The sequence below is a fragment of the Populus alba genome, chromosome 4 (assembly GCF_005239225.2).
Source record: "Populus alba chromosome 4, ASM523922v2, whole genome shotgun sequence".
Taxonomy (NCBI): Eukaryota; Viridiplantae; Streptophyta; class Magnoliopsida; order Malpighiales; family Salicaceae; genus Populus; species Populus alba.
The window spans coordinates 4,044,345-4,116,433 of NC_133287.1; the positions used below are offsets into that span (position 1 = coordinate 4,044,345).

At 32.1% G+C, this 72,089-nt stretch overlaps 5 protein-coding genes and 1 long non-coding RNA gene across 10 annotated transcripts; 1 reads left to right on the forward strand and 5 right to left on the reverse strand.

The window, feature by feature from the left end:
- Positions 1–10,507: 10,507 nt before the first annotated feature.
- Positions 10,508–11,692, reverse strand: LOC118047272 (ethylene-responsive transcription factor 11-like). Its single transcript, XM_035056514.2, has one exon. The coding sequence runs from the start codon at positions 11,483–11,485 to the stop codon at positions 10,769–10,771; it is 717 nt and encodes a 238-aa protein (XP_034912405.1). The 5' UTR covers positions 11,486–11,692; the 3' UTR covers positions 10,508–10,768.
- A 23,978-nt stretch (positions 11,693–35,670) lies between these two features.
- LOC118047252 (MACPF domain-containing protein NSL1) lies at positions 35,671–39,726 on the forward strand. Of its 2 annotated transcripts, none has more exons than XM_035056495.2 (7): positions 35,671–36,106; positions 36,416–36,654; positions 37,162–37,348; positions 37,573–37,656; positions 37,750–37,933; positions 38,468–38,634; positions 38,922–39,726. In XM_035056495.2, the coding sequence occupies exons 1-7, from the start codon at positions 35,843–35,845 to the stop codon at positions 39,612–39,614; spliced, it is 1,818 nt and encodes a 605-aa protein (XP_034912386.1). In that variant the 5' UTR covers positions 35,671–35,842; the 3' UTR covers positions 39,615–39,726. The 2 variants fall into 2 exon arrangements, with proteins under 2 accessions (XP_034912386.1, XP_034912387.1); XM_035056496.2 differs by having other exon boundaries at positions 37,753–37,933.
- A 543-nt stretch (positions 39,727–40,269) lies between these two features.
- On the reverse strand, positions 40,270–44,062 carry LOC118047269 (pentatricopeptide repeat-containing protein At2g03880, mitochondrial). Its single transcript, XM_035056512.2, has one exon. The coding sequence runs from the start codon at positions 43,316–43,318 to the stop codon at positions 40,463–40,465; it is 2,856 nt and encodes a 951-aa protein (XP_034912403.1). The 5' UTR covers positions 43,319–44,062; the 3' UTR covers positions 40,270–40,462.
- Positions 44,063–45,088: 1,026 nt separating this feature from the next.
- On the reverse strand, positions 45,089–52,115 carry LOC118047267 (protein DETOXIFICATION 42-like). Of its 4 annotated transcripts, XR_012169675.1 has the most exons (9): positions 50,219–50,811; positions 49,693–49,843; positions 49,404–49,525; positions 48,683–48,730; positions 48,256–48,449; positions 47,685–48,167; positions 47,258–47,344; positions 45,647–47,158; positions 45,089–45,387 (listed from the first exon to the last, which is right to left on the reverse strand). XR_012169675.1 is itself a non-coding variant. In XM_073408629.1 (8 exons), exons 2-4 carry the CDS (start codon positions 49,722–49,724, stop codon positions 49,125–49,127), a joined length of 243 nt encoding a protein of 80 aa, XP_073264730.1. In that variant the 5' UTR covers positions 49,725–49,843; positions 50,219–52,115; the 3' UTR covers positions 45,089–45,387; positions 45,647–47,158; positions 47,258–47,344; positions 47,685–48,167; positions 48,256–49,124. The 4 variants fall into 4 exon arrangements, 1 of the variants encoding a protein (XP_073264730.1); XR_012169674.1 differs by having other exon boundaries at positions 48,256–48,730; positions 50,219–50,815; XM_073408629.1 differs by having other exon boundaries at positions 48,256–49,213; positions 50,219–52,115.
- A 10,968-nt stretch (positions 52,116–63,083) lies between these two features.
- On the reverse strand, positions 63,084–64,324 carry LOC118047268 (uncharacterized). The gene is made up of 3 exons (XR_004687297.2): positions 63,959–64,324; positions 63,739–63,860; positions 63,084–63,241 (listed from the first exon to the last, which is right to left on the reverse strand). It is a non-coding gene; the product is annotated as an uncharacterized lncRNA (long non-coding RNA).
- A 474-nt stretch (positions 64,325–64,798) lies between these two features.
- Positions 64,799–67,965, reverse strand: LOC118047275 (uncharacterized). Its single transcript, XM_035056519.2, has 3 exons — positions 67,591–67,965; positions 65,715–65,867; positions 64,799–65,251 (listed from the first exon to the last, which is right to left on the reverse strand). The coding sequence occupies exons 1-3, from the start codon at positions 67,600–67,602 to the stop codon at positions 64,994–64,996; spliced, it is 423 nt and encodes a 140-aa protein (XP_034912410.1). The 5' UTR covers positions 67,603–67,965; the 3' UTR covers positions 64,799–64,993.
- Positions 67,966–72,089: the final 4,124 nt, after the last annotated feature.

Here is a 72,089-nt window from a genome sequence, read left to right on the forward strand (position 1 = left end):
TTACATCATCTACAATTTCTCCGTCGCAGAAGCACCAGCCATTTATAAAAGTAAAAGGGGGCTTCAAATATATCTGATGGAAACTTTTTATAATCTTGAACGAGCACTCCTTTTCTCTTCATCTAATGGGAATTAAATAAACATAAAATATTTTGTCACTGTCTTCTTTTCTTTTTTTCACTTGTGTGACCGGCGATGGTGTCCTGAACAAGTCCCCATGCTGGTTTCGAGAGATAAGCCACAAGAAAACCCAAATCTGCTTTCTTGTTTGTATTAATAAAAAAGTATAGTTTGGTGTGATAAACGAGCACCCAACAGAAGCATATCTAAAGATAAAAGCAGCAAAGACACCGGGAATCCAGCATGCGTTGTTTGTTTGTCTCTCCAAATAATTTCTTGTATAAAGATATGGGAAGCGTAGAGGCTATGCCCTAGATTCAAATCCTTTCATGGGGCAGCACTTCAAATAAACCTGCTTTTTATAGAAGAGCTCCATGCCTGAAGCATTTCCGCAATGTTGAAGTCCTTCAGCCCCGTAAATTTTAGTTTATACACTATAAACAGCCAAATACGAGGTTTTCAGTTCATAGCTCCTAAAGCTGTATATACGAACTAAACCTAGTATATGGTTCTGATTATCATAACTCATTTCACAAGTATACATCAAATTCCCTAGGATTAAATAACATGAAAGAAAGAAAACGAAACTTTCAGATATGCACATTACATATCGTGCACAAAAGATTCATATAGCTTCGTTTTCAAGTTACCAAGCTGCAGCTGCAGCAGCAGCAGCGGATTAGACAGCTAATCTGAGCATGATGGGTGGAATTAATTTAAATAAAAACATTCTCCCTGGGGATGGATGCACCTCGAATGAAATCAATTATTACAACCTGCTCGATAGAGATCTAAAATGTTTGTGTTTCCATTGAAAAATATACTCTCGACAACAACATATTCCTAATTCCGACTACACTTCTCTCTGTGAAACAAAAGGTCCATAGAGCTGTTGAGTCCTTTTGGGCTTTAGGAGCAAAAAAATATTGCATGCTGCAACAATTTTTCTGATCGTGGGAAAATTCTTCTGTCGCCATTTATTATTCAACTTTATTAAATCCAACATCTCTCTAGACACAGCCACACACACACATGCATAGTATATGTGTATCTGCAATTTTTATTTTCAGGGGAAAGCATGTGGTAAATCTGATTGCATAATCATCTTGGTAATATATTTCCTTTTTTTCCTCAGGTGGCCCAACTGATATATTGACCCTGGAGGAAGGGAAAATGTTAATTTCTGACATAGAGCATGCACTCAGATTTTTTCATGCTTAATGAATTAATTTTTTTTTTAATTTTATTACTTATTTCACTTATCAATTCTAATAAATCATGGTTGTTATACTCGGTCTGGACCAGGCTTTACAATAAATAAAGAGTTGACTTGATGTAATTTGATAAAAATACAATTTACTTAAAACTTGTTGACTTTTTATAAAAAAAATATTGTTTTAATTTTTAAAAAATAAATCAACTCAGATTAACTCAACCAACTCGTATCTTATCTCAAGTTGATCCTCGAGTCTGGTTTAATAATTATGCATGAAAGAACTTCAAAACAAGCAGCATTATTGATTGTCTCTCCATCTAGGCAGTAGATGGCTAGATCTCATTTACAGGAAACAACAAAATGGTCATTAAAACACCACACCAAATGTGCATTTCATCAAAGGCCAGCTAGGAATTGGTCATTAGAAACAACCTGCTCCCACCCTCCCCCACCGCAAAACATAACATTCACCCAGTTCTCTACCACTGAATGCCAAAAAACGAAATCAAACTCCGAAAAATATTTGCAAACTAAAGCAAGAGATTATAAGAACTTACGCATTACAAAATGCAGCCAGTCAGATCATATTACCACTGGCAACTTACCCTAGAAAACCATTCCTCTTCTCTTCAAAATGATCAGTTCAATCAATCTTTCAATCGTCGCAAAAAAATTCAATTTTTTAACTAATTATTATCAAAACTAAAAAAAGAAAGGACAGAAAGAAAGAAAGAAACGGAGAGAGTAACCCCGGAGAGGAGATGATCACCGAGAGCAAGAGGGGTGTCGCAGAACCTGCACCTGTAAGAACCATCACCTTCTGCATCTAATCCTACTGCAAATACCCTCCCCATTACAACCACCTTTACCTGTCTCTCTTCCTCGCCTCGCTCTCTCTCTCTCCTTGCTACCAAAATTAAACAGACCTCCTCCTCCTCCTCCTTGAAGGTAGTACTGTTTGCATTTACGACAATTACGAAACGGACAGTAATTATTCTCTGGTTTATGTTTATTTATATTTATATTTATAATAAATAAATCGCATTTGCTTAGAAAAAATCTACCTGTTTCTATATTTTTAGTAATTGATAGTAGTGCAACTTATTTATTACAAATTACTATTTAAACTATGATTTTAAAAAGAAAACATGTATGACTCCTGATGATTTTGAATTTTACATTAAAGTATTACAATGAATTACATGATTTTCTTTATTTTTTATATAAAGTTGACACTGAATATTATATTTTATTAATGATCAGCGAATCCTAAAAATTGTTGTTTTTTAATGCTTTTATAAAGTTTTCAATTATGATCCACTTAAACAAAAAAAAAAACATATCTCGTAACCATCAAGCAACTATCTCAAGGTTATCTGTTCAATATGCCATCGTTTGAAAATTATCTCTCTTTACATTCAAAAAATATTTTTAATTTTTTTAATTTAAAATAAAAAATATATTAATATATTTTTAAATATAAAAAACACTTAAAAAAAATATATCTTAAAGACTGCCCGACGAACATGGAGATAGATGGATTGATTCACTTTCTTTTTTTTATCTCTCAATTATTTCCCTACCTGCCAAGTCAAGTGATCGGCGACGGAGACAGATAAGGGATATGGTCTACTGTACATGGGCTTTAGCGATATGGTTCCAGAAAAGCTTGAACCTTTGACCACCAGCTTAGGTCTGCATAGAGAGAGTATTGGTGTTAGCGGCATTATATCATATAACATATATAATATATAATATGTTGTTTGAAAATATATTTTATATTGTTAATATTATCAATATGAACACACACACACACAGAGAAGAGTTTAGTGATAAAATTATAAGAAAATTTGTGTATGCAATTAATTCCTTTCATTCTTTATTCTTGTTTTTTTTTCTGTGTCTCTCTTGATTAATCTTCCTTTCCGCCATAAGAGATTCAAATCAGAAACCCTGCTTTATAATGATTACACACACCTCCCATTAAACTAACAAATAACAATAACGTAAGCACAAATTTTAAGCACCCAAATAAAAATTGTTAACAAATCAACTCCAAACAATTAGGTCAATTATGGGTGGCACCCACATCTGCCCTTGGTGCTCAAGGAGCAAAGTCTTGCTTGATCGTGGAAGTAAATGCAATTGCTTTTTCTTTTTTTTTACTAATAAGCTGCTGTAATTCAATCCAGCTACTTTCTACGTTGGTTTGCGTATTTTCTCGCCCAAGAAAGCGATCTAGATCTTCACTTCAGCCCTCCACACTCCACGTATTGTTTAATGCTTCTTTTCGCCACTAACCGGAGAAAGAAATCGTCTCGGATGCCTCATTCAACGAGCCTCGTCGTTTATTTTGCCTTGCAGGTTGTGTGCTGGGGTTTTCTACAACGACTCAAACGACAAGTCAATAAATGGGTCAAGATATTGAAAGAAAATAATAATGGCTTGCCAACTCCAAGATATGAAAGAAAATAATGAGGGTATGGGAAGAAGGGCTGGCATCGCTTAACAAAGCACAAGTCAAGTCAAGTGATAGACGAGTTTCAATTTCATTTTATATTTTTTAGTTTGATAAAATACGTGTATACATTTCAGGCTTAAAGACAGATAATTAATGTGAGGTTAGTAGTGTAAGCATACTTATAAAACTCAATTTGAGGTTTATTCAATTAAAGGATAATATTTTAAGATATTATAATATTTTTTAAGTTAAAATATTTAAATTAAAATTTTTTTTTAATTTTATATTAAAAAAGCTTAACTTTTTTTTAAGAACATAAAATATATATATATATAAAAAGGTTTTAAATCTCACATTTAAAAAAATAAAATATTTTTTTAGTATTTATATAGTGAACTTTAAAAAGTGTTAATAACCAACTAAAACAATATGAAAAAAAAAAGTATAAGAAAAAAACACCGAGTCTCATTCAGATTTACCCGGGTCATGGGTCGATCGGGTTTTGCCAGGTTGTTACACTGATCAGTCTTTTATTTTACTCGAATCGATCCAGCCACAGAATTGACCAAATTCCAGATCATCTTTGTCTTGTTAGAAAAATTATATAAAATGATATAATGGATAATTAGATATTTTTAAAAGATAATTGTTGCATCAATATATTTGTAATGTAATCTAACCAAGATACTTGATTGATCAAATTTTATAAATACAAGTTCTTAAATAAGAAAATAAATAAGTATAGCGAGCAGTAGTATGTTTGATTTTTTTCATTTTAGTTACATGGTGAAATGACTACGATGCTTGTCTTAATTTGAAAAAGTTGATCGCATGTGGGTGCTTTTGCGCTCTTCTGATGATGCGTCTAACATAATTCGGTGGCCAAATCCTGACTTTTACTATAAGGTTTGTGCTGGTGGTCATTTATTTTTTTTATTTTTTTTTTACAATTGATTTTTACCTATTCTGTTTTTCTATGGGGTTAGCACATTGCGTGTTAACTTTTCTTTGTGGGGGCCAATATTTTTTTGAAAAAAATTGTTATTTCTTAACTTAATTCTAATTTTTTTTTGAGAAAAACACAACTATCTCTTAAATTATATTTTTTTTTCAAAAAAAGAAAAAAAATCAGCCCACAGCATCAACGGGTCACCAATGTGGCATACTCTATTCATAGAAAAGGTTAAGAAAATAAAGAAACTTCTTAGATAGCGTTTGAGAACGCGGTTGAAACCGCGTTCCCAAAATATTTAAAATTTTTTTTTTTATTAAAATTTAATATGATTTATACTTTTTGAATCGTTTTGATATGTTGTTATTAAAAATAATTTTTAAAAAATAAAAAACATTATTAATATATATTTTAAAATAAAAAATTATTAAAAAAACAATCACTACCACACTACTAAAAACACGCAATACCAAAAATGAACCGCTCCAAAAAAATCACAAGGGCGGCCGCGGAAACTGTCTGGAACCCATATAGGGAGGTGAATTATGTCTTGAAAGAAAAAACAAGAGGAGATAGAGAGGGAAGAGGAGGTGTCACCTCATCAGGCAACAAAAAGTCCACTTAAAAAGGCCGCAACCCAGCAGCCGCCCCACCCCGAATCCTTTTTTTATTTAATTATTATATAGTAACAGTAATAACTAGTTAAGTTCTGCTTTTTTATATCTATATTTTTAAGCTATTTATTTGTTATTTTGGCGGTTGCTTGCTTTGCTTTGCTTTTTATTTATTTATTATATATCAATATCTTTTTTATTTGCGTGAAAAGTGGCGAATCACCAGGCAATCTGCCGCCTCTGATAGTAGTAGTGGGGAATGGGACCCAGAATTTAGAGCTAACACGCCGACCTGCCTGCGCTCAACTGTCTGTCCTTATCGGACTCGTCGCCTGGCCTACGCGCCGTACTTCCATTAAATAAACTATTTACAAGGTTGCTTTATGCTTGTTATGGTACATGCATGCATGCATGCCCTTACTCCCCCACTTGTATATATGTCCATCCTCATCCATGCCATACTCGTCATAGCTGACCCATCTTTTTCACAGGTTGACAGGTCAAGCTATTTCAATACTACTTTTTATATATATATATATAAAACTCCATTTTATTTAGTCTTAATTCCTGTAGAGCTACATAGGCGTAGACCAGAAACTTTTACCTGTCTATGAAACTATGAATAAATATTATGTTGGTTTGGGAAAACGTTGATGTGGGAGTTTTTTGAATTTTTTTCTTTCTTTTCTTTCTAGTTTTTCTAATTAAAGAGAATAGTTTTCTTATTTTTATTTTTTTCTCTATATATATATATATATATATTTGTCTGTCAATGTTTGGCAGACTCATCTTGTTTTCTCGGCTTTAAATTGTCCTTGATTTGAAAATCTAATACTGCCCTAGTTCCGTGTTTACCCTTTTCCTTTTCTACGTTTACGGCCGGTTTGCTGTTATTTAATTATTAATTTCCTTTCACCTGGTTTTGAAGGTCATTTGTCTGTGAACTTGTGTTTATGGCCGGTTTATCGTTTTGAAAGACCTTTTCTGAACAAGGTAGATTAAGGTACATTAATTTTATTTTACTGATTTTAGTTTTTTTGAGTAGTGTGTTTTGAGGTTGAGAATGAATTTATTAAGATTTTTAGGATGTTTTGAGGTATTTTCAAGTGAAATGAGTAGATAAATGGGTTTTTATATTAAAAAAAAAAAACTTGAATTCCAATTTTCTTATCTCTAGAGGTAACCGAAAACTAGCTCAAGTGATACTCTGCTACAACAAACGACATATCACCTATTAAAAAAAATTAAAACAAACAAAGCATCATCTATTATTCTAAAAAAAAATCAAGAAGTGGAGGCCTAAGGGCCTAGGCTCGGACGCCTGGCTTGTTATGGGGCTTTTTTTATGTTTGTTTTTCTTTTGAATTTCAATCCAATTTCTTTAAAATTAATTTGTTTAAAATATATTATATGTATTATTTTATTAAAACTTTAAATTAGTTAAGGATATGTTTTAGATGTTTTTCTATTAAATACCATTAAATTTTTACTTTTTTCTTAATTAAGATCATAGAAATTCATTGATTTGTTTAAAATATATTATATTTATTATTTTATTAAAACTTTAAATTATATGTTTTAGATATTTTTTATTAAATACCATTACATTTTTATTTTTTTTAATAAGATGATAGAAACTCATCGAAGCCTTTTAAAAACTTTAGCAAGTGATCTTTTTGTGCAACCAACCATAATTGTGTTTTATTTTATTTTATTTAGTTTCTTTGCTAGGAGTGTATATTTTTGTTGTCTTGTAATTAAATAAAAAATAATTTTTATAGGATGAATCCGGGATCTTTCCAAATTCAAACAATACACAAATAGCTGGATAGTATAAATTCCCACGCCATTTTCGTGTAAAATATGAATAAAAAAGAAACAGTACACGTTTGCCCGGCTCCTGACACCATCCATGTGAAGTGAAATAACTTTCTCACTTGACTAAGTATCAATCAAACGACAAACATGTTCATGTAATGTTTGATTACAATAATGGCATTGTCTCTCAAGTCAATTTAGAAATACAGGTCAAAATCCTAGACAGCTTTGCAATGCTCCCGAAAAATGTTTTATAAAGATACGTCTTCCATTGCGTATAGCAACGGATTATCTTATAAATCTAATTTAGTAAGCGCGATGTGTTTACAGAATAGTATATTTAAAATTCTCTAAATTAAATTAAATTTATAATTTTAATAAATCACGAGTACAGTTTCTCAATCGGAACATCTCCGGCAAGATAACTCCCCCACCCACGGCAACATTATTATCATTAAAGAGCAGAAAATAAAAGGATTATGTTAAACAAAAGATATTTTCACGTGTTGCTAGTTAATGATTTAATCGTGTCAAACTTCATGATTACATTTGACAAATGATCATTCATGCACACAAAGCCTCCACCACCAATACTTTATTACAACTAAACGCAAAATCTGGTGGAGTTCAGCCGTGAGGATAAAGTTTCAGTGACGTGATTAACAAATTAAAATAAGATATGGTATATAGTCCAATACAGACAAGGTGATGGAAGAATAATAAGTTGTTAATTAATAAATTAAAAGAAATGGGAAAGCGAAATCTTATGCATAGATATCGACGACTATTAAGACTAGGACCCACCTAAAGCGGCAGCCGCGCATCCCCACTTCCACTTCGCTCGCTGGCGTCCACGTGGGACCCATGTCTTGTCTCCTTACCTTACCTTTTCGCGTAGGGAAAAAATGATTAAAAATGTTTTCACACACCATACGCTCGCGGGATCGGACGGCACTGCAACACGTGCAATTCCTGACACCAATCTCGAGATGTTTGTATGTGCCCAGTCAACATGGAATTACCTTTCGGTCTCCTCCTTCGCAGCTCGCTAGTTCCACGCGCTTTTGTTTTTTCTAGATTCTTCTTCCACTCGCGATTGGCTAAAGTACCATCAACATTTTCTACTGGAATTACAATTTCTTTCTTTTTATTTTTAACCGAACACCGCAAAAGAAAAAGAAAAAACAAACAAAGAGGAGGTGCTTTTTTAACAAGTAGAAAATCGTGCTTTTATTAAATTATATATAAAAAAATAACTTCGTTTTGGACATGAAATTAAAAGCCCATCCGTCTGAATGTAAGTTTTGTTTATAGTTGCAATAGTCAGTTTTGTGTGTTTAGTAACACAGTGTAAAGTGTTTTTTTTAATTAATATTATCTTAAAATATATTTTTTTTTTTTTTAAATATCAGTATATATGTTATAACCATAAGAAAATAAATATAAAAATAGTAATTTACTATCTTTCCTAAATAAAAAACAATTTAGAAAACATAGATTTCGTAAACTTGTCTTGAAAGATTTTACAAGTACAGGAGGATTTGGGAAACTTTTCAAAGTTTACGAGGCAGGACACACTTGATCACGGGCGAACACTATTAGGGTAATAAGTTCTTTAAGATTTTTGAAAAACGGGCTGTTCGGGGAATTATCTTGGATTTATTTCTAGTAATTCAGGTAAAACAAAAAGGATTTCGAGCTACCCGATTAATTTACCCGAATTGCAAATATATTTTTATTTATATACTTATTTATAAAATCTTAAAGTTAACGGGCTTGTAATTTTTACAGGTCTACTTTTGCTCAGACAAGACTTCGAAAACTTGTATCATGCCTAATTTTTTCTAGTTAATTGAAAATTTTGAAGTAAAGTTGGGAATTTGTTTTTGAATAATTTAAGAGATTCTTTGAAACGGCAATATTTTATTCGAATTTATCGAAAGCCTACCTTCTCTTGACCGCCTCCTAAATTCTTCCATGGTCATGACGGGCAAAGAGAGTATTTCTTGATCACAAGCTAACCCGCTCGAGTTACAAAGAGGGATTTACACATACAATAACGTTTGTCTATAGCATTTTTCCAATAGCCGAGTCAATTCTATTTTTTCTTCTTTTTTTTTTTCTTCAATTTTGCTGGTTCAAGGAACTTGCTTTCTCAAGCAAGTCCATATTTTTCCTTGTGTGATTATGGTGCGTGTATGATAGATTTCCACGAGAAGCAAAGGCAACTCCAATCTATCGTCAACTTACCCTTCCGGTGAAGAATCATCGAGATTAGGGCAGCATGATAAGTCGAATAAAAGGAACCCAAAAGGGGAATGACTCGAACATCCGGTATAATTGTTTCCCTTCCAAAGTTTTTCTTTTTACATTTTGGTCAAAAAAGCTGTGCTCTCTATTCGACTACACCTCCGTACCTTAATTGAAGAGAATATCTTTTTTATTGTTGAAAAAAAAAAAGAGGGTCTAAATCATTTGCCAAACACTACCAAACCCTAGCTAGCAGCTACCAAATCGTTTTTATCCTCTTATTAGTCAAGAACGGTAATCATGGATTGAAATCGAAGTCCAAACCTATCTCACTGTACAAGCTAAAGCTGCTGGTTTCCACAGAAGCTTCAAACTTTTCATTACTTGTTGTAGTAACAGTTGCAGCCCCAATAAAACCATTAAATATGACGACAAAAGGTGCCCTCGAGTGAAAGAAATTGAGAGACTTGAAATATGTTGGGAAAATAAAATAAAATAAAAATACAAGAAGAACATTTAAATTAAAGGAAGTGGCACACAGCATTGCATGGGTTGCTTGGCAAGTAAAATTGTAAATCAATTGCTTTCATTACCTGCAGAAGGCAAAAGCAACCAGACATGTAAACAACATCACACTGTTTTCAAATAGTTGTTTTCTTGCATAATTGGACAGGAGGTATTCCATCAATTCACTCCATTTTTTTCTAACAAAATAAATAAATATATATATATATACATAAAATAAAAATTGAACCTACAAAAACAAAATTAAAGACACCAAACCCTATTTCCCAACAGGGAATAAAGGTGACGCCAAAAACAAACAGCAGTATCACTGCAATCCAGTAGCTATGATGATGACATCTGTCCCAATTATCGCTCACAAAGAAGACAAAACCACTTGGGTAAAAGAGCATTCCTACTAATATCACTATCAACTTACACGCTTTCTCCAAAAAACAATCACGATCTTAACAACAGAAACCGATACTCGTGCTGTCCGTACGGACACATTCACGGCCGACGGTTCCTTGTTCTTACAAACTCCGGCGACCAGAAAATAAATTAGCAGAAAATTGGGAGAAATTAAGGTTATAATCTATTGATTAAAAAGTTCAATAAAAAGAGTGATACAGTGTTTTTCAACAAACAACAGCAAAGAAACAGAGTTTCCCTCACTGTTGCTAAAAAAGAGATCTGCCAATACGTATTCACATACGTGAAAAAGAAAAAGAAAAAACTAACAGATCACATAATTAACCTCTCTTTTTTTGCGGGTCTTTTTCTAATCTTTTCTAATATAAAAATAAAAAAAGGCCAAAATTTTTTCTAAAAAATCATGCAATCTCCGGTGGGGGAGGAAGGTTAAGATCAAGATCAACAGATCTTCTCGGAGTCTTGACATCTTGATGATTCAAATCAACGACAGAGGATGAATCAGAATCACTCAAGACCCCACCGCAAGAAAAAACCACCGGCTGGTTAGGATGATGATGATACCCATGATCGAAAATCATCCTTCCGTACTGACTCTTCATCAATGCATCAAAATAAACCACCTGTTGATGATTCATCGCCATCGGCTGAAACGGCAATCTAACGGTGGATACAACGGGACTAAGATTAAGATCCAACGGCGCATCACTGCTACAAAACTCCACGGTACTACTTTGACTGGGACTCTGATTATTATTACCACCACCAACACCACCACCACTGTTATTCTTGCTGGCAGCTTTCTTGTTGTTGTCGATAGAGAGAACGTTTTTCTTAACGTTCTCGCATGATGGATATGGAAAGTTAGTCTTTGCCTTAGAACCACGGAACTCACGTGCGGCAGTATCGTACGCACGTGCGGCTTCCTCCGCCGTGTCGAAAGTGCCAAGCCAAACCCGGCTCTTCTTACTCGGGTCTCTTATCTCGGCAGCGTACCTTCCCCACGGCCTCTTTCTCACTCCTCTAAAATGCACTTCCTTGCCTCCTCCTCCACCACCACCACCGCCAACTCCGCCTCCGCTAGCTTTAACGGCGGCAATCTTCTCTCTAGGCGCCATAATTAAAGAAAAAAACTTCTTGTAGCTTTTACTTTTTGAAAAAGGAAGCGAGCATGAAAAAGAGAGAGGAGGGGGGGTGGTTTTATACAGAGAAGGAGACGGGGGAGTAAATGGGAAGGAAGGGGGCGTGGGCAGTCAACGATGGATTTGACTGTGAGAGCTGGGGCGGCTATAGATTAGCTAGAAGAGTGTGGGTAAAGAAGAATAATAAAGTGGTGTCCGAATTATATGGCATGTGGGATGACTAGAGAGCAAGACCGTGAAGAGAGAGAAGAGAGAGGGTATTTATGGTATATTATATTATTATACGGTACTATGTGGTATCATTCTTATCAGCATCTAACGGCTGTAACTTCACTGTAGATTGCGTGCGGTGGATTCATACCATTCCCAAATTGCTCCACTGGCGCGTGCACTCATGATTTTTGCAAGGGGCGCCCCCACAAAAAAAAATGAAAGAGAAAGCCTTCCCTATTTGGATTGCTCATTGAGATAAAAAAGTCTCTTTCCTTTTATTGTTCTCATAACAGTTTTTTTTAAAAAAATATTTTTATTTAAAAATATATTGAAATTATATATATTTTTTTTTTTTAAAATTTATTTTTAATATCAATCCATTAAAATAATTTAAAAATAAAAACGCTCCTAAATATATGTTTGAAATTGTGGTAATTTTTATTTTTTAAATTTTTTTTCATTCAAAAAAATATTAAAATAATATATATTTTTGTAAAAAATTATAAAAAAATTATTTAAATATATTTTCAATTAAAAAATACTATCCTCACGTTAACAAACATACACCAAACAGTTAAGCCATGCTCTTTTGTTTCATAAGTAAAGCATTTGTTTAGGCTAGTCACAAGAGAATCATAGAAAATATGTTTCATTTATAATTAAATTTTTATATGATGTGCCCATCATTTAAGAAAAAAAATAAAATTCCATGCTAAATATCTTTATTTTTTAAAAGTTGGTTGAAAGTTATTCGAGAAAAGAAATAGGAGTGCAGACAAAACCAACAGAGTTTAGGTAATTTTTATGATTAAATTAGAATGCTAAGAACTTCATTAAGATTTGTGTTAAAGACAATATTTACAACTAAAAGAGATAACTGAAGCACTTGTTATTGTTTATAGGTAAGAGAAATATTGATAATTAATTTTCATTTTCATCATGTCTGTGATATCAACAACTATTTAGATTAATTATGTAGTAGGATCTAATAGTAAAAATTTAGGATTAAAAGATTTATTTTTTTATAGTTTTAGATTTGAATCATGAAGTTGCTAATATAATAGTCACTGAGGCTTATATAGTTATTAATTTTAGAACTCATAAAATTAGTTGAGGTTTACACTCATATTAAAAAAAAAAAAAAACTGTAAAAGCCACCCTCCTGCTCTCTCTCTTTTTCATGCTAACTGATCTGTTATCTTGAGAAAGGAGGCTTTGATTTAAGCGGCCACGCAAACAAAGCTACCTTATCTGTTGTCTTGAGAAATTAACCTGGGCAATTTGCATGTCTTAATTTTATACATTAATTTCGATGGTCAAAGCATCCTCCCGCTTATCATTGAAAAGAAAAAAATAATAATGATGTCCTCTAATCTTGTTTGCCGCGTCCTTCCGCTATGAACATGGTCATAAATCATAACCTGAGAGCGTGAGGTTGGGATCACCCAGGGAGCGAAGCTGGTGGTGAAACTTGGTTGATGGAGCTGTGTGGCTTGCGTGGCCAGCTAAATCGCGGCTTATCTGGGATTTTCTTACTTTAAAAAAAAAAAAAAAAAAAAAAACAGTCCAAAACCATATATAAATTATAATTGGTCATTTACACGTGCGATGTCGCAAGTATAACATAAACAGAATAAAAAGTTGATGATACATAATAAAATGAAATGCAAAAACATTGAAAATATTGATATCTAAGGGGTAGCCATAGGCAAGTTGATTGATAAAACTTGGAAAAAACGAAAGAAATAAAGAAAATAAATCCAAAATCTAAAGTGAAAAAACATTGATTATTTTCTTTTGCTTTTGCATCAACGCATGTAAATCATGGCGAGTTGTTTAAACTAACAATCAAAAACTAAACAATCATTTAGTCGATGTACTTCCATTACATCCTCATGTTGTTTTGTCATTGCAACATTCAATAATCAATAGTTACCGTAATGGATATCTTTGAGTCATGATGTTCTCTAATTTGATCATGCTTTGAATCCTTGTTGTCTATAATGACTTTATAATTATTTGTTTTTGAAAGTTGGGTACACCACCCGATAAGAAGGAATATGTCTATACAAACTTTGGCCACAAGTGAAGCATTTTCAATCAGAAAGCTTGAAATCGCTCATGTTTATGAAAGCACATGGTCTTGTTTCATTGTAGAATTACTTGTCCAATAGATTGTTCCAATCTGACACAATACCTATTCCCAAAAACACCTTGGTTATTATTTTTTGCTGAATATAAAATATGGGAGTTAAAGTTTAGTTTTACACACATGCATTTGCTCACCTGTTGACAAAATTAGGATTATAATATGACTATAATTAAGACTACATTTGAAGAACACAAACACATGCATTATACATTCAATACCAAATATTATATCGATTCACATGTTAGAATATCTTCATCTAGAAACTCACTCTGCTTAGTGTTTTTAAATTAGATATAACAACTTTCCTCTAGTGAACATTCATTTTCATTTAATTTCACATGTTTAACGAATTTCCACCCCTCTTAATTTGCTGAAAAAACATTTGGCTAATGTTGTATAAATGACATGAAAAATACAACAAAAATATTTATTCATAAAGATATCTTCCCTGAAACTCGTAGTGCATGAATTAATGCATAAATCTCTTTATAAGCTCAATGAACAACAAAAATTTGTGAAGCCATCTCCTTTCTCAAATAAGTTCAATGGAAGAAAAGGACCATTGACATAGCTTTGCAAGCTTACAAAAGGGTTGAAGGCAAGGAAAACATAACTATAAATGTTAGCTAACTTAACCACTAAAGAGCTAAAGGATGCAATGCATGTGAAAGAAATAATGCACTTGTTTATTTAGAAGTTTTGCACATAAAAAAGATAGAAACGTAAGCAAAAATCTTATAAAAATAGGACTCAAAGTGTTGTGGTGATGAAAAAAAGTGTAGTTAATAAAAAAACAAACAATAACCAGTTTCAAAAACGAAGAAATGCAATCTCACCAAATTGTTGAAGGCTGAAGAGATGAAAAAGAAGACAACAATGCCAAATTAAGCACACAATAGTAGTAGAAAAATGATATGCAGTGGATTTAAAAACTTTTTTAGGTTTTTTAATAATAATAATAATAATAATGATAATGCATGAGTATGCCATAAAACAACAAAGATATACCATGTAAGAAATACCATGAAACTAATTATTATTATAAAAACACCAAATTGAATTTTATTATATATAACCGTATCTTCACTAAATATAGTTATCAGTGATTACCATTATAATCCTATCATTAACTTGTCCATGTCAGTAGCTCAATGCACTTAGCAATAACTAAACAGTTAGAATTAAGTTGTCCGCCTGATAATTAGCAAGGGGCAAGTAAATTATTATCTTATCATCATTTAGTATTTAAAATAGATAGATTTAACTTTAGCAAAGTAGCTTATCAATTATACTTCTTCGTACTAGCTAGTAGAATTATATATTTGGCTTCTAGAACAATCATGGTAAGTTTATTTTTCGTATGGTTTTTTTCAATGCCCTATATTGCCTTTAAGCCAAAGCTTCTTTTTACAAAGAAACTAGGATATTTAGTTTGAGGCAACACAGTCATATGCCAACATAAAAACTATAGATGACATTACATTGTTGGCCTATCTTTAGAAAGAGTTCGGACACACAATAATCCCACATGAATACACCTCGATGCTTGACATTCATCATAATAATCTCCCAAACATGTATCGATTAACTCCGAGGCCTTACCTTTATTCCGTGTCACCTATGCCCAAAACATCGTGGTAAATTTCAAGTTACTGAAAAAGTATTTAGAAGAGTTATTATATAATTATTGTTTCTACTTTCTACTTGCATGTCTTAAGAGATTATAGTGATAATCTGTATGAGTATACCATCGATTCCTTTCTCCAGTAACTCTCTCTAATGGAACCACACCTAAAGTATTAAAAATATGATTCACCAAAAAATTCCCACCGATAACATATTTGAGTGACACATATCCATTGCATGAAATAAAACTAAATATAAGTTCTTTCAATTCACAAAACAAAATGATTTAGAGTGATAATGACCACTATGTTCTAATGACTCTCTTTGTTTTTTGCTTCTCTTTCATCATCACCAGAAATTCTTGCCAACCCAAAATCTAATATATTAGGATTCAAATTATTGTCTAGTGAAATATTATTAGGATTCAGATCCTTGTGCACAATTGAAATTTTAAAATCTTAGTGGATGTTGAGCAATCCTTTTGTAATATCCAAAACAATGTTAAGACATTCTTTTCATCTAGTAATGCACTTGTTTTGTGATTTGTACATCTTTACCCTTTGTAAGTCATATAATTAGATATGGATTAATAACCTTAAGATCAAACAAAGAGATTTAGTTTAGACCAACAAAACTAACCTCCTGGTAAAACCTAGGTTGATGACTATATTAATTCCAACGCAAATATGCAAAACCAATATAGGACATAAACAAACTTGCAAGTCATGGACAAACATAATCAAGACAAAATTTAATCAACAGAGGCCTAAAAAACTTGGCAACCACCCATAAAACTATGTAAAATCAACAAAAATATAAAAAAAGAGAGAAAAAAAAGTCCAAAGCCTACTATATAATCAATGTAACAAAAATACAAAACTAAAATATTTTAAAATTAAATAACCCCAAAACCTAAGAGCTGAGTGAAAGATAAGACTGACTGATAGAGAGAACAAGCCTTGAAATGCGACCAAAAAGGAGAAAATGTTTTTAAAAAAGTCCCATTGAAAGTCTTTTATAACACTAGTAAACCTAACCCTTTAAAATAAGAAGGGTATAATAGAAACCAATTTCATCTCAAACTAAACAAACAAAAACAAATAAAAAATTGTCCAAGTGATTTGAAGGGTTAAACACAATCATAACAGTTAAAAGGACAACATAAAATCAAAAGAAAATAAACCAAATTAGTTGTTGCAAGTGATCTTAGTGAAAATGGGTCTAAAAGTGGAAAATAAGCTAAAGATCTTGGAGATATAGTAATTTGTTACCCTTGGCTTATTATTGAAACTTGAGAAAATAAATCAAATGTAGAGACAAAGCAATAATAATTGATGGCAAAAAACCAAAACTCAGAAACAAAACATGGACTAAAAAATCAAACGACTCTCGTGTGCAAAACTTACCCCTTCATCCAACCTCAATCCTTTGAAAACAAGTTAAAGAGCTTAGAATTGTAGACTTGTAAGCAGCCTAGGAGGCTAATAAACCATAAAAACCAACCATTTTACAATGGCTTGCACAGTAAAAAATGAACAATAAAAAACAAAAAAAGCTATGAGAAAAAACATGCAAGCCAAATCTTTGGTAACATGAATCATCTAAAAAAAAAAGGTTGTATGCCCTTTTAGAAACCCAAGATAACCCAATTCCAATAGAAAGGTTAAAAAATAAACAATAATAAATAAAACCCCCTCACCACAAACATCCAAATCAAAATTAGAAAAGATTGGCATAAATAGGTTGGAAATGACATACAAAAAGAGAAATTTACAAGCTAACAAAACAAGAAAAGGAACAATAATGTATCTAACAATAACTCAACCAAATCAAAAGAGGAAGAAGATTGATGAGGTAGTAGCCAACCTAATCAACTAGTAAGGAACCAACCGCATACCCAAATCCTTTAAAAAAGCTCCCACTCTCTTAATCAACTGAGCGAAGTAAATGTTATGGCAAGTGGTTTGTGTATTTAATGGATAATTATGGCACGCACACTCACCAATCAAGAAATAGGCTTATCAAATTATAGAACATTTAAGATTAATGCCAGAACCCAACCACAAACCATCACCTATGCCCTACAACTTTGTAGACGCTCTTTATTCAACAACATGTCACCAATACCCAACCACGACCACCCAAGCTGCCAAAGCCAAGACGCAACACCATAAATCAATCAAAATATAAAGAGAACCACAAACACCGCAAATAAAGTAGATATGGTTATGAGAAGGCATGAAAAGAACGGTAAGAACTTGAAATAAATTGCTAGAGTTACTGCTTGAATCCATAGTAGGACGCCTCACATGCCACTTGAATTTCTTGATCTCTTTTAGTTTTATATATATATATATTTATATATATATATATATATATATATAATTTAGATCATGATCTAGCTACATTACAAAGAATTATATTTTTTTAAATATAAATAAAAATATTTAGGATTTCATAATGAGTTTTTTTTTTTTAAAATTAAATAATGCTTGGTTGATTTGATATATCCTATTCAAATTGACAAGTTAACAAGAAGACATGTAAAGACATTGTTTGATTTAAAATATTTTTCAAAACATCTTTTTTTTTTTAAAATAAACTAAGATGACAAAAAAATTAATCAACCTGAGACAACCAAAGTTAACTCGTCAAATCCATGTCCTTCATTATAAGACCATGATAATTTTATAGAAAGCAAATTAAAATAAATTATGAAGTCTAGATCACAATCAACTAAATCTTGAAGGAAAAATTGAAAAATTCAATACAAAATAAATACAAAAAAAATATTTGAGTGAACTCGAGTTAACCTGCCAAACTCATATTCGGGTTATAAAATTGAGATAACCTCATAAAAAACAAACCAAAACAAATTATAAAACTTAATTTTTAATTAACCATTGTTAAAAGATGAATTTAAAAAAACAAATTTAATTAGAAAAAAAGGTACTAAAAATACTTGAGCTAACCCATTAAATTCGTGACTTGGATTATGAGATTGATATAATTTTATAAAAACAAAATAAATTAAATTATGAAATTTAATTACTGTAAATTTAATATTAAAAAAAATCACTTTAATAAACAATGCTTTATGAGAAGGCAAACAATGAATTCATTTTATATATATATATATATATATATATATATATATATATATTTGGAATTTAATTGATAAAAGTCATATATCTGATATGTAATTGAGAATTGAGTAAATAAATCTAGGGTGAAATTGAGATTTTCCTTTTTTTTTTTTTTTTTGAAGGAGAGAATAAACATCGTTGCTAGCCTCCTATAAGCCCTGTAAAACGCGGTCTCTCTCTCTCTCCCTCCCCCTCCCCCTCCTATTTTCAATATCCACGTGACATTAGTTTCTGATACCCCAATATTAATATAATCGGACAACCTTTTTCCATCACTCTCTTTTCATTGTTGTATCACACGCTCTATGATTTCACTGACCATCACCATTAGCATATCTTAATTACATCCGCGCCAGCATAAGGCTGCTATTGTTTTTAACTTGCAGTGGAACAAATAGAGGAAGGTGTTTGGTAATAAATTAAATAATGTTTTGTATTATCAGGTTTATTAAATAATTAATTTTGAAATATAGTTTTTATATATTTTTTAATTGAGTTTTGTAAAATATTGTTTATTTTTGTATTTTAAAAACTCTTGTAAAAAATTTAATTTTTTTTATTTTTTTTAAATTGATATATTTTTAGTGTTTTAAGATCATTTTGACGAGTTGATATCAAAAATAATTTTTTAAAAATAAAAAATATTATTTTAATGAAGTAAAATACACTTTAAAAAACAACCACAAACATATTTCTACCAAATATTTTATATATATTTTTTGTTATACATAAAATTTAATCATAATTTTTATCAAATATATATATATATATTTTTAAAATCTATTTTTTTAAACAACAATCACAAAAGTTATCTAAAAAAAACTTAGAAACTATAACATCAATATACAATATTTTCTATTGTACGGCGCTGTTGGATAACGCGGTCTGTATTAGAATGGTGCGGTCGTTAACGCGGTGTCATAATCTTCGGGGGTGGTGGTTGTTAAAGCAGCGACCTATCAACCTCGGATCAGGGCTATGGCTTCCCAATTATTTGATACTCCCGAGCGAGATCCGTAATCAATTAGTAGGTTCCATCTGTTGAATCTGAAAGCAATGGCGCCTTAACTGCCACCGCATCACTGGGCCCTCGCCGGAGGCAGGTGTGTGTGTCATAGAATGATGCAGCAGTAAATAGACTGCAGTTTTCGCAGCGGACAGGTGCGTTTAGATATCAGCATGCCCCGATTAATTGCTTTTCGATACGAGTAAAATGCTTGAAAAGGGCCTTAACTCTAATCTTCTTCAAGCCTGGTAAGATTTAGGGTTTCCATGCGGTCATCATCTGCATTGTAATTGATATTCATCTCCAGAAACTAGCGTATAGGGTGCGTATGATCAGCTCCTCCGAATGCACGTACGCCTGCTATACTTTAAATCCAATCAACGTCGAACGGAGATGGGTCCTCAAGCTAGCAGTTTTGTGGGAAACCTCGAATACGACATTACATGATTTATTTGGACATTACCTCTACCTGCTGATACAATGGAGCCCAAATGTTCACACCAGCGCACTGCACGTTAAATCTTTCACGTCGTCATTAATGTTGTTAAAAGCTACACGAGCACTCAATTGATTGACTTGGTTTCAATATATTTTTAATTATTTATTATTTATTTATTTATATATATATGTGAAGGGCATGGTAAGTCAATAGCATTATTATTAATGTAAATGTTTGGCTAGTTTATATATATTTTTTACTAATTTTATGAGTTTTGAAGTTAATGATTATATAAGCTTTTAATGATTTTAAAGTTTATTGAACTCAAACTTATAATTTTTAAAAAATAAATTTAGAATCTAATTATTTAAATTATATATTTCAGAAAAACCCTTTTATTTTATACAAAAATATGAACATGTACACAGACTCCAAATTGACAATATAAAAAAAATGTCTTTTATGTTTTGTAGAGCAACGACGGTAGAGGCACTAGTCGTATGGCTGCCCACAATTTCCAAATTTCACAGTGCAGAATCAGTAAGATCCACATTTCCCAATAATTCTCCTGCCAGAGATTTCACTAAAAACCAAGACCCCACCGCAAGGTATCCACGCGTCCAAATTGACTTCATATTTCATGTACAAACCTAAGAACAAGGAAAACTTTCGTTGGTGTTTTTTCTTTCTCATCAAGCAGCTGTTTATTTTTTTATGATTTAAAAGTATTTTTGAAAAAAATTAAAATTTTTTATTTATTTTAAATTAATATTTTTAAATCATTTTATATGATAATATTAAAAATATTTTTAAAAAAATAAAAAATATTATTTTAATAAATTTCCAATCATAAAACATACTAAAAAACAAATCCTATTACATTCCTAAAAACCCAGAAATATTACAGAATCTCGTGGTCGTTGTTGCATGATTTAAACTAATTTGGGCGGCTAGGAATGGAGGAAGCATCAGGCATTGATGTAGATAATGTGAAAGATTTGACAACATAACATTATTATTAATTTTTTTTAATGTCGTTTGATGACTCCCCAGACATGAAAAACATTGACTAGTCAAGCAGGCACCTTCCCTCCCGCCTCCCTCTAGCGTGTTGACAGGCAAAGCCTACATGAAACACATTGACCTGCAGGGGTCCCCTTGCGTTTTGACAAGCAAGTACAAGCACCCATTTTTGTGGCTGCATTTGAATGTCAGAAATTGCTGCCCGATCAGATAATTCGGCTCTTTAATAGTCGACTCGTTTTTATTTTTTATTTTTTTTTTGGTTTTAATAGCCAACGGTATTGGAATACCAGTTTGTGCATAGCATGCTTGGAATCCTTGTAATAATTGAGTCATAACCATGCCAATTGCCATCCACACATTGATTATCTATTTTTATTTATTTTTAGATTAATTCTCTTAATGTTTTCAGATTGATTTTATATGTTGACATGAAAACAAAAAAAATATTATTTCGATTCATTTCCATTTAAAAAACACTTTGAAAAGTAACTAATACCAAAATACTAAACAAACTCTTAAAAAAAAATCCAATTTCCATGAAAATAATTAATTAATACATTTAAAAATAAAAAATACAGCACTTCTATGTTATTTCATAAAATTATAAAAATATTAAAAACTATCATATTTAACTTTTCATACAAGGAGCTTTTATTTTTCAATATGTTGAAATAGAGTTACATAATATTTATTTATAGTAAACACTAAACTACCTAAGAAAACCTTGTAGCCCAAAAAATCCTAACCATTTAATGATTATTAATAATTTTCCTATAAGCCATAAACTACAACAATCTCCACATTGTCGGATATCCACCCTGTACGAGAAAAGTAAGGAAAACTCCACCCGAGATAATAGGTTGAGACGTCTCTCATTTAGTATTTGAAGACATTAATTAAGTGTAAGCAATATTAGTGGTAACAAGCTTTGTTAACATGTCTGAATTCTTAGAAGTGTGAACTTTTTCAAGCAACAATTCACTGGAAGAAACCAATTCCTTGATCTTATGAAACCTCACATCTATGTGCTTAGTTTTTGTATGATACATTTGGTTCTTTGCCAAGTAAATAGCACGCTGGCTATCATAATGCAACTGAACTATACTTTATGGAATACCCAGCTCCTTGACCAAACCTGTAAGCCACAAGACTTCCTTGCCAGCCTCAACCACTGCTATATATTCTAATTCAGTGGTAGATAGTGCAACCAGAGATTGAACTATATAATTCCAACAAATAAGCCCCCTACCAGAGTAAATACATAACTAGTGGTAGACCTCCTAACATTCAAATCCCTTGTATAGTCCACACATATATATACAACATATGAAGGACCATCATGTTGTTTGCTAAACATGATAACATAGTCTATAATACCTTCCAAGTATATGAAGATCCACTTAACTGCTTCCTAATGCTATCATCTCGGATTTGATAGAAACTTGCTCATTGCATTGACTGTGTGTGTAAAATCTAGTCTTATACAAACCATAACATACATTAAACACCTCATTGTACTAGCATAAAGAATCCTTTGAATCTTAGACAAATCTAGTCTTAAAATGATTTGCTAAAGGTATACTTAATGGTTTTGCATTGTCCATGATGAACATTTCCAACACTTTTTCAATATAGCTATATTGAGATAACCATAATCTCCACCATAATCTCCTAGTAGTTCTATCTCTATTAATCTTCATCACAAGAATCTTCTTAGCTGTACCCAAATCCTTTATACCAAGTTCTCTACTCAACAAAGTCTTCAACTTGTTGACATCTCTTATACTCTTTGCAACAATCAAAATAGCATCCATATATATATATATATGTGTGTGTGTGTGTGTGTGTGTGTGAAAGAATCATCATCAAGGCTCTTTACGTAAAAACAACAGTTATGCTCATTTTTTTTGTAGCTAATCCTGATCATGTAGGAGTTAAATTACTTGTATCATTGTCTTTGAGACTATTTGAGTCCATAAAGTGATTTCCTTAATTTATAGAATAAGTGTTCCTATCCAGGTTGACTAAAACCTTATAGCTGTACCGTGTAAATTTACTCCTCCAAATCATCATGAAGAAAAGTTGTCTTGACATCCATATGCTCTAACTGTATATAAAAATGAGACACCAAACTTAACATTACCCTAATAAAAGTATGTTTGATTACAGAGAAAAATATCTCATCATAATTAACCTTTTTATTTTATAAGTAACCCTTTACTACTAGATGAGCCTTGAAATTCTTACTTTTTTTTTTCTTTTTGATATTGCTTTTTTCTTTTTATACACCTATTCACATCTTATCTCCCTCTTCCTCTTTGAAAGTTCAACCAACTCTTATGCGTGGTTCTTATATAGAGACTTCATTTTTTTATTCCATAACACCTACCAATTTATATTTATCTTGACTGTGTAATGCCTCCTAAAAAGTAGTAGAATTCCTACTACTAGTAATACATGTATAAAAGATCAAATCTTTAAAACCATACCTGATGGGTGGTGACTTGATGGTGCATTTGGGCTTTCCTAAAGCTATATTATCATGTTGATCTTCTGAACTAGAACTCCTTGAATTCTCAAAGGTTTATTCCTTAATATGAGTATCTAGATCCACCCCTACCTCATTATCATTATTGCTATAATTTTTTAGCACTTGTTTCTTTTCTTCTTGAGTACACTGTAACATGATTTTTTCATTAAAAACAATATCTCTACTGATCACCACCTTGTTTGCCTTTAGATTTTAAAGCTTGAAACCTTTAACCCCTTTCTAATACCCCCTAGAAAGATACACTATTTAGACTTCACATTAAGCTTTAACCCCTTATCATTAAAAACTTGCACATAGGTTGGACATCCAAGCACTCTCAAACCATAGTAGTTTATTAGACTCCTTGTCTATATCTCTTATGCTACTTTCCCATGTAATGTTACCCTATGTGATTTTTTAATAAAGAAACATGCTATAATTTATTGCTTCTGCATAAGAGTTCTTAGCAAGCCTTGTATTCTGTATTCAGTATGAGACACCTTGTTTTTTTTAAATTGTGGTGTCTTGCGTACTGTGAAGTGTATCTTAATCACATGTTGCTCCCACAACTCCATGAATTTTAAATTTATGTACTCAATATTATTATCTGACCTATGGCATTTGATCTTCCTTCCTGTCTGATTTTCTATTTATGTTTTTCATACCTTGAACTTGGCAAATGTTTTTGACTTATATTGTATAAAGTACACCTAAACCTTTCGTGAATATTCATAAATGAAAATCACAAAATATATTTATCCTCAACATGATACTAGCCTTATCGAACCCCAAACATTTGTATGAACATAGTCAAGAATTTTCTTTGTCTTGTGTGTGGCTGTCTTGGACTGCATCTTATTATATTTTCCAAGAACTCAATACTTGCAAAAATTAAGTTTGCATGTTTTGACACCCTTCAATAAATTCTTCTTATGAATCTCCATTATCTTACGCTCATCCATATGGCCTACTTGTTTGTGCCACAAGACTATGCTATCTGTCTCAAATTCTATGACTATAGCTCCACCTATAAATGTGGTACCTAACAGTTTATAAATATTTCTCTGCAATCTTTGTCCCTTTATGATTGTCATAGCACATTTACTCACTTTTAGACTTGAAGCTAAACCCATCACAGTCTAAAATGCCTAATGAAATCAGATTCTTTCTCAAATCTAGTATACGCCTAATATCACACAAAGTTATAACAACACCATTAAACATTTTAATTTTGATATTTCCTATTCCAATATCTTTGGATGGATGATCTAATCCCTTAGAATAGAACTAGAATTAACTAACCTGTAGTTGTTTAACCAATATTTATTGGGAGTCATATGATAAGTAAATGTCGAATCCAATATCCAAGAATTTGTAGGATGATCCGAACTAGATGAAATAAAAAGCATGTCTTCATCACCACTCTCTAAATCTTCTTCCACTACATTCACAGACTTTGATGAACCCTCTTTGTACTCTGCACCTCCCTTATTTTTCTTTGGACATTCTTATTTTATGTGCCCTGTTTTTCCACAATTATAACACCATATATCTTTCCTCTTCCTGGATTTGGACCGAGCTTTGTTGTTCCTCGATTAGTTCTAGGACTTGTTCTTCCATGCTCTTGATTACTCCTCTCCATTAGCCCTTTGTCTTGTGAATTTTCATTGCCAACTTTCTTCTTCATATTAAAGGTTAATAAGGCACTTGTGATTGTTTCAATATGAAAGTTTATTTCCTCTATTTCAGAATTGTAACCAAATTTTCATACATAGGATAAGTAGGTTGAGAATTTAGTAACATCAACACCTTATCTTCGTGGTTGAACTTCATATCAATTCGTTTTAAATTGCTAACAATCTAATTGAACATATTGATATGCTAATTCAAATTTGTACCCTCTAGCATCTTAAGACCAAACAATTTATGTTTAAGATAAAGTTTGTTCAACAATGACCTAGACATATATTGACTTTCCAATTTTGTTTAAACTACCACCGATGATTCCTCATCCATGACATGATACATCATGTTATTATCTAGAAAAAGCTTATTAGTTGCCACAAGCCTCGCTTTAAGTTCCTGTCAATCTATATCATTCATGCCTTTTGGTTGTTGTCTATATAACACTTTTACCATACCCACTGCATCAACAAATCCTTCACCCTCATTTGCTAATCCAAAATTGCATGATCCATCAAACTTGATCATGTTAAATTTTTACAAAAGAAATCCCTGACATCATAAACAAGTTCTAATACTAATTGTTGTGGAAAAACTTGTAGAATTATTGATGAATATTGTAATAGAAGAGAAATCAGAAAGAACACAAGATTTAATGTGGTTCGACAATATGCTTACATCCACATGAGTGATGAGCTTTTATTTTTTATTATATCGGAATAGGGTTACATAATATGTATTTATTGTAAACCTTAAACTGCACAAGAAAACCTAGCCGTTTAAGGAATCTTGACCATCCAAGAAGTATTAATAATTTTTTTTAATATCCCTTTACCGTACTATATAAACATTTCTCATGCACCCTTAATCTATCAATCATCTCTAGTAACAAAACAAGAAATAAATCCCAACCCCCTAATCTAGTTGCACTCCCTAACTCATTAATCATTTCACTTTGCTCCACTCTATCATTTGACTAGGAGCCACAAACTACAATGTTATTGATACGCCATTTTACAATTTTTTTACATATACTCTCTTTTTTATATTATAAATCATTTATCTAATGAGTTTTAATTAAAATTATTGTAGAAAAACCCATAACTATATATAAATACCCGAACTTTATGAAACAATTTAATTAATCATAATATATTTAAATATTAAAAAAGAATATAACAATATTAAATTATCTAAATGTAAATTATACATCTATTTAATATACGTATATTTTCTATACGATTTTTTTAAATGACCATTATATATTTATTTAATACAATTATGCTTCTTTTATATTTTCTATATAACTTTTTGAATAGTTTTTTTTCCTCTTTTCCTAATATGTGTCTTATGTAACTCTTTTTTTTTTTCTCTATGTTTCTTATATTTCTTTTCTTTTTTGATTCAATAACCAGTCTTGTGATTTTCATATAACATATTTTAAACATATTTTCTATGCAACTTCCTTTTTCACATACAAAAAAACATTTTTTTTTAACACCATGTATTTTTTTCAAAAACCATCATAGAAAAACATTTGATTTTAAGCATATGTCTCAAGACCATAGAATTTTGTTTTTCTCAATCCATCATGGAAAAACGTCATTTTACTTTATTTAATAAAAAAAGACTACATTGCTAGTCAATCCCTCTATAATTTTAAGCCATGGATATTGTATTTGTTAATATCTGATCTTGAATATAATTTATGAATATAAAATTATAATATAAAAATGTTTAGTAAAACTTGAATAATTCATATACAACGCACATGTTTAAAAATAAATCTTTGACCAAACAATAATTTTGCAATAAATACAAGATGTGGTAAGTGGGATTTGAACTATTAATCTCGTGAATAAGCATTTTATGAGAAACTCACGTACTATTATACCAACCCGTTATTCACGTTGAACATAGAGATTAGTGTGAATGTGAACCCTAATGTATGTTAATTCTGTATTTACAATAATTATAAAAGTTACAGATAATTATTAATCTCGAGGGGCAATTAACCAATAGATGTCAAAGGGAAAGCAAGGCTGCTATGGTAGCCTTGCCCCCTCGAGTCAACAAAAGCATTTTGCTTGCAGAACATCCATGGAAGAAGCGGAAGTGGAAAAACTTTACTCAACGTGCTAACTTATGAACTTGAACACGAAAACTTGAAAAAGTTAGGACAAGATTCTTTTTTTAAAGTCTAACCACCACGTTTTTTTTCTTCCCAATTTCCCGTAATTAAGAAATTCTACTAGATAGAATGATATCCATGTATTTTAATGTTTGAGAGTGTGATAGTTTTTAATTTTAAGAGTATATTTTACTTGAAAAAACATTAAATTATGTTTTTTTATATAATTTTAACATGTCAATATCAAAAATAATTTTTTTTTAAAGAATCATATATATATATATATATATATATATATATATTCAAGAAAAAACACTTACAAACATAAGACACGAACACAATGTATGGAAGGGGGAGTTTTATTTAATGTTCGGTCCTAATTGAAGAAAATATATTTTGTTAAAAAGGGGAAAACTCTTTTATATTCGGGGCAAAATGAAGCCACCTGTAATTTTAGACAACAAGTAATGATGAGAATTAAAAAGGTTTATTGATGTTTATGATTCAAGAATTTATGAAGCTATCTATATATTATTTAAGCTTGTTGCCCACAAAATCTAGAATGCTTTATTAACAACTTTCTACTATAGAAATTATGAATTCTAAGTTTTCATCCTAAACCAAAAGACCTCCGTTGCCACACGACATGGAAAGTCCCTATCTAAATATTACATAGAGCTAAGGTTTTTTCAAAGTTAGACCACGATGACAGAATTGTCTTGAAAGATACTAATGACGTTGAAACGTAATAGAATTCCATCGAATGGGTAAGGATACATGTATTTCTTGCTGGATACTGTATAATGACTTTGAACAAGTTCGTGGAGAGATTTTACATAAAGAACTTTGAAGGATTTCCGTTTTGGTCTGATGATAGGTATGAGAGTGTTTCAAAATGTGTTCGTAGTTATTTTTTAAAATATTTTTCATTCATAAAAATATATCAACAATATTTTTTTAATTTTTTAAAATTATTTTTGAAATCAGCACATTAAAATTATTTAAAACAAAAAATATTTTAATTTTTTTTTAAAAAAATTATTTTACCAAACGACCTCGTACCGCATAATATAACTTTGAAGGGGCTTTGAAAACTCTGATGCTTTTGCTTTCACGGCTTAATGAAGAACATCAGGACAAGATTAGGCCACACCAGCCTAAAAACAAGAATGGTTACAAATGCACTCAATGCAATCGATCAGACTAATGAAACCAAAAGTCAGTGTTATGAACTTTTGAGATATCTAGAATGACGGGATCATACTCGTGATTCATGAAAGAAGAATTTCAGGAAGACCTCCACTGCAACAACTATTCAGATAAAAACAGAAAATGATGTTATTGAAAAAACCCTAGCATTGGTGTAGTTGTAGATAATAATAGTGGGGTTTTATTTATTTCTACATTTATTTGTAATAGTTTATGAATAATTGATTCTTGTGTTACATATCACAATGACATTTGATTCTAGACATATCTCATCTCTAAATTTATCCTTTTAATAAATTTGTTTCTACAACCACTTATACTTCATTTTTAGTTACCAAGGGATGATCTTTGACCCTTATTGACATTTTAAATTTAGATTTCATTCTAGTTGTTTCGTCATTATATTATAATTTATTGTTAATTTTTTAAATAACCTAAGCTTTATATGATAATTTTCTAGCTTGATTTTTGTGTGTTTAAGGACATCCAAACCAAACAGACAATTAATTATGATATAAAGCGAGTAAAATTGTATTACTTCAACTTAGTATCAATATGACAATTTATGGATTACTCTAAGAAGAAGAGGAAGACAGCTGAAACCTGGTTATGACATCAAGGTCCAGGACATGCTTCCTTTGATTATCTAAAATATTAATTTTAAATTTATTTTTTAAAAAATGATGTTTCTAGTTTTCAATTTGATGTTTATGAATAATCAAATAACCATCATGCTTTATATTAATTAAGTTTGAATAAAAACCCACATATATTTTATGACAATACATTTTGATGTATTGCGTCTATTTAAACTTTCTAAGCGGATTATATTGATTTGTTATTTTTATTGATGACTTCACTAGGATAATTTAGGTGTGCTTGATGAAATTTAAAGTTAATTTTTTTTTTAATTTTACGTGTAATCCTAGAAGAAAACACATTATTTTCACCACTCAAGTTTCATTCCGTTAATTTTTTCAGAAGGAATGTGTGTGTGTGTATATATATTTATATTCAAATCCAACATCTTACTTTAAATCTTTCTTATCCCAAATTAGTCCAAAAAAATTTCATTAGTATTGTTTCCTTTTCAATTAATTTATGACAAAAAATTTATTACTTAAAAAATAACTAGTTGTATTCTATTAGTTATTTTCTGAAACTCACTTTGAAAAAAAAATATAGATACAAAAAAAATATGTAAAATTCATAACCTACCAAAAATAAAAGAATATCTCCACCTAGAATTCTTCTCTTCTACTTATATCTTTTTATTTTTTTTAAAAAAATTCCATATAATAACTAATAAAATATTAACTAATTACTCTTGACACCGTGAAATTACTTATTTTATGACATGGTTTTCCTGAAGGTTGGAAACTTAATTTTCTCTTTTTCAGTCAAACATCACAGCAGCCATTCTCATTTTTCGAGAAGTAAGAAATTGTAAAAAGTTGAATTCTTTTCGTTAGTTGAATTGGTATAAGTAATTTTTATTTATGTTGGGTCAATTCTCGCTCAAATTTATGGTATAGACTTTAATAATTAGTGACTTAAGCCGTGTTGTTTTGGAATAAATTATATCATCTAATGCTTGTAATTCTTTCTAAGAAATTGCCAAGTCTGACATTTTGATCTCGTTTTCCTTCATACAGAAGTGAAGTTGAAATCATAAGGTTGCCTCTAATTATTTTATGCCCTGCATGGTTTTGCTTTGCTTCTTCAGTTTCATCAAGTTCCGGCTGCCATTGACAGGAAAGCGAGTTATGGATTAGCCATTTTAGGGCCAGCTCGATCGGGCCATTGAAACCCTAAGTTCCATTTAAATGGGCCGACCTTCACCCCAAATCCTTTTGTAGCTAATATCATGAATATATCAACCCATACAAGTCCATTAACCAAGTTTTTATTTGATAATTGTCTCTTTTTTTAATTTCATCTTGCTTCATTTTTTTTTTAATATTTGATCTCATTGTTTAGAAAATAACAAGTGAATTATTCATGCATTGCATTGTAGTCAAGATCCAAACCATTAGACAATATTAAGCAAATTAACATTTTAGGCGCGAAAACTTGATTTGGATCAATTTTATAATTTATATTAGTTTTTTTTAACTTACCTTAAAAATGGTTGAATATCTGAAGGAAAAGGCTAATTATAAGACATGTTGGTTGGTGCTGACATTTTAATTCAAGCATGTATATAGAATGGATGGATTTGGCTGCCACAGTAAAATTAAATTTTTACCCGAGATGGTGGATTTCTGCCCTTTGATTCTCTCATCTCTTCATTAATTGAAGGTTCCTAAAATAGATCATACAAACAAAAACAAAAAAATTGCTCAAACAAAATATCTCAAAGAGAGACTAAACTATCTATGTAAGAGTCACTCATCAAATACAACTGCATGTAGCAAATCTCAATGTAGGAGAGTCCAAATGTTAGCTTACCACTTAAACATCCTAGCTATTGCCACCAATAAAAAAAAGTCAGGCATGAGGAAATCTTATTTCTAGTTTTTTTTTTTTCTTAAAAAAAGAGGAAAATTATGCAAAATAGGCAAACATGAGTGTGGTAATAGAATAAAAGAGATTGATGCATGGCAATGAGATATTAGGTGGTGATACATAAATCATATTGCTGAGATTAAAAAAAAAAAGATAGTAGGAAGTATATAATGAGAGAGAGAGAGAGAGAGAGTTGTTGAAGAGAAATTAAGAGTTTAACTACCTCGAGAAAGATAAATCAGGTGATTAAGAAGAAAATTGAGTTGATAAATATGATAAGCATTAATTAAATCCTACAATTAAATATCACTTAATTGGAGTGCCAGGAAGAATAAAACCCCACCCTTCTTTAGAGAAAAAAAAAAGGGATAATTACACGTAGCATTCTTAGTATATATGTTTTCACTTTGCTTTTTTTTTTTTTTTTTCTAGAAATTATACTATTAATAATTTCAGAAGAAATGATAATCAATATTTTGAAAATAGCTTCAATACCATTTACATGCATGAAATGTTACTATTTATAGATTGATTTGTTAAATCTATAATCTATGGTATACATTTTGAAATTTAAAAATACAATAACATTGCATGGAATACAGCTGTGGATATTATCTTAAGCTTTGATTATTATCTTCTAGAGATTTGATAGAGTTTTCATTTACATGATTCTTGGTTGGTTTGAATATTGATTGAGTGGATTGTTCTTGCTAGATTTGTGCTTGATCCTCGGCTGTGTTTTATGCATATTTGATTCTTGACTTACTGTATTATTGCAGCTCAATGGATGGTGTCTTAATAGCCACCTGCAATCTTAACAAGAATTCATGAACGTTGAGTGTGGTTAGAAGAAGGTTAAATCTGGGATTAGGAAGAGGTTTATTGAATTTATCAGCTTAGTTCATCTCGTGAAGAAATAAATTTAACATGGAGAGCATTAAAGTCAACTAGATCATGAACAAAATAAAAATCAATTTCAATGTGTTTTGTATGTGCATGAAATACTGGATTAGTAGGTTGTGCCAATGTTATCACACCAAAAAATAGGTGATGAGGAGAGAGGAAAACCAATTTCACGTAGAAGATATTGAAGCCATATAATTTCAGTAATTTTGTTTACAATAATACGATACTCAATTTAAATGCTATTATAAGAGACTATCGACTATTTATGAGAGTTTTAAGAAAAAAAATTGGACCCAAGAAAGATAAAATAACCACTGGTAGATCATTTATCATTAGTAGAACCACCTAGTCAGTATAAAAAAGGCATGAAGCTGGGTGTTGTTGTAGCGAGTAAAAAGAATACTATAATGTCTAGTGTTCTTAAGATAACATAGGATTCATTTAACAACACTTAAATGATTAATTGTTGTAGAATACATGAACTGATAGACCTTGCCTGCAACATAAGATATATTTGGGTATATGAAGAAGAGGTATTGAGAGATCCAATTGTGATATGATAAGATGTAGGATTTAAAAGTGAAACATCATTGAATTATGATAATTTTATGAAAGAGGCTATAAAATGAGACCAATTTGGCATCATTCATATTAGTTTTATAAAGAAGGTCAGTAATGTAGTGGCATTGATTTAGAATGATAATATGGAAAGTGTATTAGACTCAATGCCTACCAAAAAACTTAATCGATCAAGATATTTTAGGGTATTTTTTTAAGTGAAGTTGGGTGATGAGAATTTGAACATAAAAAATATTTAGACCAGTAACGAGAATGCCATCCATATAAATTAAGACAAAGCGCTTGATGTAAGTAGATTTGATAATAAAAAGAGACAAGTCATTCATTGAGCCAACAAGTCCAAAGGAGAGAAGCTTGAAGCTAAGCCTAGAAAAACATGAATGTTGTGCTTGTTTGAGGTTGTATAGTACTTTACATAAAACGAAAAATATGATCAGGGAGTTGAGGATAAGAGATGTGTAAACCCTCGGATAAAATAATCTCATCTTGATTTAGTGAAGTAAAATAAAATATAAAGGATGAGAAAAAATTATTAAATTGAACAATTTAATTGGATTAAAAGAGAAGTGATTTAATGAGAGGGGTGAAATTGAAAACAATAATAAAGTAGTAAGGAGTTAGTAAAGAGAAAGAAAAATAATGGGGTAAATGGATTAATATAAGGAATGGTGGGGTCAATGTTAAAATAAAAGTAAATATGATGGGGCAAGATGCAAATAAGAAAAGAACATAATTATAAATAACAAGAAATCTCTAAAAATTCCTAAAGTAATGGTAGGCCAAGGAGAGGAGGAAAGTAAAAAAAAAAAATTGAGCGGAAACCTTGTAGATTAATCCTTTGAATCCAAAGAAAAGTGAGAGTAAGTGAAGTAAGAGTGTTTCAAGTAAGATTTAGGAAGAAAACTTTGAGAAAACCTAGAGGATTTACTATTGGGAAGGAAAGGGTTAGAAAGAAGGAAAGGGAAAAAGAAAAGGGGTTGTTTTTAATCTCTCGACTCATTTTTTTTTTCTTGTAATAGAAGGTGAGATTCTGGAAAATAGACAAAAGCAGGAGACAACTAACAGAGCATAGATTTCAGGTAGGTGTCTAACATTTAGATTTCTAATTTAAAGTCTTGTTTAATTCTTTAGCTTAGTCCTTAATAAGATGTAATTCAAATTTTTGTATTTAAATGATGGTTTAACCAGTTCCTGGTTTGGGACTGGCACCTGGTGAATGAGTTGATGGTTGGATCAATGTTTTGGTTTAGAACTGGTGCTCTGTGAATGGACTGATGGTTGAACTAGTGTCCTAGTTTGGAACTGGTGCTCTGTGAATGAGTTATTAGTTGAAATGGAACTAATGCTCTGGGAATGAGCGATTAATAGAATTAATTATTATTGGACAAAATTGATGTGCTAATAGTTGAAAAATTATAGAAATTGATGATAAATAAATTAAAAAGCAAATTGTTAGTGTAATGAAAAATATACTAGATCATCTTAATTAATTTAATTATATTTATGCAAATTACTATACAGGTTCATCTCAGCAGTGTAACCTTAGTTGATGCATGAGTGTTCCTTCTGTATAGTCACTTAAGTTAATAGGAAAATGAAAGAATTTCTTTCGAGTTGTATATAACAATACTTCTAATTTGTATGTATAAAGTTATATAATACTATTTTGTTAAAACTTTAAGTAGTGATTTGAAATTTAAAATCTCATTATGCTAATGTATAAATGCATTTACGATGATCAATTAAAGGTTCTCTCAAATTTTTTTTTTTAAAATAGAGAAATATCATGTGATTCTTCTCATTTTTATAACTTGATAATTGTGTAAATTTTTATTTTAAAAGTTTGGGGTGTTACAGTTTGAGACTTGGAATGATTGGAATGTGTATGAACAATAAATACAGGATGTGTACAAATAATTTGTTGATAACTTGAGACTTTCGAGAAGACCCTGTTGAAATTTCGATAGAAATTTCAATAAACTTTATATGAGTTCAACAAGAAAATAAAATAACAATTTTTTTTTTACCATATTTCATTAATTTTTATGATTGATGTGTTGATTTTGTAAATGAAGATGTTACAAAATGTCAGGTGGTAAAGTCTTATAAATACCCTGAGAATATCATGTAGAAATGCATTTTTAATGTTGAGTTGATGTCTAGGGTATTAAGTTTATAGAGCATTTACAACGTTGATTATTGCTCTTCTAATAAAAACAATTATAAAGCATAATTTAATATTAAAAAATAAAATAAAATAAGGTGTATGCATAATGAAATTAAGAAAAAACATAAAATATTATTATAATAAATAGTAATATGATGTGGCTACGCTTTTGCATACAGACACCCAATAAGTATACAGACACACAATTATCGTTAGAAGTAAATATATTTTGGAGAGTCCACGTAAGAAGACGTCGTTCCACGTTAAAATCAACCGGCAGTCTCATTGGTCCCAGTCTTTGGCGCCATAAGGAAGAAAAGAGCTTCAATAAAATCACGCCACGTGTCAATAAAGGCATAGCCGCCCTTTTGCCGCGTGTTCCCATTAGGAAAAGTCAAAAACCAAAGGGTAAGCTACAGTCTTGCCCTGAATATTCATCAAGGTTCCACTTCAACCTCATAGTTTAAAATTTTCCTTTATTACCCTATATCTGATGTATATTTCAATATATTTTAATTTTTAATTTTTCCTTCTCTACCAAATACTACCTTTTCAAATTTTTTTTTTAATTTTTATCTCATATATATTGCAGTATCCGACTAAAACACTTAAGAATCTGAAAAAAAAACGTAAAAGAAAACAAGTTTAAAGGTAGATTATTTAATGGTTAAGACCAACTTTGGAACCTCTTGGAAACTAGAAGGATGAAATTGAAGGCTATTAAATATAGGAGTAGAAATAGAATACTTATGAATCTATAAGGACTAAAATGTAATTTACCCGTCAAATTTTCAAAATCAACTGCCTTGAACCCTCACTTAACCTCTAGTCTCTCTCCAAGAAGAGTGACGTTTTTAAATGCTTCCTAGGAGAGAAAGAAAAGCAAATCAAAGACCAATTCAATGATCGGTATTCAACTCCAAAAACCCTCTCCAACTACTCCAATACCACGTCCTAAAACCCCACAAGTTAGTTTTTTCACTCGACAAAGCTATCTAATTGGACTATTTTGATGGAAAATTATCGGCTTGATGCTCAATCAGCAGCGGAGAAGGCGGTGTCTGTGATTGGATTTGGATATGATTTGACTAAAGATATTCGATTATCATCTTGCAAGCCAGGTCCTTTTGGGTCGAGATTGATCGAGCTAGACCTGACTCGAAACCAAGAGCTTTTTGTTCCTGGTGGGGTTATTGTTCAAAACGTGCCTAATGGTATCAAGTGTGATAAAGGGGAGCGGACTAGGTTTCTCTCTGATGTTCTCTCTTTCAATCAGGTATGCCATTAATTCGGATATTAAAGATTTTGTGTGATTTGGGAACATATATTTAGATGAAATTGGAAACATATATATGGCAATTGTTTTTTCAAGAATGAAACGGTTGCTTTTTTCTTGTTCTTTTTCTAGTATTTGGTGTGTGCTGAGTGCTGACCATTAGATCAATGGTGCTAAATTAGGACAGTGACTGAATTTGGATTAATAAGAGACTACCCATTATTCCAAATTTTACGAGTTTGATCAAAACAATGTCTGGAGTAATCTTTAGAGTGATTCTAATTTTGTGTATTGTTAATTTCATTGTAGATGTCAGAGAAATTCAATCAGGAAATGTGTTTATCAGGTAAAATTCCCTCGGGACTGTTCAATGCCATGTTTGACTTGAGGGGTTGTTGGCAGAAGGATGCGGCTTCTGCAAAAAATCTTGCCTTTGATGGTTGGTTCATAACACTATATAATGTTGAGTTGGAAAGGTCCCATATAACGTTGTCTGAAGAGGTGAAGCATGAAGTGCCTGCAACATGGGATCCTGTTGCCCTGGCTGAGTATGTTCTTTTAAACTCAAAGCTGATCAACTTGTTTTATACTGCTCTACTTGATTAATTGGAATAACCTGCAGAAAAATGATTTTGACTCGATGTTTTTCTTGTTATGAATAAACCAAGGATTCCAGGGAAGTAGATGGTTCATATTAAAATACAACTTAAAGAGTACTAGATTTCAATTTAATCCGCAGGTCCAACATGTCAATTTTTTCTCCTTCTGTAGAATCTATTTTAGCTCCCAAAAATAGCTCATTTTGATGTTTAAAATTAGATGATGGTTTTAGAAGACTCAAACATTAGATACATGAAGATATTCAAGTAGAAGAGATTATTGAATAGGAAACTTTTTATGATAGAGGCATATCCTCAGGAGGAAGCAATTTGCTTCAATTTGCCATGTTTGATTTCAATAATACACAAATAAAACCTTTGATTATGATGAAATGAAACCTCAATCAACTTATTGAGATTGAATTAATGTTGATCTTGAATAAAATGATTTTCCAGGTTCATTGATAAATATGGCACTCATGTTGTTGTTGGGGTAAAGATGGGAGGTAAAGATGTGATACACATAAAGCAGCTACAAAATTCAAATCTTGAGCCCCCTGAAGTGCAGAAATTGTTAAAGGAATATGCTGATAAGAGGTTTTCAGGAGATGTAAATCCTGCTGAATTATCAGGAAAACCAAAGGTACATTAAATCTCACAAATAAGATACCCGTCAATGTCATGGTCTCTCTCTAAAAACTTATTAGACGATATACAATGCGTGGTGCATCACAATTCCAAGGGTGAGAAATGACTGAATGATTTTTTCTTTCGAATTGCCAGCAATTATCATGGGGCTTGTAATATATAGGAAGACATGATGGTGATTAACTTTTTTCATTAAGGCATTCATGTTTACTGTTTCAGGATGAACACATTATGCCTTGGGATTTCCATGGAGTATTTGCCCATTCGAGTAGGCCACCTGTCATTACTTCCATGAAGAATGGGGTGAGCTTCTTGGTATATACAATAACAAATGTTTGAGGCAACCTGCCCCAAACAGGTCAAGATTTTTATTTGATGAATTTAATTCCTATGCAGCAGATAACGAGCATTTGTATCCGAAGGGGAGGTGTGGATGTTGGTGAAAGCCATAACCAATGGCTTTCAACTATATCACAGTCGCCAAATGTTATTTCAATGTCCTTTGTGCCTATAACTTCTCTTTTGAGTGGTATTCGAGGCAACGGATTTTTAAGCCATGCGGTGAATCTCTACCTTCGATGTGTGTGCCTACCTCTCTTCTATATTTTGGTCTCTCCATGGCATTAGTGTTTCGAGCATGCTGCAACCCTTCATTCAATGAATATGTAGGAGTTTACAAAACAAATGAACTGCATTCCATGACATAATGCCTTTGACACAAACCTTTGCATGTTTTCTAGCCACACTTTTGAGTTTGAATCTGATTGGCACATTTAGCCTAATTGCAGTTTTGTGCTTGGTTGACATTTTGTTTGTGTGGTAACCATTTCCTGATCACTCCTTGCGTGAATTCAACTGGATGTCAGAGGATATGCAATTGGTTTGTGAACTATTGCAGATGTCGTGGAGGTTAATGCATGCATACATTTAGTAGATTTGATGCTCAGTGATTCTCATCGTTTGGATGCATCCTGTTCATTTATATTTGATAAATGATCACACTTGAATTTCCTTCATTTATGCTTGAGAAATTATTTCCCCTGAATTTCATCATATCCTTCGTGTCTCCATTAGTTTTGGCACCTGTGCTCATGTTCCATCATCATTCATGCAGACAAACCTCCAATAGAGGAACTTCACCAATTTTTAGAATTTCAGTTGCCTCGGCAATGGGCTCCCATATATGGTGATCTGCCTCTTACTCTCAAGCGCAAAAAACAAGCAACTCCATCGCTTAGGTTCACCATCATGGGCCCTAAGCTTTATGTCAATACCACACAGGTGATTTCTTGAACTGCAGCTCGTTAGAATCACTCATAGCATTGATTCCAAGATCTTAAAATGGCATGTGACTGCTGCTGACACCTGTACCTGGATCCATGAAGGTGTAACTGTTAAGCCTAGGTGTCCTTTCTTAAAAACCAGATAAGATAATCATCATGAGGATATGTCCATAGTCAGCATAATATAATTAATCACCAGAGTGTGATTATGATTTTCCAGAATTTAGCAGATAATCATCATTGTAGTCTTACTGTTCTTAAAGATTCTAAATCCATGCATTGCAGGTTGATTCTGGAAATCGGCCAGTAACAGGAATCCGGTTATATTTGGAGGGTAAGAGAAGTGATCATTTGGCCATCCATCTCCAGCATCTTTCCTCTCTTCCCAATATGGTCCAACTCTCAGATGATCTTAGGCAAGAGCCTACTCATGAACCTGTAGAAAGAGGCTACTTTGAACCAGTTAATTGGAACATATTCTCACATGTCTGCACTGCTCCAGTGGAGTACAATGATGCCCACATTGATGAGACTGCTTCTATTGTAACAAAAGCCTGGTTTGAGGTTAAGGTTGTTGGGATGAAGAAAGTTCTGTTCCTGAGGCTTGGATTCTCAATGGTGGCATCTGCAAGACTCCGCAGGTCAGAATGGGATGGACCTTCAACCTTGTCCCGAAAATCAGGGGTCTTCTCGATGTTGATTAGCACAAGGTTCAGTGCAGGATTGAATCCACCTGAGAAGCCAGGGAAAGTGGACTTAAATTCTGCAGTTTATCCTGGAGGCCCCCCTTTACCATCTAGAGCACCGAAAATGTCAAACTTCGTGGACACAAAGGAAATGGTGAGGGGTCCAGAAGACCCGCCTGGATATTGGGTGGTCACTGGAGCTAAGCTGTGTGTGGACGGTGGTAGAATCTCAATTAAAGTCAAGTATTCATTATTAGCCATTATGTCGGAGGAGTCGATGATGTTCATGTAAGAACATGCAGAAGGGAACGAATGTGTTCATTCGAACTGTTGTAACTGTAAATGATAACAATGTAATTTTCTTAAAATACTATTCTGAAGGAAATCAGAGTCATTAAACGTCATTTGGTCCAAAACTAGGACAGCAAAATAACTTCTAATTTTTTCTTGGTCTGCTTGGCAGTTGGCATTTGGTTCTGAGCAAGGGGACCTTGCTGTGTCTGATTATCAGAAAATATAAAAAAATATTGAAACATGATGAAATTCATAATAACAACATGCCAGAAAGAATGGAAGTATGTTGAGACAGGGAGATGTAGGGACATGGAAGCTTATGGGAATCAACAGCAACACAACATTGAGTTCTTATGATATCGAAGTATAATTTTTAAGTGATTGAATTTTTACTAATTAAAGTAGTTTTCCCAGTTTAATTATGAAAAAAATTATCACTTTCTTTTGCCTTCTCTTCTGTACAAGTAGGATCTGAAATTGTAAATTCTGCTTTTTTATACATTCAATTTATAAACACTATTTTCATCAGCTCAGAAGCATAAAAAAAGTTCTCAAAGTAGAAGCTACAATGCATTGATGGTTGACAGACAGCCAAGGAAAGTCGATTTCACACAAAAGTAGGATTGAAGAGCAAGAAAGTAACAATCTGAAACTATGAAATTTTATTTATGGTTGCATTTGAATAACATTAATGTTTCGATTAGTCAAATAAAAAAAGATGTGGAAAAAAAAATGAGGGTTTACAACAAATCTTAACTTGCCCTTACTTGAAAAAGAATGTGTGCTAAATGTTACAGGAGTTTGTATACAGTTAGAACAACGAAAAACAACACTAATCCTTGAATGTTACCAATAATCCCCGCAAGAACACGAACCATCTCTAAAATGGTGGAATCTGTTGGTATCTCTGATAATTATCTCCCTGGAGACTATTTTAGAAATGAACTTGAGCACAGTGTGGCAGTCAAAACAAATTCGAAGATTCTTTTTCACTCTAATTGGAGCACCTGGTGGGGTAGCAATTAAACCAAAAGCCACTGCTAGTTTCTCGCTGTGGTGGTATAGAAGCTGCTCCTTTTCACTTCGTTCTACGTCATGGAGGTCAATCTCAACCATAGGAGCATATCCAGCTTTCTTCAATAGGTCACTCAGTTCATCAAGCTTTGCATATATTTCTGTACTTCTGGAATGGCTTCTGTCTCCTACTATGAAGGTGTATACCTTGTCTTTCACCTCAAGCCAACTCATTCCAGGCTCCTTCTTCACCTTGCCATCTTTCATAAGTCTTCTTACCCGTGCTACTTTATCCCACATACCAACTGATGCGTAGATGTTTGCAAGAAGAACATGGGTGCCTGACTTCTCAGGTTCCAAGACAAGAAGCATCTCAGCAGCTTGTTCTCCAAGATCAATATTCTTATGGATTCTTGCAGCACCAAGAAGCGCACCCCACACCATGGCATTCGCTTGAAATGGCATTTTATTCACAAGTTCCATTGCCGCCTCTAATTTCCCTGCCCGGCCAAGGAGATCGATCATGCAAGCATAATGCTCTTGCATTGGTTCAATACCATACAAAATTTTCATTGAATTGAAATAATGTTTGGCTTCGGCAACCAAACCTGCATGATTGCATGCACAAAGAACGCTAACTAGTGTTATATGATTAGGAGGAACGCCGTCTTTAAGCATCTGCTTGAACAGCTGGAGGGCCTCTTTCCCATACCCATGTTGAGCAAGGCCTCCAATCATAGCAGACCATGAGACTATCCCTCTCACAGGTATTCTAGAGAACGCACAACTCGCGTCTTCTATACTTCCACATTTGGCATACATGTTAACAAGAGAATTTCCAGCAAAAATGTCTGACATGAATCCAAACTTCAAGATGTGAACATGAACTTGTTTCCCTTGTTCATATGCTGATAAACTTGCACATGCATTCAGGAGAGAACTACAAACAAATGAATCGGGCTTGATTCCCCTATCTTGCATTTCCAGATAGAGCCTTAGAGCCTCTTCACCCTGTCCGTCTTGAGCATAAGTTGTTACAAGAGAGGTGAATAACACCAAATCTACAATTGGGCTTTCTTCGAATACTCTTGTTGCATCTTCTACGTGGCCACATTTTCCATATGTATCGACAAGGCTATTCACAACATAATTGTCAAATTCAAACCCTGATTTCAAGGAAAGTGCATGAATTTGCCTGCACATATAGTTAGCCTGCAAGGCAGCTATAGATTTAAGAACTGTTGATAAAGTTGTCTGGTTGAATCCTATTCCCTCTGTGTGCATCAAAGGAAAAAGAGATGCAGCTTCTTCATCTTCCTCATTTTGTGAATGTCCTGAGATAACAGCATTCCATGCAATCATGTCTCTCTCTGGCATTAACTTAAAAACCAACCTTGCATCATCCATTGAGTTGCACTTGGAATACATATCTATTAGTCCAACACCCAGAAAAGAATCCGATCCCATATCCATCTTTATCAAGCTAGAGTGCATCTGTCTTCCCAATTCTCTTAGGGCCATTCCAGCACAAGCTTTTAGAGCACTTGATAAGGTAAACATATTTGGACACATCCCAGACTTACTCATTTCCCTCAACAATTCTAAAGCCCGATGATGGTACTGATGAAGAACACAACCAGCAATAATAGCATTCCAAGAAACAATATCAGGTTTTGCAATTTCATCAAAAACACTGCTAGCATCTTCAAGAATCCCCACTTTTGCATACATGTCAACAAGAGCATTCGCTGAGAACGGATCAGAATCATAGCCAAGCTTTATCAAATACCCATGAATTTTTCTTCCCTGAACACTATCCTCCAAACCTGTGCACACATTTATCATACTAGATAAACTAAACTCATTAGGCCTTATTCCACTCAAAACCATATCATGAAACAAACTAACTGCTTCTCCATGCATATCACTGTGGACATAACAGGAAAACAGAGCGTTCCATGAAACAACACTTCGATCAGGAATTGCGTCAAAAAGCCTCCTCGCTTCCCCGAATCCTCGGCATTTGGCATACAAAATAACCAAACTGTTTGCAACAAACTCATCACTATCAAACCCTGTAACCACCACAATCCCATGAACTTGCTTTCCTAACACTAAATCCTTAGTGACCGTGCAAGCCTTGAGTACACTTGGAAAAGCAAACTCATTACACTTAATACCTAACAAATGCATCTCATAAAAGGCCAAAACTGCTTCTTGACAAAACCCATTCTGTGAATATCCAGAAATCAAAGCAGACCAAGAAACCAAGTCTGGTTCAGTACTTCTATCAAGCAGTTTCCTTGCATACCCAAAAAGTTGACATTTTGAGTAGAGGTTAACCAAATAGTTCCTTATTTTTGGGTCTTGAGATAAACCAAATTTGATTACATGGGCATGAATTTCCATGCCTGGTGTTAAGGATTTCGAGGCAGTGCATTTAGAAAGGAGCTTAGAGCATGATATTATGGTGGGTGTAGAGTAAAAATTGGTTTTTTGAGTTGTCAAGTTTGAGGGAGTGGTGGTGGGTTTTGGGTTTTGGCTAAATTCAATAGAGGTATTGATGAATTTAGTGAAATAGAGATACGGGTTTTGGAAAGTGAAGGGTTTCAAAGATAGGTACCAATGCTGTTGGCGACGAGGTTTCTGGAAGTGAAAACAGCGAAGATTCATTCTCCATCTGATCATTAACAACGAGAGGTTTTGTCCTAGTCCTTCAGTAAGGTACCAGGGCTTGCACTATGGTACGTGCCTTTCTTCTTCTTCTTCTTTTTTTTAGAGCACCCTTTTGAAGCAGGAGTTTTGGTTTTAGGTTCTTTTTGGGGATCCAAAGTGCATCTGATGAACGTGTAATTGGGCCCTTTTCTGCATGTTTCTGCTTCGAAACCCACTAATGAACTTCAAAATTAGAGGGTCTAAAAATGCAGAGCTAAAGGCTGCAATGCAAGGCACCATTCTCGACGATGGCTATAACGTTGACAAAATCAGTGCCCTAATCTCTTCGGATTAAAGTTTAGTTCTACAGGGAAACTTTAGCTCGATAGGGAAGTAGTAGTAAGTATCGATCAGAAAATTTATTATGCAATGCAAGCAGGTTCATCTTAAGGACGACAGACAGCATGATTGGTCATGATCCGTGTGGCACACCATGCATTTCGTTTCCCTTTCCTCAACTAACAGGAGAACGTAGCTTGCAAAAATTGCAATTCCTCTTAGTCAGGCATCCGATCATCAAGACAACAGCTCCAACCAAACAAAAACAAAGTCTAATCTTTCTGTTTCCTATCTAATTATATTTCTTTTCCATAAAAGAATTCATTATTCTAGCTGTTGGCATATTGTTGTCACATGCCAACTTACACAGCACCACGCCCACCTTCTACCTACATGAATTGCCTGTTCCGAAGGGGACAACAATCATCTACAGCTAGCGTTGCTTATTATTAACATTAGCACTGTGAGCTAAGAGAAAATGGACTTTTGCTGCGCATGAGACATTAACCTGTTCACCCATGTTTATGGTCTTTTTTTTTTTTTTTTTTTTTTTTACATTTACTCATGAATTTATGTGTTATTATTTATTTCTATTTAAATTCATTGGCATATATAATATATCAAAGAATTTTATAATGTTAAACTAGAGATCCATTTCACATAATGCAATTTTACTTTTTTTTGGTAAAAAATATTAAAAAAATTAGAATCAAGATTAACTCCGATAAAAATATAGTTGTTTTAAAAATACAGAAAAGCTCACTTTTATCCGTGGAGTTTCAAATCCTACACTTTTAATCCTTATTATTTTAGATTTTTTTTTAATCCAAAACTTTCTTTTGATTGCATCTTAGTTCTTGTGTGTTAAAAATTGAAAGAGAAAGTAATAGAAAAACAACATGGACACAAAAAGTGATTGAATGACCATGTTTTTTATAGTCTTATTAATCAAACTTATTAATAATGGCTTCATCTTAGAGGGAAAAAAGTCAATGAAGGTAATTTTATTTTATAAACATATTGAAAATATTGATTAAGACCTGTTAATTTATTTTTTAATTTATTTGATTTTAAGTTTTTAAACTGATTAATGAATGTTTTAGATTTTTAAATATGTTTATTGAGGTTTTTATAATGTTTTTAATGTATTTTTAGGTATTTTTTTTTTAATTGGGTTTTTAATTCTCCAATCATTAGATCTTGATTTCTCGATCTTTGAAAATGCATGAATAAATGACATGTCAACTTCCACAACCTCCATCCTTTAAAAAAAAAAAAAAAAACAATAGTGGATGACAAACAACAAGTCATCCTCTCTTTAAAAAATAATAACTAAAAAATTATGATACAGAAAATGGGGTGACATTGCCGTCGCCCTTTTATTTTTAGGTTAAAAATTAATTTGCAATGTGCACGAGAGCACTAACTATTTTTATCTAAACAATAAAAAAGACAAGTCAAGAGTAAAAAACTAAACAAGAAATTGATTAAAGGTTCATAAATATGACAATGTCTGACCGTCGGAAATAAATTTAGATCTGAATTTGATACAAACACAATTCTCCATTTATTTCAAGGACTATAAATGGCTCTTATACAATATATACAAGCTATCTCTTGCTACTGAAAACAAAAGAGAAAGAAATCCACAGAACGAACGTGACTGCAGGTGCGAGCTACCATTAGAAGTTTGCTTGACGAAATTAATAAGTCATCTCTACTTTCTTTCTTGTTTGCTTTATCATCCAGCAAATCCCAGGAAACTGTAACACCAACCCAAAATCATAAATGATCAGTACAATCTGAAAGAACTTGGAAACCCTAACAAGGGAAGAAAAGATCAAGATCACTGGTCAATTAAAGAAGAACCAGCGCCAGTCTTGAATCTTTGAATTATAAGCAGAATTAAATCAAGACCAAGTAATGCTCTGATCAGGCAAAGCAGCCCTTTCAAACTTCAATCCGGCCGGATTGAGGAAAGAAATGAACGAGAAAGGTTAAATTGGAGAGAAAATTGAGTACCTGAGGGAACGGGAGGCAAAGTGATGGGAGAGAATATGGAAGAAGAAATTAGCTCCGTGGAGAAACACCACAACTCCGGTGCAACCCAACAAAAGCAGCTCCATCATCTTTTCCCTTCTCCCCTCTTAATAAAAAACCAGAGAGAAATTAACCCAAATAAGATGAAGAACTTCTGGGAGCGAACGGGTCGGTATAAAGCACAAGAAACCTTGGAGCTGACCGCTTCTTAAAAGGCCAAGAAGATGAGGACGCTTACGTCAACTAACAAATTCTGTCCAATAATATTCTCTCTACCAACAACAGTATTTTAGTCCTTCTTTTGAGGTTTATACATTTTATACACGAGGACTAGAATCTGATTGGATGATGGATGTGATCAATGGCATGACAAGATCATAGCTGTTCGATCTGAGAGGGTGGATGGAGATTGATGTACCTGAGCTCCGTTGAAACAGAAAGAAGAGATTTTATTTGTAGTCGTGGAATACGAATTTCTTTTCTTTTTGGGTTGTTGACACTTGATAGACCTTTAGACTGCAGTGATGTGGGCTTCTTATCTTCTTTTCTTTTCTATCATATGGATGTCAGGCCACATGCGATGACACTTCGGCGGTGCTTGCTGCCTTTGCCTCCGTCTCTTGTGGACGCTCATGCTTTGGAACACAAGTCAAACGGGCTGTTTTATTTTTTATTTTTGCATTTATATGTATATATGTATATATATATATATATGTATGTATGTATTCATCCAAGTCTATCTATAACCAAGCAATATTATTTTTGCATCACCATTTTTCGTCAACTGTCTTAATAAAAGGGCAGAAGGCCAGCCATTAATTATTTAGATGAAGTGTTGATCTTTTTCAAAAATAATATTTGTATTTGTAATAAATAATGTAGATGCATCAATAATTATTGTTTGGTGACTAAATAAATTTGGTCTAGGTGATGTTACTTCCCAAGCAGCTTTGGAATTCTTATGGAGAGAGACGAAAAGGAGACAACAGCTTTAGAACCCATCACATGCAATGAATTTTATAAAGTATTACAGCTAAAAAGCTACATAATAGAAACAAAGAGATTGTGTTTTTTTTTTTGTTTTGTTTTTTTATCGTCTTGTCCATCAATGAGTGATGACTACTGCGGCGAGGTTCGCCGACCTTGAAGTTAATCCGACACAGCCCTCCTGTTTAGCTGCACCGACTGCCGACCAGCGAGCAACAAACCAACCACGTGCAATACAGGGATAAGCAATAATTGATGGATGTCTGTCCTATTAACATAGGCAACCCTGCTCTGTTCCTTTTTTCTCAATCAAGAAATTTGTTTTTACATTTTCAAAATGCTTATAAGAGAATTTAAGGATTTTTTATTTTTTATTTATATATTTCTAAATAGCATCAACATGTTAAAATCAAAAATAAATTTTTTAAAATAAAAAATACTTACAGTGCTAAATTATTGGAGGACAGATGCGCATGATTAAAATGTTCATTAACCTATGCCTTTCCCCTGTTGATTTGGATAAAAAAATTGGAGCAGCTTTTTAAAGATGCCTTGACTAATGGCTATCCTGCTTTAAAAAAATAAAATAAAATAAGAATTGCCTACCTTAGAGAGATTATTATCTAGATAAAGCTGCCCATCCTCGCAAGAAAATCTTTATAGGTTTTATCGAACTCAGCTTTCTTCATCAGCCTGAAAGGAAATACAGAAAATTGGTAAGAATTCTAACTTGACTTAAGAAAAAATTTCAAGACTTTTTTTTAATAAATATTAAACCCGTTTGGATTATGTAATAATGTTGTAGTTTCGTGGAAAAAAGGATTAACTTGCAATTTACTCTTAGCATGCTAACAATTCAAAGTAAGTCTTACGTGTTCTGGTGAAATTCATAATAAATATCAAGGAGTCCATAGAATATTTAAAAATGGAAAAGGAATATGGTGTTGCTAATGTAACATTGCCATTTGCCGAAATTGAATTTTCCATGTGGAATTGAAAAGGACCAGCTTTTCTCTGTGATTTGAATCTTTACCTAAAATATGGACAGCTTCCTTGTGACCTGAGAACGCCGGACATTATCAGCGTATAGGAAATGTTGTTCCCAGGAACCAATATTTTCTTAGCACTTCCAGCTCCTGTTCTTGTTCTTTATTCAAAGTTCCAACAAACACTTTTACATCAGTTCTAAAAAGGGTATCCATTCTCTCTTTTTGCCTCATTATATCTTAAAAGTTTGAGACTTCTTCCCTTCTCTTGTTGCGGGGATTCTTCATTGGATCTGATCAAGTAAAGGGAAACAGATTGAATCTTCAGAGTTTTTTTTTTTTTTTTTCATGTTTTTGTTAAATTTACTAGCAATCTTTCCCTTGATCTCTTTCACATCAGAATTGTCTGGACCTGTCCATGAAGCCAGCATAGTTCTGCGGGAAAACATACACATGGGAATTATAATGTGACATAGAATTCCATGTTTTTATTCCTGCTCCAGTATAGTCCAGCAACTCATACCTGATACCTGTTATGGAAAATAAACGGATGAGTCACAAAGACGAGTCTAGGATACTTTTGCAGGATACTTTTGTGTGGCTTGTTGAAAGGTAAACCTTAGTGTCGCTCTTCGTATTTGAAGATCTGAAAATTGATTGGAATTTCAATAGTAATAACAAATTGATATCCATTGACTTGTCTTCGATGCCGTGTTTGAATTTTCCTGCGAGTGACCCTGGAAAACATCCCTGCTAAAGCCTTATTCTACTACTCGTGTTTCGCCTCAAGATTGTGGTTTTTTCATGCATACCTAGCATAAATGTGTTTGCACATGTGAACAGCAGAATCTGGCAAATCTTACATAGACTGCTGGCACAACTTGGCATATATTCAAATCATGAGTGATAGGAGAAGAATGTAATCTATAAACTGCAGAGTTTTGATGGGAAAAAGCAATCTGGGATAGAAAACAGGGATTTTCGTATTGTAATGATTAATAATTACGCCATGCAAAGTTTGGAAACAAAGTGGTTAGCAGATTACCTTTTGAAAGAGGGGAATCCATTAGAAGGCCAAAGTAACCTCAATTATCTGCAAGGATTTGATGGAAGCTAATGAAATTGTATGGACAGCTTATACAAATTCGACGAGACGAGAGTGCACTTGTTCTAGACAGTAATTTCACCAGCTGAATATAAGCTAAAACGTGACAACAAACCGAACTGCTTCAAAATGTCTCTTTTTTTTTTCCACAATCACAATTAAGTCTAAAACCGCTATAGACAATTGCATTTTTTTTTTCCCAATCTACTATGCCTCTTGGGAATCATTCTAAAGACCAAAATCCTTACGATTTTAATTGCGTTTCCATCATAGAGAATCAAAAGCATGATTAACACAGCAACAATCTACCCCTGCTTAATTCCTTGTAATGAATAAGAAACAACACCCAAATGTGCGCAGCCATTTCTGCCGACATTGAATGTCATGAAGGACAAAACTGTTGAGCCTCCACTACTAAGGGATTCTCGAGCAGAAACAGAGGCACGTATCCTAAAGAATCTGAAAATGATTCTTTAGAGGAAGAAACCGAAGTGAATAAGCAGAAGTTAAAGCAAAAACTTAACAGAAAAGAGGTCCTATAAATCACCAACCAAAAGCAATGAGGCATTCATCATCACCAGTTCTTGATTTTTTTTTTATCCAGCCCTAAATCGCGCTCTCGCCTTAGAAATGAGAACAATTAGAGGACATGAGAACAAACCTAGACGGCCAATGAAAGCTGTGTCAATCAGGGAGGCAATGGGATCAGCAGCTAAAGCCATTGCTGCAGGCAATGCAATCCTTATGATCTCCGAACCAAGTTCATCCTTCTTGAAAACTAGTCTGAAAATGGAACCAACTTTAGCTCATAGAACATAAAGTTTCTCTTCACTTGTCTAGAAGAAGAAAACATACTGCCTTAAGTTCCCTCTTAACATATAAATAGGGAAATCATAAAGAAAAGGAAAAAAAAAAAAAAAAACCCTGCATGGTACTAAATGAAATTATACCTTGCATCTCTAAAGAAAACAGAGAGTGGCATCTTCGACTTTCTCAGGCCAGCTGGCTGCGAAGCACTTTCCTCAGACAGGTATTGAAAACTTAAGTTGTAATTGAATGTTACTCCAAGTGTGAAACTTTTCTAGTTCAGCTAAGCTATGTCTGGATGACAACAAAATTGTTGACAACAAGTTATCATCATCATCAGTTCAAAAATTGAGTTTCATAATTTGTTGTGAATTTTTTTTCTCAGCATGAGAAATGAACCTATGGATTGATAGCAAAGGAAAATAAAAATGTGATAGCAATACATTTAACATTGATGTTTCTACATAAGGTTCAACATTGGCCACGGTTACAAGCTAGGTAGAGAAGCACAAGGATATCATTTCCACAGGTTAATGAACTATGTAATATTGAAAACTACTCCATGTTATGCATTTTTAGTCTAGCAACTGAACGACTGAAGGAGAGGGCATAAAAGAGTTTATAATTGCCTCCTTCTAGTTGTTGAAAAAAGAAAACGTCAATCATTACCTTGATTTCCACATATGTGATGGTGCTGCGTTCCTTGCAGAAGAATCCTCAACACTTGTCGCCACAGATTTTGAAATTTCTTCTGCTTTGGATGTAGAGAAATTAAAATAAGAGATCAAAGGAATGAATCAGTGGCGGTATTAGACACATTAGCGACAGTGTTATTTGATCTACCACCATCCCCTAACAACACTTGGAGATGAGCGTCATAGAGATCTCGGCCAAGGAGAGACAATGCCTGACTGTTAGGAATTGAAACTCTACACAACCTGCGATGTCTCTGCAGGTTATCTTTAGTTAAGGGAAACTTGGGTGCTAATTCGATTTTTGTCAACAGATACAAAGCTAAGCATTTAAACTTGCATACATTCTCATAATGAAAGAGAAATATGTGTAATGCTATACAAACAAACTTTCTATACAAAATTCTCTTACAAACACCTGTATCAGTTAAATTTTTCATGGGAGACCAGTCATTTGAAATTCATGGGACCTACACTTTACAATTTATAAATTGACACATCAGTTTGAATGGAGATTTAGTATGAAAAGCTTGTTGTAAATTATTTTCTGAGAAATATTTGAGTGACGGAAGTTTTCAACTGAAGGATATATTGAACAAGTGTCCATGTTGCAATGTAATATGACTTAGCATGTCCCGAGCAAATAGGACACGCCTGCAAAGACAAAGCGGAAGCTGCATTAAATCAACCAGAAAACAATTAAACAAAAAGTTCTCCAGAAATGCCATGGTTGAGTAATAATAGGAAAAAGGAACAATCAAGATACCAAGTCGTTCGTCTGTACTTTTAACACGGAATTTTCTATACACTGGGGAAGGGTTGCTCAACTCAGAAAACTCCTTTCTATTAAAAAAAAAAAAAAAAAAAAAAAAGAGCTCCTAAATAAGGCTGTGCTCATGGCTCACCAACCCCGCATCCATATCTTCATACATGTCAGTCTACTAAAGGAAGGACTAGCCGCATCGAACATGACATATTCTTTATTCATTGCATGTTCAGCTGAATCGGTTAAAGAATAGAGCAATTATTCTTCAAGGGAGGCAACATCCTCCCCTGTCCAATATATCGAACCTCCCTTCAGAAATAGGAAGATCAAACACAATGTGCAAATATGGATATAAGCCCAGCAGAACTTTGTTGCAAAAACCATGGGGAGAAATCAAAGCCCTCCCAACATTAATATGCATAATGTTAGCAAATACGAAATCAAATGTCTCGTACTTCCAACCTCGAGACTTTTTCCTACTACAAGGTCGCTTCAAAAGACTTAAATTATTCAAACACAGAACCAAAAAACCCAATCATTGCAACAAAAAAGAAAGATGTGATAGATATCTTGTATCAGACATATCCATTAAGGTAAAGATCAATACTTTCTCCTGTAATAGACTCCGGTCCCCTCTTTCTCAGAAACGAAAAAAAGATAAGATTTTGAAACACGAAATTCACAACCTAATAATAAAATAAAAACCAAACGCAAGTGCATAAACAGGGACAAAACTTGTATCATTCCATCGACCCAACAAAACAAAAGTAAAAAAGACCTTACGGCAACTTTAGAGTCGTAGGAGTGCTCATCTTCAAGTTGCGAACACAGAGACCCGATATCGATATCTTAACAGTAAGAGCATGGGAAATCAGGCCTGGCCTCTTCTTCTACTTCGAAATCATCAATATTTAAACGATCTAATTACTCATACACATATACAAACAAAAACAACAACGTTAAGACACATAAAACAAATGATCAGAATAAAAAAGGCCCACCTAGATGGGAAACCTGATGATGGTGCTGCGAAGCATACTGGCGTTTAGGGGCGACAATGCGAGAGGTCCAAAAATCAGAGTACATTTTTATTTAGGGGGGTGGAGAGACAGGCACGGAAACAGGTGGCTTTGTATGTGTACAGGTGATGATGTAGAGAGAACAAGAGCAAGTGTCGGAATATTTGTTTTTTTAAAAAAAATTGTTCAGGAAATTCGTGGTTCAAGTTATTGTTAGTTTTAAGATTGAGGTCGTATGTTTTTTAAAATGAATTTTATTTATAAATATATTAAAATAATATTTTTTAAAAAATATATTTTTAATATCAAAACAATTAAAGAATATAAAAAAATTAATTTTAAAAAAATAAAAATTCAAAATTATAAATTTTTTTTTTGTCAAAATATTGTTTGAAACGGACATTTGAACTTTATAGGTATAATAATTTTTATTTTTAAATTTTTTAAAAATATATATTTATCATAAAAAATACTAAATTTATTATTTTTTAATAGTTTTAATGTGTTAGTGTTAAAAATAATTTTAAAAATATTTATATATAAAAATATTTTAAAAAATATTAAACAGTCTTGGTTTATTAATGAAATTTGTGGTTTTAAAATAGCAAGCAGCTTTGAGTTGTAGTTGTTGTTGTGAATGATAAATTATCAGTGCAGTTTTTTATTATTATTATTGTTCATGTGAAACAAAATTTTGCTGGTTGTTAAAATTGCAAGCTCTGTGTTTATGTAAAACAATATATAGTTTCCTGGTTTGTAAAAAGGGTGTGGCTCTCTATTGAATTGATTTCGATATATGAAATTTATTGATTCATGAAATGAAAATTTTGTTGGCGGCCCACAATTTGTTAGGTGTGACAAGTTTAATATGTTTTTGAATTTTTTTAAATATAACTGCAAACATAATTTACAACTTCAAAGTAAGGAAATTATATTAAATTAAAGAAAAAATTAATATTTTTTTAGGTGTTAGAATGAGAAAGAATGAGGAAAGGGAAGCAATGAAGACTTTGGATATCTGTGTGCCAAGATTTTAATTTCTTTCAAATATAGATTTCAAGTAAAATAATAAAATTAAGGAACAATTTAATTAAAGCACAAAATATTATTTAAAAACATTCACAAATATATGAGGTAAGTTAAAGTTATTCTATCTTCTCAATATGAATTCATTTATATGTTTTCTGCATGAAATAATTGAAATGAGATTTTAAAAATGAAAGATTTCAACAGAAGCATATGATATTAAAAAGTGAAAACTTAAAAAGTTTTATTATTGTGAAGTGGCCCATATTGTAATTATCATTGTGAACACAAGAAATTATAAGCCAAAGATATTATCATCTACAATGGCAATTTTATAAATTATAATAAGGATATATGTTCACCACAATTTTAACTTGCTTTCAAGTGTAGATTTTTTAAAAAATACAAATACAAATATGTGAGGTAAGTGAATGTTGTTATGATATTACTGTGTATTTAATTATTTATATTTTCTTTGGTATAAAATAATTGATATGAAATTTCAGAAATTGGGAATTTCATCAATAAGCCAGCATAATAGGAAAAAGTGAAATTTAAAATTAGTTTTATTCACAGTTTTAAGTTACTTAAAATTGTGATTTTATGAACAATGATAATCTTTATCCAATAGTTTGACATTAGCTTCCCATCCTTTTCGAAAGTTTTTGTGTGGAATGGTTTTTTTATAAATTAACATCATATATTTATTGGAATTGAAGAATGAAAAGAACATTTTCTAATTATTATTGTGAACACAAGAAATTATAGGCCAAAGATATTATTAATTATTAATAAAAAATAAAAAAATGGTGATTTTATTGTGCATCATCTTACAAAATATTATTTATTATAATAATATTTTTTTAAAAGCAATTTTTTTTTTTTAAATTTAATCCTTTAACATTTGATTTGACAAAGATTGAATTTTATAATTTGTTGTGGCTTTTTATATATGGTTATTTTAATATCCTAACTCATGTCATGAGTTAATCTGATTAACTTGATTTTTTTATATTTTTTTAAGTGATATTTTTTTTAATTTCACACTTTAATATTCAGTTGATTAGAAATTAAGTTTTATAATTTTTTCAGTTAAGTTTTTTTTTTAATGCCATGTAACTAATCAGTTAGCTACACGTGACATTATTATTTCCATATAAATACATAATTTATTATTATTAAAAACTCAATTTATCTTTAATATTCATATAATGTTAGATTAATTAATCTAATATTTAATTTATGAATCTAGAGTAAAGATAAAGTCCATAAAACAAAAATGTTTTACAAAAAAAATTATAAAATTATTATACTTATGAGATTTTTATTGCATCAAAATGTTGTTATTAAAATATTTCTAATCGATATTCTCTTAGATACTAGATATTTATAGACACCATAAAAATTAATATATATTATATTTAAAAAAACAGTTGTTATCTCAAAATTAATATATAGATGTTTAGTGGAAAATTTCATAACATGTTAACATCATATATTAATTGAAAATAAAATTTCACAATTATAAATGTGAAGAGAAGAAATGGGAGGACCAAAGTTATGAACACCTGTAGTGAACACAAGAAGTTGCACATGCGGTCATTAAGTTGTTGCCAGTTATTGATAATGCTAGAGCTGTAAACTGGTTCAAATTGAACCAGTTAGAGCCCATAGGAGAGGTGTCCACCTCAGCCATACTGCTAGTCCACCGTATACACACGCCCGTCCACATGAAGATATTTGGTGTGTGCTGGATGGGCAAATAACTTTATTTATTTATTTATTATTTTTATTAAAAAGTTAGATTTTCCTTTATCTCGGTTGATAATAACAAAAGAAAACAAAACTAGGATAAAAGGATCAAAAACTCATTGACGCAAGTCATAGGTTTTTTTTATTTTTAAGAATAATTTAGTTATTTTATTGTGTTTTTAAAGAGAAAAATCCAAAAATATCCTTAATCAATAATTAATTAAATTATATTTTTAAGAGTACTGCAATAATTACACTGAGAAAAAATAAAATCAAAAGACCGATATACTCCAATTAAATCTAGTAATAGCAAATGCATCTCTCATAAAAAAGATTGTTTTATATCTGAAGCAAGTTCCATGAGTTTTATTTTGGATAGCAAAACAAACACTGATCTTTATCTCTCTCTCTCACTCTCTCTGTAATTACGTGATGATTATCCAGAAATACGAAGCAAGCCTACCTCGTCCTTTTCAGATCGTCTAGGTTTGAACACAAAAAATTATAGGTATAAAATTATTATCATCTATCAATAGCAATTGTGAACACAAAAAATTGTAGGTATAGTCATAAATACGTGGTCCGATAGACACAACATATCCAGATTCCACATCATTAATGTTACTAATTAATTTCCAGTTGACTAACTTCACCAGTTTCTTACATTGTAAAATGGACGAGGCTAGAGACAAGATGAAGGACTCAAGGGCCAAACCAAAACAGGCACGTTGTCTTTTTTACTTTAACTAAAGTTATCATATGACCCCATTACACATAAATTAGTCCACATTCACGACAAGATGAAGGACTCAAGGGCCAAACCAAAACAGGCACGTTGTCTTTTTTACTTTAACTAAAGTTATCATATGACCCCATTACACATAAATTAGTCCACATTCACGAGTTATGAGTTTATTCATCTAATTAACTACATATTTAAAAACTTTCTTGCGTTTCTATGAACTTGTCGTCATTAGAGAGCTATTCAAATTAAAACTGGATAAGTTTTTTATTATTGTTATCTAAATATGTACTTATTTATTTAGTAAAAGTTTATATTCGTAAATTTTGATTAATTGAATATCTTTGTCAATTTATGTTTGAAAATCGATGGTGTAGTTGATAATGGACAACTGGCATCAAGAAGTGGCCCATCTTATTAAAAATCTCCTAAGGTTGTTTTAAAATCGGTGCTTGTATTGGCAGATTTTTTTTTTTTTTATTAATTTTGTGGAATGCTTTTTCACAAGTTAACATCAAGAAATTATTATTGTGAAGTGGCCCATCTTGTAATTATCATTGTGAACACAAGAAATTATAAGCCAAAGATATTATCATCTACAATGGCAATTTATAAATTATAATAAGGATATCTGTTCACCACAATTTTTAATTTGCTTTCAAGTGTAGATTTCAAAAAAAAAAATATATACACGTACAAATATGTGAGGTAAGTGAATGTTGTTATGATATTACTATGTATTTATTTATATTTTCTTTGGTATAAAATAATTGATATGAAATTTCAGAAATTGGGAATTTCATCAATAAGCAAACATAATAGGAATGTTTATCCAATAGTTTGACATTAGCTTCCCATCCTTTTCGAAAGTTTTTGTGTGGAACGGTTTTTATAAGTTAACATCATATATATATTGGAATTGAAGAATGAAAAGAACATTTTGTAATTATTATTGTTAACACAAGAAATTATAGACCAAAGATATTAATTATTAACACAGACGGTTGTACCTAAAATTGTGGTCATCAAAATACTTGAACATCTCCAGATTCCACATCATATACGAAACCAAAGCTCTCTCAACATTAATATGCATAAAGTTAGCATATACGAAATCAAATGTCTCGTACTTCCAACCTCAAGACTGATTTATTTTGGAAATTGGTGCTTGTATTGACTGATTTATTTTTTAAAATCGAGTATCCGTGCTCTTTTTTTATTTATTTATCTATTTATATGTATTTCAAGGCTTGATCAATTGAATACCTTTTGTTAATGCTTTGTGACGTTCTTTATTATCATTTATACCCTTTTTTATTTTTTTGAAAACTTCTTCTCATTATTTGTAATAAGACATTAGTTTCTGAATATATTAATTTTCTTTAACATATGAGTTTCACTTGTATTTTGCAATAGAAATGAGAAACAGACTCAAAGATAAGAAATAAATGACTAACGGGTAGAAAAGGAGGCATTGTTGTTTAACGAGAAAAAAAAAAAAAGGTTGAGAGGTAGGAGATCAAGAAAGATGAAGATTAACGTTAGCCAAACATGAAATGAATGCCCTTGATGATGTCTGTATTGTACAACTACTCCGTATATAGTGTCATCACGGGCGGTGGCATCTTAGAGGCTTGGATAGGCTATCATACATGTTAAGATTTTATCAATATTTTTTAACTAATTTTATATAAAATAAAATTAGTAATTTTCAATTGAGTTATTAAAAAATTCTGAAAATTTATATAAAATCTTCTAATATAATGTTTTAACTTGGGTTAAAATTACATAATGTTTTGAGAAACTCATAAACTTGATAAAAAATCATAATTTGACCAGATTTATGTTATTGGACGTAATTTTCAATCCAACCATTAGATTAAGCTGAAATTTTACAAGGAATCTTAAAATATATTGAATAAAATCTAGTTAAAATTCTAGGATGAACAGAGCTTGGTAGTGTTAACAAAAAAAAACCGTCAAATAAAAACAAAATGACTCATTAAGAGTAAAATGATTTTTTGCCATTAAAAAAATAAAACAAATCAACTCTTCCTTCCTTTTATATGATGCCGATTAAGCAGAAGCAGAATATAAAAAGAAAGAAAAGAAAAGGTTAGAGAGAAATAGAGAAAAGTAAGGGAAAAACATTAAAAAAAAATCCAAAAAAAATAATAAGAAAAGTGAGAGAATAACATTGTAAACTTACAAAGTCCAACTTATAAAACACTAATCTAAGGAAGAATCAAGTGAAGGAATGAGGAATTGAGAGAGGGAAAAAAATTAATTATTTTATTTTCCAGTTGATATGAGATTGTTATTTTATCCCGGTTGAGGGTGGTTATTGCAATATCGATTTAAATTCGATTATAGATGAATTATGTTTCACAAAATATCGAAAGATATAACTTTAATAGTAAGTTTATTTTTACTTCCACTTCATTTTATGTACTTTCAAAATTTATTTTTTAATATTTTGGGTAGTCTATTTGAATTAAAATTTAAATGTTAACTTCAAAAATTCATGTATATAAATTAATAATTAATCTTAAAAAATATTTATATATTTATTTAATAATCCAGGGTAGGAAAAATTCCTGACTCTGCCCTCAAGTGTCATGTTGCTAGAAAGTAAAAGTTGGAAATAAAATAACGTCAATAAAAATCAGTTGTTTTAATGGCAGAGGACAAGTATTATTTTAAATTTTAAATCAAATTAAAAAATAAAAAAATATACATATATATTTCAAATATAACTTATGTGGCTGTGTGTGCTGTTCTCAACCAGCGCAATCAATTTATAGCATTGTTTTCTATATAAAAAAAAACCTTTTCTTACACGCTCCTTTAAAAAAAAAAAAAAAAAACTTAAAGTGGTATTTTGAAAAAGATTCATAAAATTGTGACCTAGCTTTCAATGCAAGCTAGCATCTGGGACGTAGGTCCTACATAAGAGGGCAAGCGACTCTCTAGGAATTCTATTTAAGGACAAGGCGGCCTCCACATTTCTTCGTCGGATCAGTCAGCTAATTAATTTCCAAGAGTTTCTTAGCAACCAGTCTACAAAAGATCCAAGATATGGCTCAAATTCAATGCCAGACCATATCGATATCACTTGAACACGCTACTCCAGAACAGTTTTACAGTGTCTTTAATCCGCCATACCTCCACTTACGTGATATCTGCAGTAAGATGGGGACCGACATTCAAATTGCTGCAGACTACTTCCACGCGACGATTAAAGTCTCCTGTCCCGATGGTACGTGTAACCAAGGATGCAAATGCAATAATAATTGATAGGCACTTTATTTTTATTGCTGGTTTGGTGACTTTATTCCCTTTGCTTGAATTAATTTCCGAACAGTATTTTTAATCACATTTCACTTATATAAATTCTAATTACTTATTATTGTTGTTAATTTGTGATTTTACTTAGACGTGATATGTGTGTGTGTGTGTGTGTGTGTGTGTGTGTGTGTGTGTGTGTGTATATATATATATATATATATATCACGTCTAGCTAGGATGGATTCCCTTCAGATTTATATGTCTTAAATTAAGCCCCGTGCACCATTAATGTTACCTAATCATCAGGTGAAACCAGGAAAATCGAGGTTGAAGTGGTAAGTATAGAGCCCCCAAAGAAAACCACAAACTACCGTGCATGGACAGTAAACGACCCGAGCAGCGAACACGAGATCAAATTGGAGGTTACAGATAACAGGAATGTAAAATGGACTGTCTGCTGCCCACCTCCAGCTGATGATTACCTCAATTTTTTGGAATCTGTCAGCAAGGCTGTTGATAATCACATTGCGAAAAATTAGCCAGCATAATAGAACATGCATGCATGCCCCTTCTAATATGTAGTGTTACTAGTATCTGTATTGAGAAATAAAATTCCGAGAGGTGCATACGTACATGCATGTTCCCATCATCTCATAATGAAGATTTACTGCGTCTTGTCTAGCTAGCTACCATATTCACAGAGATGGCGAGGTGCTTGGCCATGAAAGGGCAACGCCTTCATAATCATGTGGGTATTTATGTAATAAAGCTAGCCACCCCTCTATGTATCTTGTTTGTGTCGATTTAAATTAATAATAATATGTGTGCCTTAATTACTTAAAACTAAAGTATTTTATACATTTTTTCCGTTATTATATATGTGTGATGTTGGCGATAAGCTTTTTGTTCTACGTACTCTTTCTTTTCGTTCAATATATAAGTAGCTTTGCCAAGACTTCCACCTTCAATATTTATGGTAATCAAGGTATGATATAATCTGCTTTTTTCCCATACTAGTATATATTGAAAAACGACCAAATTATCAAATACGTACATTATATGTTTTTGGTGAGATGGGCTAATTATATATTATAGGCAAAAAGCATATCAAAATTATAAGCTCTTAACGTTATGGGAAAAGTTTAACACGATGATAGGATGCTGTGTGATCGTAGAAAACAAGCATAAATTAAGCTTTCAAGCTGTCAAAAAATGGTATACGTACGTACACCTAACCCTGAAATAAAATAAACTTGCATGACTTTGCTTGTTGTCTTAATATCGTTAAAGGAAGAGTAGCATTAATCGAAGGAAAATTCTACAATACGTTAGCTTATGGAGGTGAAGTTGTCCAGAAAAGTTAATGCTAATTGCTGCAGAGATTTCAACTGGATGTTCTCGTGGAACCTCTGGTAGAGGAGATTATGAATCAATCAAACGTATTAAAAAAAAAAATGTAAATTGGGGGTGGAATTTACAACCTACAATTTAATTGGATTTTTGTTAACCACAATTTTAATTCGCTTTCAGTCACGGATTTTGAACAAAATATATATTAATTTTAAGAAAAAGCTTTGTGCACATGTTATTCTACAGGGAAAAAAATCAATTACAAATAAGTGACGGGTATTTTACAGTATTATTATGTATATTTTTAATTAACTGATATCAAATTTCGGAAATTAATGATTTTATCAAGAAGCATCATAATAGGAAAACATGAAAAAATAAGATTTCTATTATTGTTTTAATTAAAGGCTGCTTAAATTGTGATCCCTTTTTGTACATTGTTTGTGGGATTTTTTTTTTTCACAAGTGGAATATTTGTTTATAAGTTAACATCATATGTATGTTGGAATTGAAAATTGAAAAGAACATTTTGCGTTTAAATTATGAAGATTGATAATTGTAGGCCTAAAGCCATTAACATCTATAATTAATAGCAATTATGAATACAAGAAATTGTACATATAATCCTTTAATTGTCGTCACTAAGATGTTCAGATTCCACACCATTAAAGTTAAAAAAAAATCAAATTAAAAAAATAATATATCATAAATCTAAATTGAATGATAAAATTAAAAACAAATAATTTTTTTACAAAAGAATGAATAAAAAAATAATATATATAGTTGATATACCAAGAGCAAAGAGAACTGTCATTTTGGTGGAAGGATAGATTTAAAAAAAAAAAAAAAAAAAACAACTCCACCAATAACAAACCGCTTATCAACCATTAACACGCATTACCTTAAAAAAAATTATAACACAACGGTGCTTTCAATGACACAACAAAAGATGGATTTTTGTCATTAAGAGGTGTTGTATGCATTATCTGAAGGGCACATGAGCCTTTCACACACCCTAGCTACTTTTTATTTTTTTTTCTATATTTTTGTAAAGATCAAATTACCTCCCTAAAACTAATTTGATAATAACAAAAAAATCATTGTTAAAAAAAAAAAAACCTTTGAGACCAGTTTTAATTTTTTTGTATTTCCAATAGTATTTTGATTGTTTTACTATGCAATTTTTTTTTTTTATATTTAGTCAAATATTAAATCTCTCCTCAGCTGGCCTAATAATTATAGAAAAACCATTATAAAAATAAAAAAAACCATTGAGACTAGTTTTGATTTTTTTTTGCTTCAAATACCATTTCAATCGTTTCACTATGCTTTTAAAATGTGAACTATGTTTTTGAATTATAAAAAGACTTAATTGTCTTTAATCAATTTGTTAATGACTAATTGGCTTGTAAAAAAACTTAAATGGCCCTAATAAAGTTTTTTAAATGGGAAGAATAAAACTATAAAAACACTGTTCCAGTAATTGTTTTAGCTTTTGTTAATCACCACAATATCTACACGAAAAAGGCTATAATCAACCTCAATGATATGGTTTGGTTCATGTATTTGGGTATAGTTCTACCTAACACAAACATGAATTTTAATTTGGAACTTACCCGTACACATATTGCCAACAATTTTAAAAGGGTGTGCATCAAAAAATCAAATCAAGCATTTTACTAGCGTTTAGCAATTGAAAAATACAGGAATGCATCTATATCCATGAGATACCTACTCAAAAGGTGCTCGCAGAACAACCTTCAGATTATTATGAAAAACTACGATCATTGCACCGCATCCAAACAGAGAACACTCATCCATCTACAGTACAAGAGGCATGAGGAGAAATGCCACTATATTACCTTCAAGCAATTGCTAGTTCGATATTAGCAAAACCAACAACATGAAGTTTGATAGTGAAACTTGGGAAATTCCTCAAGCCGAACAAAGCCAATAAGTAGTGATCAAGGAAATTGAAGAACATGCAAGAACAGTACATCATCACATAAAAAGAAAAAATTAGGAACAAATGAAGCTACAATAGCTACAACGAAAACAATCTAGCTAGCTACAGGAAATGAAGTTTGGGGAGTAGATTGGAGCTCTAATAAAAGATCTTCAAATTATACAAGCATGTAAGAAGCATGATTAGTCTCTTCATACTTCTCAAGTAATCAAGATTATCTACCATTGCATTCTTAGCTTTATAAAATTCCGTTCTTAGCTTTATAAACGCATGAAGCATGTAAAATCCTAATACAAGCTTTATTCGAACACCTTCTCATAATGTGCTTGTACAAAAAAATGCTCGATCCCTTGACTTTCATCATAGATCATCATTGCAATCTGAGTGAATACAACAAATTAGTGTTGTTCTTTTATACCTACATTCGCATGAATATGAAATGAAAGAAAAGTCTTGGTTTTGCTCAAGTCAGCGAACTGGAAAACAGCTTTGGATTCCATCTAATGTTTTTATACTCCAATTCAGTATCAAATTAGTAACTATGTTTCAGTGACTGAATAATAAAATCAGACATGGAAACATCAGTACTAGCAAAAATGAAAATATTTAGTTCATTATTGAACCATTTAAGGTGATCAGTTGCCATTTGTGAGATTTGTTTTGTAAAATGAATCTAGCAAATTCGTAACATAGGTGAAAAAACAACTGAAATGGTTGAGGAATAAATGAATCCCACAATTCCATGACATTGGTTGAAACTGTTCGGTCTCTCAACTTTTGACCTTATCTCTAGAAAAAAAAACATTCCTAATCTACTCAAAAATAGCATTCTCCAGTGCTTTCAAAAGTTGATAACAAAAGGACTATCAAGTAGATAGATAGTAATTTCAGGTTTGAATTATGTAGTTATTAATATTGATGGTTATTAAAAATTTATTTAATCGTTAATTTCAGGACAATAAAAATTAATAAAAATACACGCAAGCTGACTTGAATACAATGTAAATAATAATAAAAAAAAAGTTGACAACAAAAGAGACTCAAATGACTCCATCTTTCATCGCTTGATCTTCATCTAGGTTTGCACTGCCCTACATAAGGATAGAAGAACAACATTCTTTCATTTTGCAAGGGATAGAAGCAGATAGAAAGAGACCAGTTTATTAAAAACCCAAAAATCTTCATGCATAAATAAAGCAAGATTCACATCACAACGATTTCGGTACTGAAGGCCCTTCCTCGTATTATTCAAAATTTCAAACCTATCACATTTCTAGGCCTTCAAAGTTTCCCTCACTCGGATCCTAAACACCTAATTCAAAACGGGTTTCACAAGATATCAGAAGACAAACTTATATAACATCAAACCGAAGAGAAATCGGCAGCTATCATAACACAAATCCATACAACAAAAACACCAACAGCCTGATAGCTATTACAATTAAGTCAAAATTCCCCCATCAAAATCTATATTTTAACTCATAATATAATTCAAATTCACCTAGATACAAAAAGGAAATGTCAAACAACCCACAAAACTAAGCTCACAGCCAATCAATCAGCTCACATAAAGATACAGTAAATTTACCTTCAGTCGTCCAACCATAGCTGCGGCGAGAAACGGAGAGCATTGAATTAAGCAATGCGGAGGAAGTGGCAGTGTGGTATGGAAGCATTGTCTCTGCACAGCAACTCATCTCCACTGGTGACCTTCCAAATTCAAAGCCCAACAAGAAAAAGTTTGACCTTAAATGCAGAAAAAAATAGTATCAGTAATAAAAAGAGTGGTGGGGTTCATTTTTTGGTACCTGAAAATGCGAGGGGAGAAGGGGCTTTGTTTGGAGATGCGAAATGGAGAAAAAGCTGGTTAGGATCCGGCTTTCTGAGCGGATGCCATTCTGGCAGCGGGGGAGGTAGAACGGAGGAAGGACCTAGAAGCGGCGGTGGCGGACATGGCTATTAGCGTGATATTTTGCTTCGAATGTTTTGGGCTCTGGATTCTTGGGTTTTTGGCAGACGACGTTGTGAGTGTTTTGTGTCTGTGCTTGTACGAGGGAAACGGGTGAAGGCGGGTAGTCGCTTCTTGTTTGTTAATGTAATCCTTAACATCATCCTTTTAATGTTTTGTTGAGAAACTATTAGATACAGTCTCTCACCAATAGGAGAATGGGATCCATAAATATTTATTATGATGAGTCTCATTTTCATTTGAGCGAGAGAGCATTGCTCTGAGAATATCTAATAATCTCTTTATCTTGTCAATAACTGTTGGTAATTTGATTGGTTTTGTTGGCAGTGAACAGACAAGACAGGCTTTGTTTGGAGAGTTGCCTGCCATGGCTGTTTCATTGGAGATTTGGAAGTTGAACTGGACTTTGGATTAGAAGTGATGAGGTAATTTCTCTTAAGATTACGTCTTTGGCACTGAATAAAGGACGTGAATTTCTATTAATCAAACTAGCTAACAATCACATTGTTACTATCAGATATTATATGCTTCACCTTTGATTTTGGGATTGCTTTCCACACTTTTGCATTGATGACTCTCCAACTTTCCTCTAGCACCCATCTCATTCCCAAGCTGTTGTGGAATAAACTATGTATTTAATACAATGGCTAAGCAAATCAGGTGCTTTAGCAATTCGCGCAGCAAAGAAACCAGCAAGTTCTGCAGTGGGAATTTTAAGTTTGCCACCAGCGGAACAATGCTTTATGGAAATGTCAATTGAATATTAATGTTCAATTCACAAAAAAATCCTTCTAAATACACAACAGAAGAGAACAGGAATGATAAATGCCAGTGATGTTGTTTCCCTTTAAATGCCTCGTCTCACGAAAAAAAATCATTGTCTCGACTTGCTCTTGCTTCTGCTCATCTTTTCCAGGGTGCCAGCTAGTAAACGAATGCAAATTCCATGAGACATATCTGCCCTGCGTGCTCCAGAGACTTCAGAACTTGCAGCCCTAATAGCTCTTATGGCTATTTTTTCTCGTTCATCTGCATGGACTCTCCTTGGGAAGTGCAAACCTCCATTCCCTGGTCTGATTCCAATTAGCCGGCCCAGTGGCACACTTCTGTCTTGGAAGAAGGATGCTGTTGACTGTAACATAGCAAACAGCAACACAAGAATTACTTCCAGTGGAAACAACTTAAGATGGACTTCAACGCAGCAGAGGTTCTTAGCGGTTTATTTTGGAAGGCAAAAGGAGTTTGTTTTTTTCTTCTCAGTTTTCACATGATCAGTGATTTGGTTCAAATACTTGTTCAAAAACATGAAATATGCACTGACAAGACAAATGGAAATAATTAGAGTAAGAGAAGCACCGGCAATGCAAGAACTTCTCAGGATTCTCTTCCATGATCTCTACTATATGTCCTATGAGGAGATGAATAGATACATCTTACAAGTTATTCAGAAATCATTCCTGCTGAGTTTAGACTGGAAGGTTCGGTTTACCAATCAAGCAACTAGGATAGTAAAAAAACGCGGTCATGCACCACAGCACACGGACACACACACTTTTATACCAAGAACATCTGGAGGAAGAAGAGCAGATTTTTACCTCAGTGTCAAGGTTGGAGGATGAGAACGAAGAGAAACTAGATGAGCGTATACGCAAGGAATACGTTTCTGCTGGAGCAGCTTGTATTGTCTCCATCACTCGAAGTCTTGTGCTCATTAGGCCGAGTGGCCATCCATTTGATGCCTCGTTGCCCTGGGAAGAGGCATTGATTATTAATACATAGCTGAAGCGGATCAATCTCCTACTGATTAACCTCAATATGTATGGCCAATATAACTTAATGGCATCTTGACATTCTAATTAAGTTAATAGAAGGCCAGGATCTTTTAGCCATATCCAAAGAAAACGGATAAACTACAAAACAAAACAGAGAGATAGAGAGAGAGAGAGAGTCCAGAGAGAGCTGTCATAATCTCAGCCTGTGAAGAAATATCACAAAGAATTTTGTGTTGAGGGTTCAACCCTAATAAATTTTCCAGTTTGCTTTTGACTAAAAGAAATGAAAGAAACTGCAAGATGACTACAAGCCAGAGGCTAGACCATATCTATGGAAATTACTGCCCTTATACCTCCTATTTTCGAGTAAAATTCTAAAAGCATTAAAGTCTTTCATGTTTCCTTCCCTTAAAAGCATATTTTGGAAAATCAAGCAAATGCTTCTAATCAACCGAGAATACTTCGAATGATACCACTAATCAAACACTAACAGCTAGATGAAAGCAATTTGTGGTCAGGAAAGGACGCGTCAACTTGGGAGTGGCAGCACTTGCACCATCACTTTTGCTGGAAGAAGCTCAAGAGGAACAGTCAAAGTCTGAAAACTCAATTGATAGCTAATTGTTTTGGCGGGTAATATACAAGATTTCTTCAGACATTTGAGCCTTCATGTAATTAAGTGCCTATACAGTGAGGACTTCTGATACTATGTAGACTCTGGGACTTTATATCCATAATTTCTATCTCATTATTTTTTCCGTCTTGGGCAAATTCAAAACCCAACAAATGGTAAACTTAATATTCAATAGCAATAGAATTAGTACCGAGTAAAATGAACTCCAAAATGATTCTAAGAATACAAATCCCCCCTCTGCCATTACAGGCAGTTTTCTCTACTAAGACAATATCTGTGCATCGATTTATATGTAAACAAGACTGGGACACAAGCTGTCTTCAGATTTGAGGTTTCGGTACTCTGACCACAAACTCGAGACATTCTAGGCAGGACATCCCCAGATCCATGGAAGGTTATAAATACATGTTGAAGTTTCATCAGATACAACCTCAAATCGCCAAATGAAGGACATATTTCTCCTCTCAATAGACAACAAGTTGAAAAGAGTAGTAATTGGAACCTCTCATGGGTTTCTCCATCAGAAACATTTATACATACTGCAAAAAGATCCTTCTGGCTTTCATGTATAAGACCGATAGTAGTTACTTTCTACATCAAAAACTTTGAAAAGCATAGAAATGCAAATACTTGTTCTTGGTATACACATTCATTACCCATCTGCTTTGTTGATATAATAATCATTGCATACAGCTGCATGTAAATCACACATGTCTAATTCTAACCATGAAATTAATGTTTGCAACCATCAGTAAACTAATCAGTAATCAGCATTATTTTCCAGAAATCAAATCCACGAGCCACCTAATAATTTCCCAATAGCAGAATTAATATAATTTGTCATTTCAGGAAATTCTCTGCCCTACCTCATTAACAACGAGAAAACCTCGACTCTATACCAGCAATACAATCTAGTACTACAGATATCTAAGAGATTTCCCAGAAAGGAAAAGAGAAAGAGAAACCTGCACAAGACTGGAACTAACAAAACATGCTAGAAACATGTATATTAAACTTGACATGCAACAAATAAGAATTATCGACACGAAGAAGAAGAAATCTTACCTCTGCTGCCATGATGCCTGTTTTCTACAGCTCCGTCCACATGGAATGAAATGGAAGAAGAAGAAGAAGAAGAATATGGTCAAAGTCTCACAGAGAATTTAATCACTCTCACGCTGAGTAAGAAATTGTGTGTGACAGGACCAATGAAAGAGTTTAAGATCACTCCAAATTCTTACAATCAAAGTGACATGGGTCCCACGTATACAGTTTTTCTTTAATTAGAAATTGACAATCACCGCCAAGACTTCAACCATATAACTTACCGCCATATTTTAAAACCCTTTATCGTACTCCGACGAGCCAATAAAACAGTCCAAAGTGAAGTAGAAGCTGGTTTTTATGATCATAAACCTCCAGTTTTATGACTTCTGGTTAATGGGGTCTTTGCCCACCTGCCAATGGTTGATCAGAAGAAGCTTTACCTTAAGTAGGACACAATATGTGGAGTTGCTGAAGCATCACGCTGCATTGAGGGCAACAGGACCCCTCTTTAAGTCCGTAGCTATCAAACAGAAACCGCTAAAAATTTACTGCTCGTTAATTATTTTGTTTGTCGACAAGAAAATAATTAGGTAACTTCTGCTTTGTGGAAGAGAGGACAAATCTGGAATTGAAGTTCTACCTTGCTTCTATCTTAAAAGTCATGTAAAAACAAAGAAAAAAAGCTCATAAAATTCTACTAGGACAATATGTGCTGTTTCATGGTCTTTTCATTTGGACCGTTGCTGGGGTCTATTAATAGCCAGCAAGCAAAACAAAAACTTTTGGATCATCATTAAATGCTTAAAAATGGACTTAAATTAGTTGTATCATCCATTGTTATTAAACCTAAAAATATCCTATTTAGGATAAATTAACAAAAAAAATATTAAAACAACATTATTTTAAAAAGAAATAATCAAAAATCAAAAAGATTTTTTATTGGGTTTATCAAGATTAATAAATCCAAGTTAACCCAGATTTTTTATCAAATCTCACCATCAACTTGTCTAGCTCCGAGTTAGCCGATCTTGGATTGACCCGCGTGGACTCACAGAGGTTTGATAAGGTATCATCCGTATCTGGGTTGTTAGAGGCATTGATTAAGTACCATTTGTGGCAACCCTATTAATTAGACATTCTTGAATTCATCTGCACTAACACTGGTCTGCATTGCATACAAGTGAAATTACAGACACGTGGACGATAATATAAGACCTAGAGGGATTTACTCCTTGTTGCTGTTCTCAACCGTCACTAACCACAAATCACCATCCACCTAATTATAGCCGAAATTGAGAAAGATTAATGAAATATCCCAAATACTTATAATGCAATTATATACACTTTATACAGCCTAGTCATGATGGAAAATATTTCTTATTTATCATTCAAGTAAAAAAAAAATCTAGATATTTATAAATTATTTAGGATTTTGGGTATCTAATAGGTCTTTAATATCTATTGTTATTTATTAATCAATAAAAAATAAAATATTTGATATATATATTTGAAGTCTGTATGTGTATATTAAATGATAAAATAATAAATATTATTTATGTGTGTGTGTGTGTTATGTTATGTTAATATTAAGGTATGTATATATTATATTATATTAAAAAAATTAAATATTTTTCAAATATATTTATCTAATATAAATATATATTTTAAATTATAATGGGATGAATTTTGAGTTAAATTTGATAATATTCATGTAGTAAAAAAAATACTCGGTCGGACTAAATTGTCTTCCAAGGTACTACAGATATGATGAAGGCAGATTGGGAGTCAGATGGGCATTAATCACCAGTGCATGGTTGCACAGATGTAAACTATATGGCTAGGGCCTAGATGCTGACATGGGAGCAGATGACTGGGCCATCAAGCGAAAAGGAAATTAAATGTTAAAAAAGTAGGAGGTCACGAATCACGGTCAGATGAGAATACAGGCGGGACCCGGAGGCGTCGACGTGGCAATGAATGATGAGGTTGAAAAGTAATGTTTTGGTGATTAGTAAGTGTAAGGTAGCAGTTTACTAGAACGATGCCGACATCTTCATTATCTCTCCTACGGGCACTCTTCTCTTCTCATTCAAAATGATGATATTTAAAAATTATATTTGGTCATACTGTTTTTTTTTTAATAATAAAAGAAGAACAAAACTTATATTTGAATTTATTAAAAGTAATAAAAATACTTTTCTGTCTTAATATTTTTTTTATTTCTCTTTCATATTTATTTTTTATTTTATGTATCTATTTTTTATAGTGAATATCGATAATTATATATTCTTTAAATATCATAAAATTTATTTTCAAGATTGTATTAATTTTATGAATTATATATGTAAGAAAAATAACTTAAGTAAGGTATTTTGATATTTTTTTTATTTTACTTACTTAAAATTAGATATTGTGTGCCATGTAAGTTTATGTAATATCAACTTTAATTATCTTATTATTAATAATTTGTTTATCTCAAAATAAAGAAGAAGGAAAGATAAATTACAATGGTCTAGGTTAAAAAACCTCTCTTGCTCTTAGCTTTCTTTGGCATTACCTCATCCCATTGTGGCTTATGCACAATTACTAGCCCGTCAAGGGAAAAGAAAAAAAAAAATACAGGGCAAGAAGTCTGATTAATTACTGCATCTAACCTATTTTTTTTAAAAAATAAAAAATAAGCTAGCATATTTATTTTGCTCGTTACTATAAAAGCAGGTATAAATGTACTTTAAATTACTACAGTGCGTCTACATTGTAAAATTAATTATTTATAAGACTCATAAAACTATAATTTGTAAACCTTAATATTTTTAATTTTTGTATATTTGATGCTTGTAGTTTTTTATATTCGCCAGGTGTGTACCTGCGCTTTATTGTAGGGTCAAACTTTTTTTTTTCTGTAAAAAATATATTCAATTGTTGCCAACACTTTTTTTTAAAAAAAGAAAAGTTTGTTACTCAATTCATAAAACCTGATTGAGTTAAATAAATTTATTTTATTTTAATTATATGAAAAAAAAATAACAATATCAGATAGATCAAAATTTTTAAAAAATATCAAGATAACCTAAGGAAAAATATTTTTATAAAATGGGACAAACGATGTAGTTCAGTTCTCAATCCATTAAATACAAAATAATAAAATGGATTAAAAACTGGACCAAAACAAATAGACCCTATTTAACTTATGTTAGCTTAACAAACATATAACTCTAGTAATCAGAGTTGAGTCAACCTGAGCTATTTAACCAAAACCATGGCCTATATCATAATATCAAAAAAACCCATTAGAAAAAAAATTAAAAAAAATCATAAAATCTATTTTTATAAAAATATCAACCTGTTTTTAACTTTTCAAACCTGTGACCTAGATCATTAGATACAAATTACCCTGTCTGGAAAAATCATTAAGCTCAATTTCCAATTAATCAAATATTAAATGATGAAATTGAAAAAAAAAAATAATTATACAAAACAATTTAAAACAAAAAAATAACAATTAAAATAATGAGGATTAAAATTGTAATATAACATAAATTTTATATTTTATTGAAGGGTGAAATTGAAAAAGAAAATTCAATTTAGCAAAGGACCTAAGAAAATAAAAAAAAAATAAGGATTAAAATTGACATATAAAATTAAAATAATTTTTTTGATTGAATGAAGAAAATGAAAAAGAAAAATAAATTTAGAAGAAAGAGAAAAAAAATAAAAAGAATGGGGATCAAATTGGTAAAAATAATATATTATAAATTTTGGACTGAATAATGAAATTAAAAACAAATAAAACTTTTTACAAAAGAGCCTAAAAAAAATAAGGATCAAATTGGAAATAACAATATATGATGAATTAGGATTAAATGATGAAATTGAAGAAAAATAAAACATTCACAAAAAGGCAAAGAACAAAATTACAAATCAAAAGAATAAGAACTAAATTTGAAATACCAACAATAAAGAAAATCAAGTTGTCATTTTAAAGGGAGGAGAGAAAAAAAAAAAAAAAAAAAACCCCTCCACTAGTAACAAATTGCTCACTGAACACCAACATGCGCCACCTCAAAAGAAAAGGGTGTGGCAGTGCTTCTAATGACTTGATCGAATGACATTTTTTGTATGTGGGGTGGGGCAACATGTGTTGTTTGATAGACAAGGGCATCTCCCATATGTTGGTGTGCACTACATGCGCATGCGCACCAACTATTATATATATATTTATTCTTTATTGAAAAGACCTAATTTTCCCTCATATGACATGATAATAAAGAAAAAAAAACATTTGTAAAAAGATAAAAGAAGCCCTAGAGGTCACTTTTAATGCTTTGGTTTTTAAGAGTTTTTTGGTTATTTAACTGTGCTTTTTGGTCATTTCATTGTGTTTTTTTCTATGTCTAGTGAAATACCAAAGTGCCTCTTATCCAATATGATAATTACAATAACAAAAAAATCATTGTGAAAACATGAAATTTTCCATTGACTCATGCCTTTTTTTTTTATTCTAATGGTATATTAGT

Excerpts from the sequence above, each read along its gene's own strand:
- LOC118047269 (XM_035056512.2), bottom strand. The coding sequence starts at position 43,318 with ATGATCAGATGGAGAATGAATCTTCGCTGTTTTCACTTCCAGAAACCT.
- LOC118047275 (XM_035056519.2), bottom strand. Across the intron at positions 65,252-65,714 it reads CCTCCAACCTTGACACTGAG|TCAACAGCATCCTTCTTCCA; the intron begins GTAAAAATCTGC and ends GCTATGTTACAG.
- LOC118047252 (XM_035056495.2), top strand. The coding sequence starts at position 35,843 with ATGGAAAATTATCGGCTTGATGCTCAATCAGCAGCGGAGAAGGCGGTG. Across the intron at positions 36,655-37,161 it reads GATCCTGTTGCCCTGGCTGA|GTTCATTGATAAATATGGCA; the intron begins GTATGTTCTTTT and ends ATGATTTTCCAG. Across the intron at positions 37,934-38,467 it reads GGTGAATCTCTACCTTCGAT|ACAAACCTCCAATAGAGGAA; the intron begins GTGTGTGCCTAC and ends TCATTCATGCAG.
- LOC118047267 (XM_073408629.1), bottom strand. The coding sequence starts at position 49,724 with ATGCCACTCTCTGTTTTCTTTAGAGATGCAAG. Across the intron at positions 49,526-49,692 it reads GTTTTCTTTAGAGATGCAAG|ACTAGTTTTCAAGAAGGATG; the intron begins GTATAATTTCAT and ends TTCCATTTTCAG. Across the intron at positions 49,214-49,403 it reads AGCTTTCATTGGCCGTCTAG|AATCATTTTCAGATTCTTTA; the intron begins GTTTGTTCTCAT and ends CTTCCTCTAAAG.
- LOC118047272 (XM_035056514.2), bottom strand. The coding sequence starts at position 11,485 with ATGGCGCCTAGAGAGAAGATTGCCGCCGTTAAAGCTAGCGGAGGCGGA.